A 72,089-nucleotide genomic window follows, 5' to 3' on the forward strand; every position below is an offset into this window, starting at 1 on the left:
CACATCAAAGTGAATTTGTGATGCAGAGCTCTGTGAGTGCACTGCTTAGAAAACAGGCTTTTTGTGCTATCTGTTATTTTCATTACAGACAGATCTCTGTGCAGTAATATGGCTAAGAGCCTGAAACACTACAGGTTGTAAAAAATAACACATCCATGGCTTGAATGCATCTTTTATTGGGCCACTATTTTTAACTCTGTTCTTCTGTTCCCTGTTAAGTTCCATTCTGTTAATTTAAAGCAATCACTTGCATCAATGCTTGTTGTGTTCTGATTCCACATCCATTTTATTGTGTAGAAATTAGTAAAATTCTTGCTGCAACCTTAGTAAATCACATTATTTGATTCATTTAAATGTAATACATATACATATATGCAAATACACATGGCAAAAAACACTGTAACCGTCTTGATAAAAACTTTAGGGCCATCCATGTTTTACTATTATCATCAAATTGAGAAGCCACTCCCGCATAGATCTGACTATCCTCAGCAAGCAGTGAAAGGAGATGGTTGGTGAAAGGAGAATGGATCCAAATGGAAGCAGATAAAGTGTTATAAGCAAGTTGGAACTTTGTATAGCAGGGGAGGAGAGGAAAAATAAGAGCAATGATGATAGCTACCAAAAAGGCATGAACAGGTCTATTTCATCAGGTCTGTTTGGGCGTGCCCATGTACTCCCCCAGCTGTGATCTGTTAGGGGAGCAGCAACGTACTGAATAAATTTTCCAGTTTGCAGCCAGTCACAGAGCCAGACCAGAAAGAGATCTACCAGATGTATTGATGTATTAAGATATGATGATAATGGTGATGATGATAACATCCTCATTTCAGCTGATAAATAAAGTAATTGTCATGATTGTTTGTGTTCTATTAATTCATTGAATAGCCAATTGTAAAATCCTCTGTTTGAAAAGGTCTCACCAGAGTTTTGTATCAGGGGCTGATTGTCTGCATGTGACAATAATTTAACCTATTGGACATTTGAATGCAATTGTATGGCAACAGTGCAGCTGATCAGAAACACTGAAAATCACATCACATGAAAAAAAAGGATTCATTAATCTTGAATTCTACACTTTGGCTTCCATTAGATTATTATTTTTCTGTGTATTCGTTCCATCTGGCTGACAGGAAGACATGGAATCTATGAAAGTTCTTAGTGTCTACGTCACCGTCAACATCAATACAGTCCATGAAATCAGTGTTACATTGTAACAAACTATCAAGAAAACAACCCACTTGCTGAGCTCGACTTTGAGCAATGAGATCTTTCACATTGCTGACATCCAGATTTTTTCTTACAAATCAGTTTCTCTCTAAAAGTGTTGCAAGGACTTTGACAGAATCCATGTTGTCATATGTGTGTATGTGTGCTGAAAAAAAAAACAATACATGGCTAAATAAGCAAAATAATTTGCATGGTAATGACATACAATGTTGCTGCAAAGTCTGTGTTTTTAATGACACTGACTATTTCTTGGTCAAAAGTTCTGCATTTGAAAAGGAATCAATATGTCAGGATGTTGCAACAATAAGTCCTTAAAAAGAAAATATACATAAACTTATGTATAGGTCTTAAGAAAGAAAGTTTTTTCAACAGTGATCATACGGTTTCTTTCTGTCAGTATGAGGTATATTATATTCATTCATTCATATTAGCTGATAATAAGTAATTATAACAAATATCACAAGACTGCTAACTGTAGTCTATTAAGCCTGATAACATGTGCCAGAGGGCTGACATTGAACTAAAATAACTCAGTCTTTATACAGTACAATACACAATACATGGTTGTGGTGATAACTAACTTTTCCACATTCAGAGATAATTTTACCACGTTATCATTCTACATGATATGGCTACGGTTACGTACTGGGACCAGATTGCTGTGACACCAGAGCTGCTGGCTCAGTTACAACACTGATTTCAAGAGCCTTGAATGTGCTTCTACTGACTGTCTAATCACCAGCAGACTCTCTGTTTTTCCTGTGGGAACATGTGTTTTCCAGATAACACATTAACAACTGTATTCATCTCTCATATTAAAGCACAATGTTACTGGAAACATTAATGGCCGAGTTAATACTCACTACAGCCTGACGACGGAGGACGGTGAGATCAGCAGCGAGGAATGGGTGATCAGCATTGCAGAGCCCAAAGCCCAAGTGGTGCTGAGGAGAATGAACACCAGGAAAGCGGCCGGACCAGACAGCATCACCGGCCGTCTGCTGCGTTGCTGTGCTCACCAGCGAGCAGGAGTGTTCACTTCTATCTTCAACCAGTCCCTGGCAAAGTCCATGGTACCCACGTGCTTCAAAAAAATGTCTACTGCACTGACTTTGGTGCTAATAAGGTGTTTGAGAGGCTGCTGAAGAACATCATCTCCTCCTCCATTCCAAGCACCACAGACCTGCTCCAGTTCGCCTACTGACCCAGCAGATCCACAGAGGACACCATCTTCCACATCCTGTACACCGATCTGAGCCACGTGGACAAGAAACTATGTGAGATTGCTGTTTGTAGATTACAGTTCAGCGTTCAACACAATAGTACCCAGTAGAATGTTCACAAAGCTGAGGGATCTAGGACTCAACAGCCGCCTGTGTGCATGGATGTTGGACTTCCTCACTGGCAGAACTCAGGTGTTGAGGTTTGAAACTGCTATACTCCTGCTATACTTCTGACTGTGTGGCCACTCTTGGCCCCCAGTACCATTGTGAAGTTTCCTGACACAGTGGTGTTGGGCCTCATCTCCAACAACGATGAAGTGGCCTGGACGAGGTAAAGATCCTGGCATTGTGGTGTCGGGACAGCCACGTCTGCAAGATGAAGGAGCTGGTGGTGGACTTCAGAAGGGCTAGACTCACCAGGAGATAATGTGCTTGTATTGCTCTCTTCTTCCAGCTAAAAAACTTCTTGCCAAGTGGCAAGGACCATTCGTGGTCACACGGCGGGTGGGCGACGTTGACTATGAGGTGGTACGGTCAGACAGGGGAGGAGCCACACAAATATATCACCTCAACCTCCTTAAAGCATGGAGAGGGGCTGAAACCACATCTCTGGTGAGCCTGGTAAAGGAGAGAGATGAGTTGAGGCCGAAGGTGCCAAATTCCACCATTCCCACCTCTCTCCATTGTGGTAATCCTCTCACACAGCCCCACAGAGTGGATGTTGCTGCATTGCAACAGCATTTTGCAGTTGTGTTCTCCCCCCTTCCTGGCCGTACTTCGCTCATTGAGCACCATTTTAAAAAAAACCCAGCCTGACGTGACGGTGCGTTCATGGCAGGCTACCTTAACATAAAAGACAAATAGTTCAGAGGGAATTGGCTGACATTGTGTCCATCAGCCGGAAGCTAACTGACCAGGAGTCCCGGCACAGTATGATAGAGAAGGAGTGCCTGGCCATTTGGTGGGCAGTTGACTCTCTTTGTTATTTCACCCTCTGCTGAGACCACGCCCCGCTGCAGTGGCTCCACTGCATGAAGGATGCCAATGCCTGGATGTATCTGGCTCTACAGCCCCTCAAGTTCAAGGGTTGAGGCCGATTTCCTCTCACACTCGCGGGCGGAAGAGTAGGTTCAGGCCGATGGGGCCCCGGCCATTGGGGCCCCGGCCATTGGGGCCCCGGCCGATGGGGCCCCGGGCTGAGTTGGGCGTCGGGGTCTGTGGCAGAGGTGCGGTCTCTGGCCTGCTACAGTGGAGGGGCGGTACAGTGAGCTCTCAGGGCGGCTTTGAGGTGGCAGAGGAGACAGGTGTGTGTGCTGAGACTGTTGACTCTTTCTCCTCTATATATATATAGTGATAGCGGAGACATCGGAGAGAAGACTGTGTGAGGAGTAGCGGCAGGATCCATTCCCGGAGTTCCCTATGCTGTGAAACTGCTGAACAAGCAAAAATAAATATTCCCAAGCATGTCATTCCTGTGTGTGTCGGGTCTTTTTGTCATAGTCAAGTATTTAAACTTGACGATCTGAAACATGTGAAAAATTAACCAAAAAAAGGAAGAAATCAGCAAGGAGGAAAAGAGTTTTTCACAGCACTGTAGGCCTGCTTATTTTCTTTTCAGACACTGGAATCAAAAAATAATTACTTAGCTTAAATATGCATTGCTTAAAATAACAACATTTTAAGCAATGAATGTAATAGGAGGAAATGCGAATTGCATACAGTTTTTCTCAATTTCAGAACAACATTCTTTGCTTAAAAATGTTCTTGGTTTTTCTTGGTTTTATGTTTTTAGGAAAGTGATATTTGCATGAAAGTTTTGAGTACAACAAAGTCCTGCTCATATTAAATAGGAGAGCAGGTTTCCCCTTTATAAATATTAGCCATACTTTGCAAGTTGTTACAGAACCGGACAACCTAACTGTATTGCTTTTATTCACAATCTGTTGGTCTCTCCTCCTTTGTCCACTGACCTTATCTGTGTGTCCAATAAAAAGCCTCCAAGGCACCAAATGTATTATGCCTTGCATGTATAATCACATTATATCTGAGCTAGCTTTATTCCTTGAACCCCTACATTCACTGAGGTCCAAACTAAGCAACAGTGGGAGAATAAATTGTAATGAATGCCAAAGCTGAGCACTAAGAGGTATTTTGTTCTTGAGGCTCTTAAGGAATATGGATTATGAATGAGGGCGGGATCAGACCTGCTGGGATTTCAATATGTATGAATCTTTTCATATGCACAGAGCCCAATCCTTTATCTGCCACAGCAGGTGAGGATCAGGCAGCATTTCTGACACCAGTGAAAAGCACTCATGTGGGTTAGGATTTTTAGCTGTGTGCTCTGCTGAAAAATATGTATTCCACAAACCTGTTTTTTATCCAAGAAATCATGTTTTAGTTAATAAATGATGCAGCATTTTTAAAAGAGAAAGCATAAGTTTTTTTGTACTTTCCCAAAAAAGGTCATGATTTCATCACAAACTGAAAAATACTATGGACCGTGTTCAGTAACATTAATATAAAGAAAGGCAGTTCCCAACCATCATAAACATTTAATTCTTGGTTTTTGCAGTCATATCAAACAAAATACTTTGCATACCTTAGAGTAGTACTGAAGAAGGTATAAGGAATATACAAGTATAAAGAATTACTGTAGTTGCTGTGCACCAAAGGATACACATGGGGGGGCATAATTAAACAATGAGTAGAGAAATGTTTTTACTTTGTGCAAAAAAGAAGTACATATGCAAAAATACCATTGGATGTACGAAACCTGTGCACCAGCAACTGCCATGCCCTTTTATAAGAAAGTACATTTACTTTCAATACAGGGGAGAAATTCAGGTGAGAAAATATAGATGAATCATAGATTTGTGTGTGAAACATTTATGGACATTCATGAAATGGTTATGAATGAAGTCCAATATCAACATCATTTGATATAGTCTTAAAAAGAACAAATACAATGGCTTTGCATCACAAAAAGGCCCAGAAGATGACAGGAGAAAACTAAAGTGGATAATCATAAATTCTTTCCTCCCAAAACAGCCTGCACAGTTCTTTAGCCGGATTGAACCAAAATGAGCATGCAGCAATCTACATGTTATGTTATGGCTGCTAATACCAGGTCACTAGTGTTTATTGATAATATGACTGCTGATAGCAGTAGCAGGATGAATTTTGACAGAACCAGGGCTATGCTTTATGCTCAGATTCACCCAAATGCTGCAAAACTGGCGGATGGTGCTTTAGGGTGCAAATGGACAATGACCAAAAGCATACTGCAACAGCAACCCAATACAAAGTTACAGTATTGTTTGTTCTGTGATTTCAGTTTGTTGGCAAGTGATTGCTACACAACATGGCAATATATCTGATGTGGATAGGAACCTTCAGTTGTTCAAAGCTTAGCTGCTTTAGGACCTGGACAACTTGCCATAAAATTGCCATAAAATTGATGTAAACATGAATTTGATGTAAAATGATGTAAAATGAAACCCTCATTTAAAACCTGTCTAATATTCAGATTTGTTTGATTAACTGAAACATGTGTGTGACAAATATGCAAAAAATTTAAAAAAATAATCAGGAAGGGGCAAATACTTTTTTCTCAGCACTCTGTTATAGTTGAAGAATAACATATAAAAAAATAGAATAGAAAGCCAAGCTGATTTGACAAGCTGGTATATAGTGGCGCTTTGAGCCCCAGCTTAATTAAACAAGCTTCTATACTGGCTTGCCATCCGAGTCAGCCTATCTGTCTGTCCCTTTTTCATATGTTATTTCTAAAGTCTCCTGCTCGTCTAAAATCAAGCAACGTTTGGAAAATTTGGCACATTTGGACTCTTTCTTTTCCCACAGTTGAATCTGGAAGAATTGCTTCTGCAAATCTTTGCACTTTCGCATTTTGACATCAGCATGTACTTCTTTCTTACTCTTACAGATTCAAATGTGTGTTTTTCTTTAAGCAAGTAAAACCATGGCATTGCAGTTCTATTCAAAAAGTATTCATTAATTTGTTTAGGTCTGCTTTTTACCATCATGACTATCTTTGCCTAACTTTGCCAGATAGATTTTGGTGCCTTCCCTTAATCAGCCTAAAAGCACAGTTACACATCAGGCCACAAGAACACAGTGTAGACCAACCAGAACTGTACCATATGTTTCTCACTACGTCTTGGATGTTTGTATATTAAATGCTACCTTTGCTGAGCAAGCTTGGATACTTTTTGCTGGAGTGCAGTGCATGATCCGGTAAGCATGAGCCCATCCTCTCAAAAACACGCCTTTGTCTTTGTGTCAACATCAGAGGGGGATATAGCGTTAAGAATTGAAACATAGTTAAATAGAAAACAAGGATTCCTTTTACCACTGAATATACTTTTAACTGCCCATTGCAAGACCTCTTTCAAACCTGTTTACTGTTGACAGGCTTGTTCCTTCAACAACCCCATTCCATTGAAGGAACAGGACTTGTTCCTTCAACTTGGAACAAGCCCCATTTTATAAAAGCTACCAATCTATGAAATGAAGATAAAATAATTTGTTTCATCTTTACTTCATGAAATTGTTGTTCTCCTGACTGAAGTTTGGTCCGTTTACAGCATCCTGCCATGCGATTGCATTTGTCCCTAACCATCAGGAACCCTCATGTTAACTTTTATCAAGTGTAAAAAAAGTTAGCGTTCATCCTCCAGCTTCACTGTGTTTATGTTATGCTAACATAGCTGTGTAGCTAGCGATCACATAGCACATCATTATATACCAGCTAGCCCAACTTCAGTAACTCTACAGACGTCACTGCTGTTTAGTTTTCTGTCTTCATTTATGTTGGAAGTGATAGCAGAGCTGTACGTTTGAGTTCTTCAGAAATCTCTCAGTCAGAACATGCTATATCATGTTTAGGTAACTAGCGAGCTAACTTCCTGCTAACTTCTAACTCCGATAAATTTAATAAATTCTGTTTTCATGGATGCCTGGATGTTAAACTTATTTGTTACACCTGGTAGAGCAGCAACACTGATCATTTTATTAGAGATGAAATAATACAGACAGTTTTTAACTCTCAGTGATGCTGCAGTGATTGTTTGACTTGCAGCGGAGTTTGGGCCCAGACAGAGCGAATGACATCAGACCTAAAGACCTGATACCGAATGACAGCAACATCAGGAAGCTGGAGAAGTACCAAGCGCTCAGAGAAGAGCTTGAGAAGCTACACGAGTGGCTCCAGCAGATCCCAGGAACAACATCGGAGATCTTTGTCCAGAAGAGCGCAGTCCTAGGAACAGCTGAGATACTGCACAGGACCCTCAAGCTCCCAGGCTTCTGGTAGAGGACCCAAGCTTGAAGGATAGACCACCCACAGGCGCGATAGGGGATTTATTTTTTTATTAATCCTAAACTGATGTTACTGAAAACAAGATATCTAACCAGTGAATGTAAAACAATTGAATGTCTTAGTGACAATTAAGCTGATATTTCACTCCATGCTATGTGAAATCACTCAAAAATCCACCACCTGCAGAATAATATGTAAGTGTAACCCTGACGTCAGTGTCCTCACCACGGTCTGTCTGTCCCTGACTGGCAATCAGCCATTTTGACTGGGCTTTGTCAGCTTCTCTTGACTAATTATCTCTGCTGTTCCCCTCTGCAGGCTCACCTCTGCAACTCATCTACAAAACAGCTGTTTATTTTTTTATTTATATATTGAAGTCAAAGCCTAAAAGAATATGACCCTTCTGCACCCACCCCCAGCTGCTGACTGCTTTGAGGGGTGTGTTCTACTGAGCAGGCTTGCATAGAAAAGTGGTGTTTGTCATTAGCATCTGGGTAGACTGTACCTGTGCATGTAGCCTTTAGGCAAAGCTCAGGGAAGCAAGTTTTAAATCTAATTACTCATTGTTAGTGCTTCTTCCAGTTGCTGATTGGTGATTTAAATAAAAACAAAATATGTGCTTCTATGAAAGTGTTTCCAACAAAACGGTAACCTTAACATGCACAGTCTCTTGTGCTACAAAGTACTACAAATGATGGAATGCATTACATACTAACTGAAAAAAAGATCAAAAAACAAAAATAAAAGCAAACAAAAAAAACAATATCTTAAGTTATGTGTCATAAATTTAAAGATGCTTTGACCAGCACAACAAATGAAGACTTATACACTTTTTCATTTTCTTTCCCTCCATATAAATCCTGATAAAACTGACATCCCTGTGATTAGTCACAAATACTTTACTATGGAGTTTGGTGACATTGCCAGCATCACTGATCATCAAGACAAAATTTAAAAACTTGCTATCTGTCTTTAAAAATGAAGATTAAATGATTATGACTGTGATTGTGGCAACTGGACAACAATGTAGCAATAAACAGTGGTTACTTATGTTGGCCTCAAATTCATGAGCTACAATTTCCAAGTTACTAAACAGTAGGACTGTCATCAGGTGATGTAAAAGGTCTCCAGTTAAAAAATTTGAAACCATATTTGGCCTCCACAATGAACAAATCTGGCTCCTATAGCTCTATTTAAAATGATAAATGCTTGATGCAAACAATATACAGCTGGTCATCTTCCTTGGTTTTCCCTGACCTGCGATGGTGTTACACTATATCTGTCTAGTTTCAGCCAAAAACACTGCCTGGAGCCAAAACCATTTGTCATCCCATTTATTGCTGTTTTTTTCTGTCCACTAAATCTGTGAGATATGAGCTGCTGCTTTGTCACCAACAATGTCAATAACCGATTTTGAAATTATTTTTACAGTTTTATCATCACTGCTTTCAATTACTTAAATCTGGGAACAAGAGGACACAATCACAAAGCAAAGGCAATAAATTAAAATATATAAGTTCTCTTTCAGCATTAACCTAGACGCTGTGCCTTGGGTGTTTATCCTTCTTCTCCAGCTATATGTTTAAAATTATAGCAGGATTATGTTGTGTGTGAAGAAACATGCCGTTTAGGTTGTGTAGGTTGTGTATACATGCATATCTTCAGTGTGAGTGGTTTGTGTGTGTGTGTGTGTGTGTGTGATGTGTATCTATTCTGGGCCGGGGGATCCTCTCCTGCAGGTCTAATTACTTTAATGAGGGATGTCTCCCTCTCTATCAGCCCTACCCAGGGGTACACATTAACATTCCCCCCACATAGTCATACTCACCAACACTCACAATTAACCACAAATTCATCAGCAGAGTAAATCATCTCTCTTGCGGTGAGAAACGTACTTCTATCTTAAATTCGTATTTCTGTGAGAAAGCAGCCCCCACCAGTCAGATGATTCAGTCCAGACTTCACTTGATTCCTGGGGTGCTTTAAGTCTGTCTGCCTTCACATCCAGTAGACACTTAAAGGTGAGAAGACACCAGGGTGTAACAATTTTTTTCTTTCTTTCTTAACAGATCAGACAATATGCAACAGAGTCATTATTTGGCTATGGTGTATCACTCTCATCCACTCATCCAATTTAGAAACCAAGAAAGTGGCTGACAGTTGGGTATCTAATGATGTTTCTGTTGTCATCCACAACTATTACCCGTGCCATGTGTTTTTTTCTGGGTTTTTATGTGTGTCTGTGTATTTAGCTTCAGAGAGCAGCCTAGCGTTTCCAAGAGACGGTGCAGGCACCACTAAGGGCCACAGCTTTATTCATGAGAGAGCTGTAGAAGCTGGGAGGGTTAGTTATTCAAACTGATCTGATGAGCTAAGCCCAAGGATGTGAAATAAACACGTTGAAACTTGGATATTTTCCCATTGCATATCAGAGATCAGTCCGGGTTTTGTCTGCCCTCTTCTGTTCAAAACTGGGAACTGCAACTCTGAGTGCAATTGTGAGGATTCTCAATTTAAAAAAATAATATGCAGTAACAGTAATTTCCATGCATTTCATACTCACTCACATGTGTGTTAAGCCTAACAGCTTTTCCTGTATATATGGAACACAACACATAATTAATACATTTTAATGCTCAATTACGCCTCAATTGTTCCTAAATATAAGAGCCAAAAACTTGTGTTGTTGTACAGATAGATAGAAAGATAGATTACTTATTTACTGTTTAAGAAAACTAAATGGAGAAGCAATATGAAAAACTGAGTACATTCTTACTGCTTCCAAGACTAACATCCCAAATGAAAAAGAAAAGAATCAAGGAGTTGGGCAACGGTAATGGCCCAGCTAAAGTCCAGGCCTCAACTTGTCTGCAAACCTCAAAGAACTAAAGCAACGCTGCAAAGAATGGGACAAAATCCCTCCACAGGATGCAAGAGACCACTAAAGACATAAAGAAAGTGATGACTAAATGATTACACCATAGAAGTTAGCGTTGTTGCCTCCATTGTCAGTGTCTGGAACTGTAGTGTAAGTAATGTGCAGTACATAATTTTTTTTGACTAAGGACTGATGATAAGTACAAAATTGAAAGTTGTTTGTTTGTTTTCTCCAGATCTGTGCAGCCTCTTTTAGATGTGTTCTCTCAAAGTTTAATCCGGCCGTCTTGTAGAGTGTAACCAGTGTTTGCATCTTACTGTAAACCCTCTGTATTTGTATATGAATTTCATTCAAGGCATTGAATTAATGATGGTACATCTATTTCCTTAAGAGTGTTCCTGACTTAGCTTGATGTTGTGAACTGGTATTTCTTAACCAAGAGAGGAAATTCACACTTTGATGATGTTGAAGGGTTATAGACTTCAGGCAGTTAATGACTGCAACAGATTTTCATGCAAGTATTGAAAATAATCCTTATATCTGAATGTATGTGTCGGGGGAAATTTCCCAAATAGAAGGCTGCCAAAGTAAAACAGAGACACAGTGAGACAATATAATCAATCACATGTACATGGGTGAACGTCTCGAGAGAGAGTCACACAGTACTCTTCTTTATTGCAGGTTATATAGGCATGTAGGTTACACAGCAGACGGAGGCAGTCTCCGCCTGTTCTCAGAATATAGATTGCTTAACTGACAAATGCATATCTTACTAAACATTCTGTCCGTACTATACTAAACGTCTGCTTAAGTGGCATTTTCCGTTCCTCTTTACACAGGAACTTGTCTTCACAGGCATTTGATAAGCATAGGCAAGGCTTCATGTTTATCAGAGTGAATCGTCATTCAGAGTTTACACAATCACAAGCAAAGCATATTTGAATAATAAACAAAATCTTTTCACAGTATGTTAATTTGCTCACTTTCTTTTGTAGTAGTAGTTGACTATGTATAAAGAAGGCTGTAAGAGAGACCGTTCTACAACACTACTGATTCAGAACTTGGAGACAAGAATCAAAGATTCAGGAAGTGTGAGTCACAGTTGGCTCGCTGTTGCTAAAAACAGAAAGTGAGGTATTTCTTCACATGAAAACATTATTTGCAAATTCTGATGTGGGGATAATCAAGCTAAGAAGAATACCCGAACATATTAAAACCCATGGAGAGGTTTAATTACTAGTCGCATTGTTACAGAGTCACCGATTGAGAAACGGATCAAGTTGAATATTGTTTTTCTACTATTGTTTCAACATGATTTGTTCTTTCAGTCTTTTAAAGCTATTTTCATCCAAACATTTTCTTCCATTTGTCCAATTCAGGTTTAGGGGGTGACCCATGCCTGCTGCCATAGGGTGAGGTTACACCCTGGACAAGTTGGCAGTCTGTCGTAGTGCTAACACAACTAGACAACCATTAATCCTTATATTCATACCTACTGGCTGGTTTAGAATAATCAATTAACCATACCCCACACATATCTTTGGACTGTGGAAAGAAGACGCAGTACTCAGAGAAAACCAGAGAAAAGCCTAACTCAGACACAGTGAGAACACTGAGGTCCACAAACAGAGATCCTAGGCTGGATTCAAACTCAACACCTTCTTGCTGTGCGGTGACAGTGTTAACTAGGGGTTGATTTCCCAACTCAAACGGATTTTAGTATAAATAATGTGATATCCATTCATTAAATGCTGAATTGATTTTTAAATATAAATGTATTTTGCCAGAAATGCCAGAATCTCAGGTTAAAGCTCAAAAACCTTTATGAACAACCGCCAAACAGCTAAAACAGCAAATGAGAGCAGGTGAACGGATTCCGCACAAAGATATAAACACAAAGCGCAGATCCGACAGCACATACATGGGCATGCCATCAGATGCTGAAAGTACACATCTCACAGATTCTGAAGCTTCAGGTTTCATCTCTCTCTGACCAAAATTCACTGAACCAGCAGCAAAAGAAGATCCAAACTACGCTTCACATTTGATAAACAATATCATGAATTCCCACTTAATTTGGCTGTTTTGCTTCCACAACCATAAAATCAAACTTCCTGCACAGATCTCTCTTTCAGTGTGCTTCGAGACCAGTTTACCCTCAAAAATCTCTGTTTTCTGCATTGTTTGCTTGCTTATTGTGCTTTCATGCTTTTTACTCACCAGTCTACCATTGTGTACAGTGCTGTCACATGCTTTTGTTTGTTTGTTTTATTCAAAAATGACCTCTGACAAGAAAGCCTCATTTTTGCTGTTCAATACCAAAGATATTTAAGTTTTTACAAATTACAAAACGCTCAGCTGTGTGTCTCTAATAAAACCTCTGTAACTTTGCTCTGCTTCACTTCAGCAACATCAGGTAATGTTCATATGTTTGTTCATGGTTTTCTTCAATTTTTGAACTACTGCAGAATATTTTTAAGGTTATCTGCTATAAAAAGTCAGGCCAGGAAAACCTCCTTCATGTTTTCCTGTGTTTTATCATCAGTTACTTTGACACAAAGGCATCTGCTGTGATGCTTACACCTCTGAATCGCATAAGTGTCAGCTTTCTTTTCATACATAGACATAAAAATATGGATCTGTACTGATAAATGATCAGAATTATAATATTTGAATCAGTTATAGAAATCAGCACTCCATACCACATGCCACCCAAAATATAAATGATAACAGAGCCAATAAAGGTCCTGTTTTTTAACCTAAACATGATTTTTAAACATATGCAACCTAACCTGACCTAAACTTTTCTTCACCTAAGATGCTCCTGCAGATAAATGTGTCAACCATAAACAAGTTTAATATAAGAATAGTAATATAATAATATTTTTAATGTGATACAAATGTCCAGCATAGGATGAATAAGCATAACAGATATTCCTCAAAGAAGAGCTTTTCTCATTAACTGATATGGTAAACTAATAAAATAAAGACCAGCAGGTGAACATATATTCAATTAGAAAGTAAAATCAATTTTTTCTCTTCACACAACAATTTTTCCATAAAAAAATAAATAAAAAAATAATTCCAATAACATTTTACTCTTTCACTTATACACTGACCTACTCAAAGGATTAATCAGGATTAGTCAGCTGCTCTCTGTACACCTCAGAACAGTGGAGGGTCACATGTCAAACCCCCATCAGGAATCAGAGCACAAGCTATGATCAAAACTTGGCATAAGTAGGGAGAAAAACAAAACCAAAAAAAACTTCCTTTAAACAAGAAGAAACCAAGTATGTGTGTAGAACAACTTTAGGTTACATTTTGGATTTTACATGCAATAAGAAAAAAATTAGTGAGCAATATATTCTCTTGCTAGTACCTGTCAGTACTCTTGTATCAGTGGGACATCCCGAGAGTAAAGGATTACAGCTTAGAAGTAACAAATGCATGGACTGCATCTCCAATCTTATCTGTAACACATAGTGTCTGCAATTAAGTGTGTGTACATCATACCAAGGAACTGGATAAAATTATTTCTTGGCTACTACTATTACTTGGACAGAGGAAATATCCACAGGGAAATGCTACAGAACCCAGGAGAGTGTGAGGTTTTTACACGGAGAAAACATGGTTTAATTGATCCGAATGTGCTGCCTCACTCAGAGTAAATTGTTTGTAAATGAAAGTCATTGTTATTTAAGGATATATTGCCTATTAACAAGACAAATATGACTTGTAGGGTCTGATGTTTAATGAAACTCAACAGAACTGCACTGGCATTTTAAGCACCTCAGAAGACTTGAGACTACAAGCTACATTTAGTTCTTCACACACATGCACTTAAGCACTTTATCTACCTTGCATTCACACTTATGGTAAATTTAGAACTGACAACCTAAAAGGCATGTCTCTGGGCTATGGGAGGGAGCTGAAGAAGGACCCCAAAGAAAATCTTTCCTAGATGGGTATCACATATTCACAAAAACCACTTATATAGAGTTTTACATAATTTCGCTAGAGATTATTAAAGTATTTTGATTCTGATGATTTATAAAGCACATGATGCCTTTAAGGTTGCTATGTCCCACACAGGCAGCACACCACCAGGATGCCAAAGTGCACCAGAGACTGCCTGTAGACCCCATCCCAGGCGGGGTGTGTGAAACAGGGGTGTGCCACACTGTAAAATCTAATTAGTTGTGAAAAGGTGTGAATGTACAAGATGAGTATGACTGTTGTTAAAATTGGGGCAGTGCGGAGAGCGACGCAACACAAAATGAACCGGGTGAGTTGTAGAAAAAGGCAAATGTGAAGTCATAGAAGAAAAGATCGATGGCTACATGAGAAAAACTATTGCAAAAAAAACTGTTGCAAAGCTTGAATTAGTTATGCAAAAACAGATATAAAAAGACGCGTTGATTAATTGTTTAGGGATAAGCGTGGCAAGGAACTGGTTGGGAAAAATAATAAAGACAAGAAGAAAACTAAGGAATAAACAAGACACACGCACACACAGCGTTGGGATCCCAGTCAACAGCTGTCCACCCTCTCTTCTGGCTCCTTCCGGCAGGCATGTTTTTGACTCATTAGTCTGACTCCCTTCTGATTCCAGGCAAACACAAAAGAGGACAGAAGAGTAAATCATGACTGTGTGTGCAGTGACTCAGCAGGGATAATTAACATTGAACAAAAAAATATTAATAATTATTTGACAGCAATACAGCCTCACTGCATTGTTCTCCAGTTTTTTCTTTACATAAATAAAGATATTTCCACCATAAACTGATGCAGAAAAGGTATAAAATGTTGATATTTATAATCTCCTACAACATCTCTACAGCCAGGGCGACTCAGGAGGTCATCTACTAATCAGAAGAGGTTGGTGGGGTTTTTTTGTTTTGTTTTCTTGTTTATTTCTGTAATATATTTTAAGATGCATATTTCTTGCTGTAAGTGGTAGTCTTTATTTCTTTGCAGAATACACAGCATTTTACCCTGTGGTGTCACGCTGCCTAGCCATATAGGCTTATGTCACATTAATGAAATCTGCATCACAATCCTGAATGTAATATTTGTAGCATCTTGATATGTGGATTATTTGGATCATGCACTTATTAAAGTGATAATAGCCTCCAAAAAATTAATTAACAAGCAAACAATAGGAGCAAAAGGCACAGCAGAATACCAGATCTAATCCAGCTTTTGTCAAAGAGAGTTGAGATAGAGAGCTTGCAAAGAAAGCCCACCTGGCTAAATGAATAGGCAATGTTGTCAGGGTTTAGAGGAGTCAGTCGGCTGTGAGGCTGCCATATAATACAGCAGCTGTCAGCGCTGACAAGTCTCAGAAACACACACCTCTAATCTCAACACCCCACCCCACCCCTCCCCCCGATTTCTTCTCCCCCTCAACCATAAAAAATGACACACTCCACAAATATTAAACATCTTCCAAGGCCTATTCCAACATCTTCTTTTCTTTAACACAGTCCCCCTCCTGCTCCATCCTTCCTGCTCCCTCTCCCCCTCCACATCTCTCTCTCTCCCATCTTGTCTTGTCCTTGTCTCCTCAGAAGCCCTGGCAGCCGGATCATCTCCGTCTCTTAGTGTCAATTAAAAGTGAAATATCTGCATTTGTCAACATATCATTTGTGGTGAGCCCGTGATGCACTGCTGATTTGTCGGCCGATTCCTGACACTGGGGAGGGAATACTGAGGCGGCAGTCTCCCTCATTAGACCTGGAGCTGGCACCATGATGGCTGACACTGCCGGGAGGCTTCGCTCCCCACCGACATGATACTAACCCAAGAACAGGCCTCGTCTGTCAGTCTTGTCACTTGCCAGCCAGCCATCCAGTCAGGGAGAGCGAGGGGCAGATGGGTAGAGGAGGAGGTGAGCGAGGGTGGGAAGAAGCACCATGCACACTTCTGTGAGGGCCAGGCAGAGAGAGAGCCTATAATGAAGTTTATTTGTTTAGCACAATGTCAATAAATGTCATATTGTTTGAAAGATGTGTTCACGAAGGTTGACAATTGTAAACAGTTCTAATAACCTCGTAACATCCACCAGGTCATCAGTGACCTGTTTAGGGTTAGGGCTGGGTTTTCTTTTAGCTACGCACTAAGATTAAGGTAAGGTATGATATATGCATTTTATAACTGAAAGTTTGTTTGTTTTTTATCAGAATTAAGTTGAACGCATGAAACCTATTTATAGATGCACACAGTATACAATAATCAGTTGATTTTTGAGCGTGTAAACAGGATATGCTAAAAGGGAATCCAGATTATTATTTCCTCTTAAATGTTCTTTTTAAATACCATCTGTGCATCAATCAGTTACTCTGGTTAAACAAAGTCATTTAATCTTTGTCCAGAAGGAGGTGTTGGATTGATTGTCACACATCCAACAACATATCTATAAACTCAGACCTGCTCGAGAGCAGGTTTTTAACCTGATGAACCATTAAGCAAATGATTCATCAGGTTAAAACTTTAATCCACATACAAAGAACCGGCCCTGGAAGTCTAAAGCTCCACAACAAATGTTCTTGCATTTCAAATTTAAAATGAATGTTTTCCTCCTGGATTAAAGAATCTCATCAGTAAATTTTAGGATCACATTTTTGGCTTAGCAACATGCTGCAGCTCACAATCTTTATAGAACCTGATCCTGCTCATTAACAACATTTAATGCAATAACCTCAAGACGTTAACCTCCCTCCATCTTCCTAGATCCAAACTACCATCTGTTTGATGGAAACAGGCCCAACACACCTGGTTCTGACTCTGTATCCTACTGGACCAAAGAAAATTCTGGTGCCAAACATCAGCGGACACTCCCCAGGTCCTGTGTTCATACCTGTGATGGACAGAGCTGTTTTCAGTAAAACTCGGTGGACCTGCACAATTATATGCAGCTGGTTTTAATCAGTCCTCCTTCTGATGTTTGTGGACTGCATGAACTGTTGTGTGGGTCATCCACTGAAAGGTCACAAAGAACACTAAAGGAAAAAAAAACACACAATAAAAATAAAACTGAATCAGTTGGGTGGCAATGAGCTACTTAAGCAGGGTCTAAGCAAGTCATTAGACCAAATATATTATAACTATACTTTTTCTACTGTCAGGAAATACTATGACAGGACTGGACCAAACCCCCGGACCTCAAACAACAACAACAAAAAAATAAAAATTGATGTTTTTTATTCTTATTTCTTATTTCATCAAGAAGCACAGCCAGAAATATCTCAGACAGCAAATGTGCATGTGACACTGGGTTAAGAAAACACATCCTGGTTAGTCAGTTAGTACATTTAAATAGAAAAGAGAAGCTTGGAAGCAGGTTAGCAGAACAATTGGGAATTGGGCAAAAAGAATAAAAGAGCAGTCAGGAGGTAAGACGATACACATGTGTGAGGCAAACTGACAAGGAACAAAGGCAAGACAGCAGGTGAAAATATACAGTAGCTAATTGGAGAATAGAACGGGTGAGGTTTGTCTGTGCATATATGAATCAGGTAATTGGGAACAAGTTAGAGGACATCTGCTGGGTGGGGCAAGTGTGACAAGCTGCAGAGCATGATAAAAACAATATCAAGAGAAACTGCTAAAGTAACAAAAAATATTTTATGACTTTTGACCACCTTTCTCTAGTGTTCTGACAGTTTGCTTGTTTTTTAAATATTATTTTTGTCCTAATTTCATATATCTGCCTCTGATATTTGCACCAACTCAACATAATGGATCCATATCTAATTAGTTTGTAGTGCTTAATTTGTTTTTTATAAAGTCTTCATGTTGTAGTGACAGAAAATTTGCTACATCAACTTTCTAATGGCATATATTTAAGTGAAAGAATAGCTTTGCAAGCTGCCTGTTGAAGTGACTGAGGCATACGTGATATCTTAGTTTTTACTTCGGAATGTCACAGCCAAGCTAGACTTTAATTCTAGAATTCCTGGCTCCTCTGCCCCCACACTGTAGGATCAGGGAGGAGGAGGATGCTTGCCCTGCTTAACTTGCCATCATTATGAGGAAAAGTACTGACCAAGCTAGCAGCTACCCTGAATAGGAGTCACTCAGAGACACAAAGGAATGCACTATTATAACTTCAAAGAGTAGGGGGGAGAGGAATGGGGGAGGAAAATGTGAGAAGGCTGAGCAGTGCAAAGTGGGAAAAGAAGATGTTTTTTAAAAAGGAGTAGGGCTGTGCACGTGGTTCAGTCGTCATATTTGATATATATTTTTAAATATAACATATTTAATAGTAATGTATTTTTACAATTATATAATTCATTTCAATTCAATTTTATTTAAAAAGCACCAAATTGCAACAACAGCCGCCTGAAGGCGCTTTATACTGTAAGGTAGACCCTACAATAATAGTTCCAGAAAACAATCATATGACCCCCAATGAGCAAGCACTTGGACAACAGTGGGAACAAAAAACTCTCTTTTAACAGGAAGAAACCTCCAGCAGAACCAGGGCCAGGGAGGGGGGGCGATGGTTCCATATTCCTTCCCTTTACGAATGCTGAAGACCACTGTGTTACTGGGACATTCAGTGTTGCAGAATTCTTTTATGTACCCTTCCCTGGATCTGTGCCTCGATACAAACCTGTCTCCAAGATCTACACGCAGTTCCTTGGGTTTCATGGCTTGGTTTGTGCTCTGACATGAACTGTCAACTATGGGACTTTATAATAAGTGTGTTCCTTTCCATATCAAGTCCAATCAACTGAATTTACCATGGGTGGAGTCCAATCAATTTGTAGAAACATCTGACAGATCATCTGAGCTCAATTCTGAGTGTCATGGCTAAAGCTGTGAATAAATATGTACATGTTCTGTTTTTGTTTTTTATCTTCAAAATGTATTCACTTGGTCATTATGTACAGTATTCTATACATGTAGAATTTCGAGGTGAGAAATTTATGTAATTGAATATCGAATAAGGCTGTAACATGACAAAATATTGACCCAGTGAAGTGCTGTAAATACTCTTAGAAGGTGTTTAGCATGGTGACATGGTGGATCTTCAAATGTAAAATATACACACCACTGGCTTCACACAAGAAAAAAACATCATCCATGTTATACATTTTGCTGTTTTATTTTTACTTTAACACTGATTAAGACACATTTCAAAATAAACCTGATCCCATATCCAGCCTCATTTCTCTTATATACATAAACAAACACTGTAACCATAAACATTGATGGGAAATATACATTCGCTTCACACACACGAGTCTTGTAAGACCGTTACAGTCTCAGTGCCGACAACTACAAGTGTGCTGACCCATTAATTTCACTCATAAACCAAATAATATTTCTAAACAACAAAACCAAACTGTCAGTTCTTTCTGAACAGACTGTAATGTTTTGGAGTCGGGTGCCTCGTGCACAGATCTAAAGAACACCGTACATGGCACAGTTTCAGTAAAAACACCACCAGTGTAAAAATCATTATCATTTTGTACATAGTTGAGATATTTATCTACCCTGTGCATATTCTGTTAAATGACATTGTGTAATACTGTATGTATACTTTAATACTTTTTTACTTTTTAAAACATCTAAACAGCTATAAATAACACAGGATCCTATGAAGGCACATACCTGTACATTCACTTTAAAGGGGCCATTTAGGGATTTCAGACTGTTATTAAACACTATGGGTGCTCTGCAGAAATATAAACAAGCCTGTTTGTCATGAATAACCACATTTATTTCACCAGCATAGTCCAGTCAACACTTACATATTAAAGGGCGTCCAGTTTGCAAGACTTGCAAATAAAACCTTTGAATTTACAGTTAATAGTGCAGGAACATTTTTATTCTGTTAAATTTATATATGTCATGCCTTGACGATTTGGGATGTTTGCTTGGGGTGTCTATTTCTGCATTTATAACTAAACTCTGTGCATACAGAGTATACAGTTAATGACCAGAATTATGTGGACATTACACTGCTTAAGATAATAAACAAAACTCTGAGCATTAATGTGTAGGCATAAAAGCTTCCCTCCCCATAGTTCTCATTACCCAGCTGATGTTTTTAACAGTCTGACTGAAGACATTTACTTGTTCAGCAATATCAATAGCATTTGATATTTAGGTATAAGTTTTGGCATTCCACTTCCTTCCAAATGTGCTGGATGGGCGTGAGTTCTTCCACAAAACAATTAAGAACATTTATGTTTGGAATTAACATACAATGACATGTTGAAACAGAAATTTGTAAGCACATAACTGAACTGAAATGTTCCTTTAGCAAAAGAAAAGACCAAACCATGAACAATTTCCCAGAACCTTCCTTAAGTGTAAGAGTTGTCGGAGCACCAAAACATCTGAACTATAACACAGTCTGTCAACACGTCTTTCTATACATCTTCTGCAAAATAAAACTAAGCTATGATATATTACAATCACTTGGGTTGGTTCATCATGTTTATTGTAACCTACAATCAGTAATGTTTTTCGCTTCATGCCAAAAAATCTGAACAACCTTCATTAAGAACTGTCTCGAGTAGAACAACAACTATGTGTGAATAAAAGTCCTGTTCCACAGTGGAAATCCGGCACCTCACTAACCCAATAAAACAGAAACAGATATGTATATACTTTTGGCCACCGATCTGTATTAGGGCAAATGTAATTGGCTGGAGGAAACAAAATCGATCAATGTAAACTTCAAACATGAAACATTCACAATATTCAGCTGTGACTTGTATGTCACTTGTTTGTGTTTTTCCATGATTTTTAATGTTTAACATGAGTGTATGACCTCTGCACCATCCATTAACTGTAAAGAGTAAAAGGCAAGTGAGCAGGTGAACAGGACTACAAATGCACAGACAGTGCTTTCAAACTTTAAAATATTCCTGTAATTGTTAACTTGAATGAGAAATTCTTTACATTACTCTCGAGGTCAAATTCAGTCTAATCAGTATTTATGAAACTATATAAAACAACGAGCTTAAATTAAGCGAAATGTTTGGTCGCTGGCCACAGTGTATAAACATTGGAATGTATAAACCTATAACATGTAATAATGGTATGTGTGTTTCCTTTGTGTATTCACGTCCACAAATACAGATGTGACCTCCTCAGACTACAGCAGTAACATTTCTACAACAAAACACTCTGACATGTAAAATATATCAAAATAAACAAACATAAAAACAAATTCAGTGGTTTCAACTTTTGCAGCAAAGTAAACACAGCATAGAGACACACAAACAACAATGACATTATAACTACTCAATAATAAAGAGTGGATAGTGTGGTTGATTGTGTTGAGTCATACAGTGCACATTGACAATATAATACAGCAGTCAGTTTTTTTTACTTCTACTTAGGCCACAGTGATGTCTAGCCACACGCTCCATTTGGAGTTCTGATCTAATTTTTCATCACACAAACTTTCCAGAGAATTCTCATTCCCAACGCGCAACATCCCGACGATCTGTCACAGACCGAGGTGTCTCATAGTAACGCGAAATGAGATGGATTTTCAATTGAATCCAACAGAATGCCGCTGCTCCAGCCATGCCCTAACAGCTGGACCCTATCAGATAGTGTTTTCTAAAGTGATTCATGGTCAGAACGTAAAACACAATGACATGTACAGATTCATTCCAAATGGCTCTCATGCCTCTGAACATATCGAGGATTTGTCACATAGTGTCGGTATGTTACGTGTTGGGATGAGAACGTGTTGGAACTTTCTGTACTGTTTTATTCACACAAACCCGAGCCAGATGTGCTCCTTGAATAATACTGCATTTTACTTTGACCTCTTAACATCCACCAGGTCACCAGCAACACAACAAAGGCGAGGGTTAGAGTTAGGTTTGGGTTTTGGCTTCTAAAAAACTACGACTAAGTCTCATCCACTCCTTTGGCATTGCAGTTTTTTGTTTGTCTGTTTGTTAATAGCTTTTCCACTATTTTCAAATTGGAAAAATTCTATAAAAATTCTGTAAAAAGGTGTGATATATATCAACTTACCCAAAACCCAATGCCTAGCTGTAGTTGAGTCGCTCGTAACCTGATTGATTTTAAAAAGTTAACAATGCTCTTTTCCAGTGGGACATCATTTATATTAGGCGAGTGTAATCCCTGGCAGCATTTTTGAATTAGAAATTCAACATCAAGGTAATTTAATTCAAAATGCATTCTTTCAGACAAAAAAGCTTCACTGTGGATGGAAAGAAAGAGGAAAATCAGATGGCAAAACCCAATATGGCAAAAGAGATGACAGATATAAAAATGACGTCTGACTCCAGAAAAATCTAAAAAAAAAACATAAGCACGCAAACTTCAGTGTGTAACTAAAACTACCACAAATAGTGGGGAACAAAGTAATCTGCAACATGCATGGATCAGCCACAACATTAAAACCTAATGTTGGCTTTTTCAGTTAAAACCTTGGGTCTGTCATTGGGACTAGCAGCAGACATTTTGGTCCGTTTAGCTTCCAGTGACGGTTCTGATCACGTCCCATAAAAGCTCAGATTCAACTGGGACCTGAGCACTTTGGAGTTCAGCTCTATGTGTTGGGCTCTGTGGTGCTCTCGGTCTACTCCTGAGCCCTTGTTGTGATACAGTTTTTTTCTTCCTTTGTTTTTTCTTTCCTTTTTATTTATGCAAAACAGATTTAGTGTTGGGACCTGAAAAGCAATGCCCAACTTTTCAGAGAGCTAAACATCGAATGACAAAAAGTCTTTCTACCAGCACAGTCTGAGTTTGCCTCTGTCAGCATCCACGTTGAAGTCTTCACCTATAAGTTGTGAATGTCACAAGTTTGTGATACTGATTATTTCTTTACCTCTTTCCTTGTGCAAAGGATAACACTGAGGACTATTTGATCTCTCGCCCTTAATATGCATCCTTTGGATGTAAGTCTGTGAGGAAAGGCTTCACACCTTAGATAAGCCTCTCTTCTGGGGGCACTTTGAGGACGCTGCCCATTTCCAGTCTGGCCCCAGCTACCTCCTGTGAGCTGGGGCTGTATGTGCCCTCTGACTGACGCTTCTTTCGTGCTGTCATGATGAGAAAAAACACCACCAGGATGGCCAGTAAGACACATAGAGTGGTCAAAGGAATGGTCACTGCCAACCATGGAACTCGCTCCATTTGTTCCTCTTTCTGCAAGAGAACAGCACAGACCAGTTTTAAATGTGGATAAAGATTCAGACTGACAGAACCTGAAGCACAATTTCAAGCACTGCTCTGGAAGTTTAATCATATTTTCTCTTGTAGCTAAAGGAAACCTGACTCAAATAAAGGCATTTCAAACTGCAAACCCATTGAGCAGAACTAAGCACATTAACTTACAGCTAGTTTTGGTGAATGGAGCTGCGTGTCACTTACATTGCTATCGCAAAGTGTGCCAGTGTATCCTGACACACACACACATTGGAAGTGGTTCAGTCTGTCCAGACAGGTGGCACCATTGAGACAAGGGCTGGACTCACACTCATCTATTTCTGTCTCACACCTGAAACACATCAGCAAGGTTTTAGCACAATACTGACTGACAGAGCAGCAGCTCACATGTGCCCTTCTGACCTTTCTACTTAGATGTGGTTCAGATGCACTTTTAAAAGTACAGGGTGTGGAAGAGGAATGTGTGCAGTGTCGTACTCTTACCTGGCTCCAGCATATCCTGGCTTGCAGGTACAGTTGCCCCCAGAGTCACCTCCAATACAAACTCCTCCGTTAAGACACTCAGTGTTCGCATTGCATGCCACAGGAGGAAAACGCCATCTATTAGACACACAAACACATTTTCTCAAAGAGGCTTTCGACAGCAGAGCTTCAGCTAATGATTATTTTTAGTAGCTGAAGCTCATTAGCTCCTCCGGTTATTGGTTATTCTGTTCCGTAAAATACTTGACTGGAAAAACAGACAAGTCTTTCAGAAGCTGAAACCATCAAATGTTTGGCATTTCTGTTTGTTTCAGATGACACTGATCACCTAGTTTACTAATTTATCAATTTTTTATAGAGTGTTTAAGTACTATTCTATTAAAAAATAATAGTTTTCAGACCACAGGTATACTGAAAAAGGGGTAAAACACAAACTTAAATGGTAAGTGTTACCTGAAGCTAAGCTTCAGTTATAGTTCTATAGCATGAGGTCAACTTTATGCAGCAAAGAGAAAAAAAAATCACACAGCTGTAAGGGTGAAAACGAAGAATAGCTGTAAAGAGAAGCAACCTTATTACAGCTGACAGCTGACGGAGAAAGTCCAGGCGCAAAAAGGAATGTGTCAAATGGGATGTAAACTAGGATCGGCAGGGCAGAGCACTTGAACTAATGGTAGCTAATTCTAGCTTGTGTGCTAATGCAAATTAGTAGATAACAGATGTAGCAATGTACTGAATGACTAATAAAAGCTGATTCATCAAAACATCTTGGGTTTATCTTGCTTGCCTTTACCTGATAGGTGCTTTAAACAGTAAGGTTCTAAAAAAACAATGCCTGTTTTGTGGTATTTAAAGTACAGTGAGCTAGCTGCTTTACTATCTTAATATTTCATGAAACAGTGGTTCACACATTAGACCAGCGGTTCCCAAAGTGGAGGGCGCAGAGCCATTGCAGGGGGGGCGCAGTATGACTAAAAAAAAAAAAAAGAAGGCTTGGACTTGGACTAGCATAATGGACACATTTTTTGATGGGGATCCCACACAAACGCAAAGCAGAGGTTTAAGCATCGCCAAATATGCTTCCAAACCAACATCCTTCCAAGCCGAAGGCTTAGAACAGGACCTGTCGTGCCAAGGTAGGTATCCCTGTCAGAATTAGTTTCCCCTGCGTCGGGAGCTGGGCTGTCCAAATCACGGACAAACAGTATCGCACATTCTTGATTTCTAGTTCACAAACACTTCTAATAACGACTAACTACTCCTGAAACTTTGGAGGTTTTAGCTTTTTATACAGTAACGTTACAGGAGGATAAAAATAATTATCAGGCAAAATGTCCTTTGTTTGTTAAAATAATACCGTCTGATACCCCGTGAGAACATTAAATATATAATTTTCTGTTGTAACCCTCTAACTGAATGGTAATGTAACAACACTCGTTTTTCACTTTTGCACAAAACTAGAACATCACTACTTCCACGTCTAATTGTCTGTAATGGAGGCAGAGTAAACTGGATCTGCACTCCGTGCCCAGCGAATGCTTGCAATGCAGGAGTAACACATTCTGTCGGTGATACCTACCTTGGCCCAACACTGATTCTTCCACAATTTGTTCCCCCGGTTCAAATCACGGACAAACAGTATCCCACAGTTGTTTTTAAACCCATTTTGCACAGAGAGACATTTTTTGAAAAATGTATTGATAGCAATGTTGAATAATTTTACACAGTGAAAAAACAAAAACTATACGTAAAATAGAAGATTTTCTTGTAAAACAAAGGGGGACCTAGCAAGAAAAGTTTGGGAACCACTGCATTACACAATAAATGCTATAACAAACTGCTATAAATAAGTAGCCAACTGACAAATCGATCTGAAATAAATCTCTGCATAATGTTCAGGCAACCTGTAATCATCTTTTGAAAGAATAATTTTAAATTCTTTAAGAATGTTAATAAAAAAGTAACAACTGCAGGAGAAATTTCAATAGAGAGGACTATTGCCTGAGTCAGCGCAGTCAAAGTTTTGTCTGGTGCAGTTTTGCACATTTTAAAAAAATGCGCTGTAAAGAAGCTGAAGGCTATACTCACTGGCAACGCTTTCCAATGTAGCCAGGAGGACACGAACAGGTGTGAGTTCCCTCTGTTTCAACACAGTCTCCTCCATTCTCACACTTGAACTCCAGACAGTTATCCACCTCTTCCCCACAGTCTTTCCCTTTGTATCCAGGCTCACATTCACACTGGAAGTCTGCCAGGAGGTCTTTACATGTACCATAGACACAAGGAGTTGAAGAACACTCATTTATCTCTGTTTCACACAGCTCCCCCTCCCATCCAGGTGTGCAGCTGCAGTTAAACTCATTAAACTGGTCCTGACACACACCCTGGTTGAGACAGGGCTGTGAATCACAAATAGGTGCACCATGGCACCCTATGCTTGGCTCATGACCACCCACTCTGGTGAATCGGCTCATCTGAGGTGGATCTGCTACCTTTATGAGTGGTAGGTAGACCCCACCTAGCCTCACCTCTCCTAAACATCCTGTGTATTTTTCTGCCAGCCAGATTTTGGTGTCATTGAGAAAGTTGAGGTTGCCACTTATTCCAAAGCTGACACCAGCTCTCTGTCCATCTACGGTGAGGCACCAGCGCGATTCTGACTGTGTTGGGTCAACCATAGTAAGCTGAATGTGATGCCATGCCCCATCAGCGATTGTCCTGTCGCCCATGAAGGCCTGCAACTCTGCACCATCCCCACTGTCCAGTTTGACCAGCAGGCTAGAGTTGAGCAGGCCCAAGCAGAAGACCTCGGTTGTGTTGACAGAACGCAGCAAGATCCCATTCTCATCCCGTGTTCGTATGTCCATGGTGATGTTGGTCACGGAGCTCAGCAGGGAGCTTTGGGCAATGTACTGGAGAGAATTGTCTTGAAAAATGGCTTCAGTTAAACCTGTGAGGGGACAACGTCATGAGAGTTACTGGCACTGACAAACAGGTATATTAGGTAATAAAAAAAAAAAAATGCTGATGGTTCAGAGACATCACGTTAATTTTCACCTCCACCAAGGAGGTCATTGTTTGATTTGTCTGTTGGTCTGTCAAAAAGTTTCCTGAGGGATGTGGATAAAAATTTGATCAGAGTTGAGACTTCGCCCACCTTAGAAATCTTTTAGAGTAGAATTTTGACTCAGGAAGTATTGAATAACACTGTAAGACTGAAATTAGAAAACTTGGAAGACAGTGACATCATGTTAAGAAAATAACTAATCCAGGGCCAGATATCCTTCTGGACCTGCTTTATGCAGCAAGTCTTCTGTGGCAAACACTTCGTAAAAATGGGAGGAAAAATTACTTTTAGAATTAGATGAACACTAAAAGTGATTTCTGCTAAGTGATTAAGTCTCATTCAATCAGTCACACACACACACACTCTTAGAGTGCTGTTATCTAACTTTCACAGACTCGGGGTTCAAGTATTTTGTCCAAGAAGACTTTGACACATGGACTGGAGGATCCAAGGATCAATCCACTGACCTTCTGACTGATATACAATCTGCTCTACCAATCCATAGTCTATCATATTTGATACATCAGATTTTTAGTATTTAAGTCTTCTACATCAGTAGTGTGATTTCTTACTCTCCCCCCAAAAAATAATAAATAAATTGCAAAATTCATTTTTAAGCACAAAATTGCAAAAAGAACCCACCAGAAATATCAAAGATTATTTAAATTCATATTCAGATTATTTTGATTATTTGAAGAGCTAAATGATTAGCTGTAGCACTAACAAAGTAAAGAGTAACACTTGAAAATCACTTGGATGACTAAACAATATACAGGGTGGGCCATTTATATGGATACACCGTAATAACATGGGAATGGTTGGTGATATTAACCCTCTGGGGTCCAGGGTATAATTGGCTGTTTTTGACTACTTTTGATGTTACTTCTATATTTCACCTTTAAAATATGTTTTTCTTGCCTTGTTTGGTATCATTATTTTCAGCACAACCTCAAATATCTGAAATTTGAGTTATTTTTCATTTTGGCATACTATATTAGCACAGTTGATCTAAATTCAGACAAAAAATTCAAAATCCAAGTAGAAAAAAGTTATATTTTCTAAAAATTATGCACAAGTTTTGCAAACAACAAAGTTATATGGTACTATTTACCTAAAAATGCAGCCAAGGCCTCAGGCGTTTTTTATATAACCATTTAAATCTATTTACAGAACAATCAGGTGTGCCGGATCAAATAAGAAGGCACACAAATTATTTGTGCCAGTCCAAAAAATGTAGTTTGTGTTCAGTATAAGACAGAGGAGAACACCACAGGCCTAAACCCTGCAGGTCTGACAGCAGGAGGTGCATGAGTGCAGTTTTCCATGTGGGAACATGTGTTTACACTGGAATCTGCCTTTGACGGCTTTTTTAGAGCAAATATGAAATTTAGCAGTCTAACTGACACACAATACAAGACAATAACTACACAACAAACTAACTACAGCCTCCAAACACGCTAAACGTCACTAATGTCTCACATATGAAAACTCTCTCTCTCTCTTTCTTTCGCTCGCCCGCTTTCCATCGTGGGTGTCACTCCTAAAAACTTCCCCTTCTCCCTAAACAACCAAATGTCACATGTTGCCTTATCATTTTTTTGATTGGTTATTAGTTATTTACAAGTTTCTCTTTGTTCACAGCCATTGACATGTCAAAGAGGTTAACACGTGAGGAGCGGATCGAAATTGTGTTGATATCTGGTGAACGCAGTAACCGGGTCATTGCAGCAGATTCCAATGCAAGACACCCTACGAGACCACCCATCTCCCATGCTACAGTTAGCTAACTGCTTGCTAAGTTCCGTGAAACTGGTTCAGTGTTGGATTTGCCAAAATGTGGACACAAGAAAACTGTCACTAATGAAGAAACATCAGCGGCTGTCCTAGCTTCATTCACCAAGAGCCCACAGCCTAGCATAGGGCTGGGCGATATATTGAGTTTTTTAAAAATATCGATATATTTTTATACGAGATATAAGATGTGACAATATCGATATAGTCTATGTTACGTTATAATCAGTGTTGGGACTAACGCGTTATTAAGTAACGCGTTACAGTAACTACGTTATTATTGTGGTAACGAGCACGGTAACTAGTTATTATGCCAAAATCAGGAACGCGTTACTCGTTACTGGGATTTAGATAGGCTCGTTATTCGTTACTTCGTGTGGTGGCTATCGCGGAGCTTCCACAGTAACATTAGCAAGTGGTGGAGGCCAGCAGGTGGATGAGAGAAAGTGGAGGCAAGAGGAGAGACCCGAAGGGGCCGCCGCAAGAGTGTCAGGTGAACTGAACTTCTGGGTCAGATATAAACCAAGTTAAGGTGGAGTTTATTTTCATTATGCTGACTTTTTCGTACTGCGTGCTAGCTAGCATGACGGAGTTTCTATACAGCTGGGTGGGTGCTATGTTACTGATGTTGAACTTTATTTTGTTCATACGGTTAATTATTAGAGTTGCCAACCGTCCCGTAAAAAACGGAATTGTCTCGTATTCAGCTGATCGGCTTTTCTCTCTTGTTTATTTATCGCCCACTTTGCGCCAGAAAGAGGAAACCAGTGGATGTCGCGTTAAACAACAGCAGCACGTTTAAGCTTGATCAGCTGTTGTTAGAATTTATTTAATATTAATTTCTAGTATCAGCTGATGTTTGCTGGAGCCACAGCTGTGAAAGCTGCTGGTATGATGTCGGTTTGGTTATCTGGTGAGAGGGAAACATGCAGATGAAACCAGGAGATGTCCTTACTGAATCATCAGAGCTGAACAGGTGATGGAGAAACAGGTTTACCTTTTAGGTGACATGAATGAGTTGAAGTTATGAACTGTTTCTGAGAGACAAATAACACCAGGATCCTTTTCTAAGTAGCTGACAGCTGGTAACTGTGCAGGGGCGGATCTAGCAAAGTGATGCCAGGGGGCCAAGTAGGGCATTAACAGGGAAAGGGGGGCACAAAGAAATACTTTTCATTCTTATTCTCATTTAAAATGTCTAGCTTTAATAAATAATTATCTGAGTCTTACAACAAACGACTGATAGATTGATACATATATACCATCAAGACAGTGTACATCACTGTCACAACGGTGTTTGTTTTCATTCAAAGGCTTTATGATTTTTCCTATAATGGTGGGCCGGTCTCTAGTCAAAATGCCCGGGTCGATTTTTTTGTCCCAGTCCAGCCCTGGATACAGCTCATCTGCAGTCTGGTGTTACCTACATCTTCCTATTCAGAAGGCAGAATTTCTGAGTTCTGAGTACAATCAAAAGCACCACGATTGCAGTTTTTGTGTTGGATGTAAAAAGCGCACATGACGCTGTGACGTAGGCTAGAATCATGGCGGCAGTCGACGATGGTCCAGGCGTGGGATTTCTCTCGTGGAAATGTGCACATTATTTTTTCCTTTCTGTTGGTAGGTGGCACAGTGCACTTGTGGCAAGTAAGCAAGCTAGAAGACTGGCAATCTTGCTGGGTATCCAGTTACGGAAGCAACACATTAACAAGAGAAGTCTGAGTAAAACCAAAGTTACTTTCCCTAGTAACTAGTTACTTTTAAAGTAACGAGTAACTTGAAGTAACTGAGTTACTTTTGATGGAAGTAACTAGTAATGTAACTAAGTTACTAATTTAAAGTAACTTACCCAACACTGGTTATAATTATACTAATTAGACTTGTGGAGCCACAAGTTTGCCTCTCTTTCGTCCACTTTTGTCTCTATGCAACGTTACTCGGCCTCGCCTCTCTCCTTCACTGAACACAACTCCCCCTCCTCCCCCACCTGCAGGCAGCGACAAGATGGGCATGGCAAATCTCCGTTAACATGTTACTGCGCATCGCCCCCTGCGTGGGGCTGGGCGCCGTCAACGTGTTAACGAGCTAATGAGCTAACCACACTAATGCTATGCAGCCCACAGGGGCTGCACGGCCTGAAATCCTTTCATTTTCTCAAAAGTTGACAGCGCCCCTTATGTATGAATTCTGGTTGCGCTTGATGACCGCGAACCGATTTTAATTGATACACAGCGCTCAGCAATACGTCAAAAAATGTTTTAGTACGACTTTGGTAAGCTACGAAGCTGCACCGCTTGATGGATTGTCGGAGCATTATGGCTACAGAGGAGCCTCGTGGAGTAATACGTACTGTGCGTCAACGTAATATTACCGTACTGTGTGTGTATAAGGACCATAAATGGCACCTGTTAAGAGACATGGTTACGAAGCGGATTTCAAACTCAATGCTGTCAGTCATGCAGTAGAAGTTGGGAACAGAGCAGCTGTGAAATCTGTCTTTGTTATTATGCTCAGCGTCTGTTAGTTTACATTTTGACTGTACAATTGTGAGCTTTTTGTTATGCATGCAAACAACATTGTTTTCTTTTATTTATGGAGCATTATTATTTAATAAATGCTCATAAGGGCGATCGTGGCTCAAGAGTTGGGAGTTCGCCTTGTAATCGGAAGGTTGCTGGTTCGAGCCCCGGCTCGGACAGTCTCGGTCGTTGTGTCCTTGGGCACGACACTTCACCTACTGGTGTTGGCCAGAAGGTCCAATGGCGCGATATGGCAGCCTCGCTTCTGTCAGCCTGCCCCAGGGCAGCTGTGGCTACAACTGTAGCTTTCCTCCACCAGTGTGTGAATGGGTGGATGACTGGATGTGTAAAGCGCTTTGGGGTCCCTAGGCGGGACTAGTAAAAGCGCTATACAAATACGGGCCATTTACCATAATTTATTTTTGAGTAATTTTTTCATGTACATCTACGCTGTATGTTAATAAAAGTGCCTGTGTGACATCTGGGACACAGCTTTGACTAAGAACTCTCTTTTTGTTCTTACTTTATGGCTTTAAAAAAAATATCGAGATATATATCTTATATCGCCATCCAGCTAAAAAAATATCGAGATATGAATTTTGGGTCATATCGCCCAGCCCACAGCGTACCACTCGCCGCATGTCACTGGAGAGTGGCATTAGTTGAACATCCCTTCGGCAGATATTAGCTACTCACAAATGGCACCCTTACAAACTCCAGCTACTGCAGCATCTCAACGAGGATGACCCAGATCGGCGTACAGAATTTGCAGAATGGGCAAAACAAAAATTGGAACAGGACCCTCAGTTCACGCACAAGATAACAGTGATGAGGCAAACTTTTATGTGAATGGTGAAGTTAACAAACAAAACCACCGCTATTGGTCTGACACTAACCCACATTGGATGGATCCCTCCAAGAATGTTGGAACAACAAAAGTGATGGTTTGGTGTGGTATATGGGGTACAATGATAGTGGGTCCATTCTTCATCAATGGAAACCTCAAGGCCACTGGATATTTGAAATTGTTACATGATGATGTGTTTCCCTCTTTATGCACTGAAGCTGGCACGTTCCCTGAGTTTTTCCAGCAAGATGGTGGACCACCACTTTATGGGTGCCAGTTCCAAGCATTCCTAGATGAACAGTTTCCTGGAAAGTGGATTGGTCGTCGTGGGCCAGTTGAATGGCCCCCAAGGTCTCCCGATCCGACCCCCTTAGACTTTTATCTTTGGGGTCATCTGAAGGCAATTGTCTATGGTGTGAAGATACGAGATGTGCAGCACCTGAAACTACGGATACTGGATGCCTGTGCTGGCATTTCTCCTGCGGTGTTGCTATCAGTGTGTGAAGAGTGGGAGAAGAGGGTTGCATTGACAATCCAACACAACGGGCAGCACATTGAACAAATTTTATAAGTGGTCAGAAACTTGTAAATAACTCATGAAAGAATAAAGTTACGTTGAAACCAAGCACACCATTGTTTTTCTTGTGACATTACCAATAAGTTTGATGTGTCACATGGCCCTCTTCCTATTGAAAAAAAAAAAAAGTTGTATCCAAGATGGCCGACTTCTAAATGGCCACCATGGTCACCACCCATCTTGAGGAGTTTGCCCCCTCACATATACTAATGTGCCACAAACAGGACTTTAATATCACCAACCATTCCCATGTTATTACGGTGTATCCATATAAATGGCCCACCCTGTAGATTCTGTAGAACCATTTTATGTCTCGTGTTGCTCTCTGTGCCACTTCAATGCTGCTACAGAGTAAAAGCCATATAAACTACTTCAATATGATGCAACATAATCTTTCTGCACCTGCTACAGAACTGTTAAGGTCATCGAGTCTCTTCGTCGATAAGGAGGATCCCATGAGATGTGTTCCTAAAAATCTAATGTTAAAAACTTTAATAAAAGATTCCTGATTTGAAAGAAAAAGAGCAAAAACAAATAAACCTGACCTGAATCTCTCTGGTTTGAAAAATCACTGCTAAGGGATTACTCACACTCATAACCATCCTGTAGCTCCAAGCAGCGCACTCCCTCAGGGCAGGGCTTTTCGACGCACCACAAGCGAATCTCACATAGTTGACCCCGGTAGTTAGTGGAGCAGTTGCATCTGAAGTCATTCCAGGTTACCTGACACTGTCCACCATTGAAACACGGTTCATCCTGTGTACAGACAAACACAGATGGATGGATTAGAACATTGCTTGTAAAATCTCCCACCTGATGCGACCGCATAGGTTAAGGCTACAAAGAGGATTGAGCGCTAACTTAAAGATCAACGGGATTCTCAACCAGATCAATGATAATAGGGTTATCACAACCAAGCTATTAGACAGTCCTGCAATTGCCATGAGATAAAAGAGCCATATATTTTCTCATAAATCAACTTTGCAGCATGTGTCTGTAAAAAATAAAAAATAAAAAATATATATATATACATATATATTAGGGGTGCAACAATACTCGTATCGATATTGAACCGTTCGATACAGTGCTTTCGGTTCAGTACGCATATGTATCGAACAATACAAAATTTTTTATTTATTTTATCAACTTTTCTTCTGACGATGCTGTCTGTGTTGAGCGCTCAGTGGATCTGCGTTCGACTACTCCGCCTAGGCTGCACCGTCGAGTGCAGATCCACTGAGCGCAGCACAAGCTAGCAAGACAGAAGTTAAGCTCGTTGCAACATGGCAATTGAACCTCCCCCACCCTCATTCAGATCTGGCGTTTGGAACTATCTTGGTTTTCATGTGAAGCATGACCCTGATGGTAAGCGCGTCTTGGACAAAAGTAAAACAGTATGTCGGATGTGCCACGCAATGCTCAATTGGTGGGAACTAGTGTGTTAGCGCAGTTAGCATGTTAACGTGTTGACACCGTCCAGCCCCACGCACGGGGCGATCCGCGGTAACTCGTTAACGGAGATTTGCCGCGTTATGGCGTTAACGTCATTTTAACGAGATTAACGCTGACAGCATTAGTGGGAACACAATGAATATGACTGCACATTTACGCTGACATCATCCTAGTGCAAAGACAAGTGGAAGCAGACAAAAACAACAAGCACGCATGCTACAAACTTTACCCGCGTCATTTAGACAGCCGTCAGCACATGATTCTCCTTATGGGGACCTGATATGTTTAATATGCTGCTGAGAATATACCCCAGAAGAAGGGTATAATATAGCTTTTATTTTGGAAAGAGCCATTTCTCTGTAATAAACTCTCTTTTCCAAAGATGAGTGATTTCTCGATCAGATAGATTTATTTTTTAAATTATTTTGTTGTTTCAGCAACATTAAATTTAAAAACTGTACTTTTGAGTTAAAATATATATTTATAATTTTAATAAATGACAAATTAAAAAGGCATGAACATTTTTTTGTATCAAAAAAATATTGAACCGTGACACCAAAGTATCGAACCGAACCGAACCGTGAATTTTGTGTATCGTTGCACCCCTAATATATATAGATAGATAGATAGATAGATAGATAGATAGATAGATAGATAGATAGATAGATAGATAGATATATCATCATAAAGGTTTTCCTAAACAAGAAACCTCACTGTGAGGCGACTGTGCTTACCAATCCATCACCATAATAAATAATTATAAATAAAACTATAAATCATGAGAAATTAAACAGGGATGCACCACATTCTTTACCTTGCATGTATCATCACTTTGGCATCCTGGCAGCAGGTTATCCTCGGTGCTTGCCTGGTAAACCTCCGTCTCCTCTGGATAACCTTCAGCAACCAGATGCTTGTGATCCAGTCGAATGTCCTGCAGACAGCCCTTGAAGTTTCCACCCCAGGCATTCGTGCTCTTGCCTGCAGGGAGCCCTCCAACATATGCCACATCCCCGGCTTCTACACTCACATTTCCTAAGGCACGATTATTGCCCGCTTTGGGAAAAACCACATGGCCACAATGTACCTTTACAATCACCAAATTATTTTTCCCATCAGTAACTGATCTCGCTTCTGAGAGAAGCGTGGTGTGAGGACTGTAAATAGCAACAGTGCCTTCTTTCAGGTAGATGGTCAGGTACGCATCTCCTTCTCGATGAAACTGCAGGAGCATGCCATTGTGTTTGAGGGAGCGCATAAAAAACGAAATGGTAAAGTTGTCACCGTGAGTTTCTGATATGTTGAACATAGAATAGCTGGTGCTGTTTTCATGTCCAAAGGTCCAGGAAGGGTACTCTGAAGTAGGGGGAAGAAGGACAGAGTTTTAGTATTTTATCTCATGCACTATTAGATTTTATTATATTTATTATTTAAATGTATTAGTTTTTTTTTTCATATTAAGATTTTAAGTACTAAACAAATGACAAGCACTGTTACATGTATGAATCAGGCTAATTGCTTAGGCTGATTGCAGAGGGTGGTTAGTTAGCTTTTCAGTAGCATCAGTAGCATTTACTATTACATTCTTTCTTTATGATATTCTAATTTCATTATGATTATTTGTGTGATATATCATATAAGATGCTAAACAAACAGTACTTTCTTTAATTCAAAAACTAAAAATAATTGGCTAAACTACTTTAAATTAATGCCAAGTTATGCAGTAACCACAACTGCAATAAAAAGGTGTTACTCAGTTTTTAACTAATGCATTTTGGGTCATTTTCTGCTTTGTGAATACATAATATTTTATTACTTTATATTCTGTACTCGGTATTTTTGAAACAATTTCATACAATTCCATTTTATTTTATTTCTATAGTATAAACAACAACAACAATCACCTCAAACAGAACCTAATTTGAACAATACCCAGCTTTACTATTCCACCACTGCAATGAGAAACCATTTTGAAGACTCATTAATTGTGTCGTGGCCTGGACTTTAACATTTTTAACAGAGATTTTAACAGATGTTATCATTTAAAAGGAATCCATTGTGTAATAAAACATTTTGCTGAGTTTTACTGAAAGGTGCAAAAGAAAACTCAACAAAAAAACTTGCTTTGCCGTTATCAATCATTAGTTTGTATTTTGCCTCTTGCAATTCTAGTTTTGGTGGCTATTACTCCTAGCTGGCAAGAGGGGATTTTGCTTAATATAACCCTGGAGTCACTTTTCAGTGCTTTTGGTTTGACTGGAATATTTGCTTCTTTTAACTTATGGCTGTTGACTAAGATGCAGTTAGCATTAAAGCTGTTACTTGTAACTTCTTAACATCCACTAGATCAAACCATGTTTACAGATGGTGTTGTGTTAAGATTGAGTTTTAGTCGCAGCCAAAAAAAAGCAGAAGAAGATGTAACATTTGAATCAAGTCTGTTTTTGTGACCTCGCAGTTCACAGTAAGATTTCCATTTAGTTATACTCAATAGGTAAAATTTCCAAATAAAGGGAGAGATGTGAATCTAACCGTAACCCTAAGACACCTTAGATTGTGTGTGTTGAGTTACTAAACCTAAGAAGTTCTTCCCTGTTCTGTTCATTTATCCAGAGAACCGATTGTTTTGTGTCAAAGGAGAGGTGAGATGTTTACTCATACCTTTTTCACAGTTTTCTCCATAGTACGGTCGATGGCACTGACAGCTAGCACCGACCCACATATCCACACACTGTCCACGCTGCATGCATGGGTCATCACCACACCAGTCTTGTTTGGTACATCCCAGTTCCAAGCCCATATTCTCCTCCCTGATGAGATCTTGAGGCAGCAGCAGCTTATAGTCAACTTGAAAGTCTTCCATACAGCCAATGAATGCCTTTCCATTGGACAAGTTGCCCACATATTTCTGTGGTGCCCCTCCTATATGCAGCTGCTGGAAGGAGCTGGATTGGAGGAAGATCAGATGGTTTCGACCCTCATTCTTTACCTGGCATCCTTCCTCACAGCTGGGTCCTTTTACAGCCAGAACCAATCTCTCGTCCATGGTCATGGTTACTGTGTGCCATTCTCCATCATTGACTGGGCCTGGGAAATTGGCCCACAGTACCTTCCCTGATTTTACCTTTGCTAGGAGGGAGCCTTTGACAAGCTCGAGAGAGACAAAGTTCTCCACGGTGCCCCGGTAGTAGAGCACCATGTCAGGAAGAGTACTCCTGAATCGAAGCTGCATGTGTAGAACATTTGGCTTTGTCTTGTTCTTGAAAACAGGCAACTGCATATGGACGTAGCCCTCTGAGTTGAAGGAGAAGGTGGTGGAGGTATTGCAGTGATCTCCTGTCCAGCCAGCAGGACACACACAGGTGTAGCTGTGTTCACTATTCTTGATCAAAACAGGGACGCAGCCTGCTTCGTGCTGGCACTGGTGCTGCCGGCAGCCAACGAGCCTGACGTCGCAGTCTCGCCCCCCCCAGGGCTCATGGCCAGGCTCCAGCACAGGGCAGTGACACCTGTAGGAATTGGCAGCGTCTTCGCAGGTGGCGCCGTTCTTGCAGGGATTACTGTCACACTCGTTGATGTCTACTTCACAGTGTACACCTGCATGAGGAAACACTGACATTTAGTGTCAACTACTGCAGCTTACTCCAGCAACACTTGTCCAACTTTCCCATGCTAAAAATGCATTCACATGGATCAGATTTTTACTACAACATGACTTAAATCTCTTAGATATCAAGTCAGTGAAGCACACATGTAGATGAAGACAAGGGATGAGCTTTCTAGTGCGATTTACAGATGAGGAAATGACCTGAGGAAATAGCTGTTAATTTAACAATTAGACAACAATAGGATCTTCAATCTCCCTAACACAGTTAACTTAGTGACTGTCTTGTTGACTGCATCAACTGAACCATTAAATATTGCATTTGTTAGCCGTGTACGACACACACCCTCTGTATTGGAAATAAAGTCTATCTGTGTGATCGGTGGTCAGCGCCTTCTCAAACTCTGTTCAACATTAACTCTCAACAGCAGCAGTCAACTTGCATTAACCTAGTCCTCTAAAATACTCTAAACCTGAGGTGTCCTAAAGCTGTTCCTTCAGTCTGCCAATGTGCCGCTCTCATAAAAACCTTGCAACTCTATGCAAATCTCTTCTATGTAATGAAAGAGTGCTGCATCATACCTGTTACCCACCACGGCCCACAGCAGCACAGCAGCAACAGCATCAACCTCCTTTCTTCCATGACCCACTGAGGCAATGGACAACACACTGCTCACACTGGATGAGTGAAGTGACATAACCAAGTCCCTCTCTCTCTCTAACAAACACACACACACACATAAACCAGAGGTGCCTCCTCTTCTCTACTCTGTACCAGGCAGACAGGCAGAAGTGATTACACCAGCCCTGCCCACCTTTTCTTCTGCCTTTTTTCTCCCTCCTCCATCAGTCTGTGAATTCCTCCTTCCCTCCCTTCTTCCTCCTCCTCCTTCCTCACTCACACCCTATACTCCTACTCCTATCTGCAGCTCAGCACTATCAAAGCGATTAGCTCCCAGCCTCCAGCTGGCTCCTGTCAGTGTATGACAACAGGAATGCTGTGCTGCAGTCCCCTCCTTGCTCCATGAGCTGGTTTGTAGTTACTCACTAGTGGCAAGTACTTCCTGGAAAGAGCCAGCAGGAGGTGCTGCATGTTCAGTGTTTAAGGTGTGTGGGCCAGGTTTGAAAAGCACTGGACTATATAATAACATATACAATATATATCTATATTTCATTTTGTTTAGCAAGAACCCAAAGACCCTCTCCACAGCAAAATCATTAGTAGCAGTGAACTGGGCATGCTTCTTACTGAAACCTGGATTGATGACACTCGCAGCATAATGTAGAGCTGATCGAAAAACCACCCACTGCAGTAACTATAGTTTTGAACACTGCACCAGTAAAAACAGGAGCGGTGGTCAGATTAATGTGATATGTAACAATTATTTTATTCCTAAATCTTTGTCATTTAACAGTTATTTGATTTTTAAATTTCTAAGCTTTTTAAATCTATAAAAATTTCTCTATATCAACATTTTCTCCTATAATTTCTAAAGATTTGAAAAGAATGATTCATCAGTTAAAGTCTTGAATCTCTTAACTTGCAAAAAAGAACGGTATTTATATAGCACTTTTCTACCTAAGCACTCAAAGAGCTTTATACATGTCTCATTCATCTATGTAAGTGCTTTCTAGCCAACATTCACACTCCAATGAACACATCAGGAGCAATTTGGAGTTCAGTATCTTGCCCAAGGAGATCCAATTAGTAGACGCCCTGCTCTACCTTCTGAGCCACAGCCACCCAGGATACCGTCTGAGATACCAGGGGCTTTGACAAAATAGCAGTACTTGACATGCTGGGAACAAGTATAGGATGGACCATTATTTCAGCCACAGTCATGAAGAGCTATTTTCAACCACAATAAAAATAAGAAGTCCTTCAACAGATGATCTAGCATCCCAGTTCAAAAGAAGGAAGAGTCTAAATTCACAGAAGAACCAAAAGAACATCAATTAAGTGTTGCAAGAACCATGGAAAACCCACACACCAAGTACCAAAAAAGAATGGGTGCAAGGAAAATGACATGACATATGTATCATTTGGATAAGGTCCTTGTTTATTGTCCTTTATTCATTGGACTTTAATTAGGCTACTAAGCAGCTTTGCTGTAATCCCCCCTCCCTCCTGACAAATTTCTTAAGAGACCCACATTTAATGCCTAAGATGAACGCCTGGCATATGGCACCTTCTATTGGCTTTGTTGTTTTCTGCTATGCTTCTCTATATCATGTTCCCTCTCATCCACTCCTTTCCTCTACTGTCTTTTGTTAGGAAATAGGCTCCAATTTTCTTGATGAGAGCCTTTGGCTGGACTCATCACTTCCAGGCCAGATTTCTGGGCCTCAATATTAGCGTTTGATGTGGGTTTTATGTGGGTCCGCTTGTTTTCAGTAGTTTGAAAGCACTTTTGTTTGGCATTGAAGATTCTTAGGTAATCCATCTACACTGACTCCTAATGAAAATGTTCAGTTTGAACTGTTTAGTTCAAATTTCTGTTGTCACACAAACAAGGACCATGAGGTTAAAAAAAACGCAGAAATATTTAAAAGAAAATAGTTTTTTAAAGAGATACTGTTGTTTCTGGTCCAGCCAACAGTGATATTTTAGTGCAGGCAGGGCTCAAGCACACACTTCACCACTGTGACACCAGGAGAGGCTAACTAACAGATTACACAAAGCTAACATTTGTTTTTCCTGAGCACAGAATCATTTGGACTGATTCTATATCATCTGTCCTGACAGACTATATAACAGCCTCTACTTTGTGACACTGAAGGAAGAGAACAGAAAACACAACTTGTTAGGGGGTAAAATTAAATAGCTGATAAGAGGTTTCTCCTACCTGTAAAGCCATCTCGACAGACACACTGATAAGAGTTGACGAGATCTTGGCAGCTTCCTCTGTGCTGACATGGAGCAGACTCACACTCATCCACATTAACAGAGCAGTCGTCTCCTGCAAGAAGATTATATCAGTGATATTTATATCCATGTCACCTTCACATCAATGAGGCAACATACAGAGAAACTCAAGTGGTTTTTGCCGTAAGTCTGGTTTACCAATGAATCCTGGCAGACAATGACAGATGAAGCCAGCGGCCACATCATAGCTGAAGTCAGCAGTGCTGAGTTCAGGAAGCTTTCTGTAGTTCACGACATCTGAGCGTTGAAAACACTTGCCACCATTGTGACAGGGGTGCTGCTCACACTCATCTATATCCACCTGGCAGTTGTCTCCCTCGTAACCTGGTCGCACAGACATTAGGACATAAACACAAATACATTATATACTTATTCTTATAATAATATTCAGTGTCTGTCAACATACTTACATGGTCGTGAGAACATTATGCTATATTGCCTTAGTCCTACAATAACTGCAAAATATTAAATATTCAAATATTAAATATATTAAAAAATACTTTCTGAGGAGGACCAAATGTAACCAAAATAAATATTTCAGTAAAATATTCAAGTCCCTCGGCTTTTGACTTTTCTAAAGGTAGTTCTTTAGTTACTACACAGAGTTAATGTTTCCTTTTTCAGTAGGATATTGCTTCTATTTTAACCTTCTTCCATTAGATATGGGATTGATTGTTTCCTAAGCAATCAAAGCAGAAAACTGTGCAAGCATGTCAGTGTTTTAAGTGTGCTGAGCAATGCAAAGTTAGAAATAATCTCTGAATTTGTTGTTCAGAAGCTGATACGATACATCCAACACAACAGCATTAAAAAGCATGTTTACAGCCTGGTAGAAAAAACAGTTCATTGGATAGCTTGACCTTCAAATGATGCGGGCACAGCTTTTTTTTATAATTCACGTGATTTTTAAAAGGCTTTAAATTAGTGTAAATTAATCAGAATCAGAGACACCTGCTAAACAAGTACAGGATGAGCTTAGCTTTTCTCATCTTCAACATACGCGTCTGCATCTTTGTTTGTGAAAACGTCCTCCTGCTTTAAAGAATTTCCCTGCTTTTGAATGGTAGCTCTGCTCTTTAGGCCCCTTCACTTCCTCAGACTCAAGAGTCCTCAACTCCTTTGTTCAGTTTGATTTATGCATGGGAAACCCCGCAGCTTACATGGCTCTATTTTTTTTTCCAATTTTTAGCATTTTTGGTGAGTAGTTATAAAACACAGGCCCTAAACCACGGTGAGAGTTGGTTTATACTAGCCTTAAAGTTGAACCACAACGAACCTGGCCAACAGAGGCACTTGTACTGATTGGTCCCCTCCAAACACGTGGCTCCATTCTGGCAGGGGTCAGAAGCACATTCAGGAATATCCTCTTCACAGTAGTCGCCTACAAAGCCTGTCCCCTCACAGTCACAGACATAGCTAAATGAGACAAGATAGGCAGTCTTAGACTGATTGAGCATGTCTATCATAGTATATATTAGATCACTGTTGCATTGTTGTAGCTGGTTGAGATAGAGTGCATTTTAAGATGAAAACATCCCACTGGGCTCCAAGTGTCTTGTTATCTCCACTTGATCTCAACATTGTACACAAAACACAAATGTCAGTGAAATTTTGAAAAAGAATTAATAAAGTGCTAACATGTGACAAGCTGAAACAATGAATCAATGTTTTGATTTTTTTATTTATTTATTTTTTTTACAAAAAACTATCCAAAAGGTAACAATGTTTTGTTTTGTAATTTATAATAATTATATTTGATTAATATTACAAATGCAGACAGATCAAAGAGTAGTAGTATCAAAACCACTGACTTGATTTCTTATAAATCCACTTTTTTCAGCTGTAAAAAGAATGTAAAACTCCTTCTTTTATTACACTGACAAAATCATTTCGCTGCTGTAAGCCCCCTTAAAATAATACATGAGTTTCTGAAATGTTAAAAGCAACTTGAGTGCAGGCCAGTAAAGCAGAAACTCATCAGAAAATCAATTAACTTATATAACACATTTTCTATTTTTTTTTCTAATTGATGTTTACTCATTTGATTCTGACTCAGTGTCAGATTTACAAACTGATGCTTATAATGTGAAACTACTAGATCCTTTGTCTTCTTCACTCCATGCTGTTAAAAGACGTTTTACTGTCCCATGTATTCACAGCACCTACAGCTGTCTGATGACTATGACCATGACAGACAGTAAGAGGATTAATTCCTGTCCTTGATCAACTTTAATGTCTGCCGTACAGTCCTGGGCAGACACAACACAGACTGACTCAGTGGCCTTCCCAGGCCAAAGACCTTTATGTTAACATATATTAGTCTCTTCCTAACACCAATTATCTTCTGTTTTTCAGTCCACCTGACTATTAAATATTCTGGTTATTACCTTTATCCTGCTAAATTATAAGGTTTGATTACCGTGATTATGAGCATTATGAGTTGTGTTGTTGCACTGATGAATGTCCACACTGTGCAGAAATGGTTCATTTTATTTGATGTACTACCACTTTTATGAACTACATGTTTGTACTACATATGTTTTTATCTTCAGACACAGGTGATGGAATCAAATAATCAAATCACTGGCAGCTGTGCCATTTACCTTCACAGTATTGAATATCAATCTCAAATTTCAACAGTAGAAAATGTTGTCAGTTTACAAAAAAAATGAATAATTATTTCGCTACAGAACATATCACTACATATCAAAATAGCAAAACAATTTGCTTTGTTTTTATTTTTGTCATTTGCACAGTAAACTATTTTGTAGAGGGTTAAATTGTAGAAAAATTAGGCATGTCAGGGACACCCCCCACCCCCAACTCTAATCATTCTAGTATGGAGATATGACTCAAGTTTAAGTTTAGGGAAACAGCAGCACATTAGTGACATCCAGAGTATATTCAGTATATTGAAAGAAATACTACCTGTTCACACCATCTATGCATTTTCCTTTATTTAGACAGGGCCAGCTGGCACATTCATCAATGTCGACTTCGCAGTCTTGCCCCTGGAACCCAGCCACGCACTCACACGAGTACATGGCAACATGATCTCGGCAGGTGGCGCCATTTTGACAGGGACGAACCTCACACTCATCGATCTCCACCTCACAGTTAATCCCTGCAGAGGACACAGCCGGGATGGCAGAGGGCCAGGGCATGAGATTTGGCAATGCATTGTCATAGATGTCCACAATGATCACATTTTACCAATTGGAAACGACTAACCAGATGTAGGACCAGCAGTTTGAGGATGGCTGTACAGCTCTGGGTTACTCACCGGAATTAATTTGTAGAGTTTCGAGATCTCGAAACTACATTAAACTAAACAATGCCTGCTAACTGATTCAGTCAAACACACTGTGTTACACTGTGATATACACAATGAGATGTCTTGTTCTCTTTACATCATATTCCAAAATATACCCTCCCAATTAAGCTCTTTTTAGCTCTGCAGTCTCAATACTGCAGCTACCCTGTACCACTGCTTGGTATTTCTACCAGCCCATCTACCCCAGCATCCTTTTGTAGGTTATTGAGGAATGTTTACGGATGACTTACCAATTTAAATATAGCTTATTTTTGTTGAGCGATAAGCTTGGAGCAAATCCTGCTGGAATAAATAAATAATCTGAAATCTGATCATTTCCTGCTGTCTACAGCAACTTGTTCTCATTCCCAACCTTTCATGTTTGGTTATATTTCAACATATCAGGTATTCATTTAGTGTAATTTTCTGATATACAGGGTAGTGCTCCATAGTGCTATTTTGCCAGTGGTAGGAGGTATAACTGCATGACTTTCAAAAAGAAGACCAGAATTTGAGTCCCATCTGACACAATTATTAAACAGTTCCTGGTCTATGTTACACCTACATGTTTGTTGGGAGTGACAAAAGTTATTTAAATGGGTATGATTACAATAAGACAAGAATTACAGCTGGCACAGAAATATATATAAATTTACAGACTACTTAATTTCCTACACTGCTACTGTTAAATGACCCAAAATAAATGTAATTAAATTTTATTGGACTTTTATTTGGGAAAGTAATATAATCCTAGGACAGCCAGTTAAAGCTGTAAATTTAAAATATGTTCACATGAAGCTCCTGGACTATGCTTCTCCTTTCAAAAGCTCTGCCTGTTGCAAACCTGACGTTCTTCAAATATCTGCTCACCTTTATAGCCTGGAGCACAGTCACACCTGTAGTGATCTACCTCATCCCAACACGTGCCATTGTTTTGACAGGGTCGGGAGGCACACTCGTTGATGTCCAAATCACAGCGGGAGCCTTGAAATCCTGGCACACAGAAACACTGGTATGCATTCACTCCATCTTTACAGATGGCTCCATTCTGGCAGGGCTCCGACTGGCACTCGTCTATGTTCTCCTCACAGTTTGTCCCCTGGTATCCTGCAGCACACTGGCACAGGTGCCCAGTGTCAGGGATGTCTATACAGGTGCCACCATTCTGGCATGTTTCCTCTGAACATTTGGTCACATTATCCTGGCAGTCCTCACCACCAAAACCAATTGGACAGTGGCAAGAATAGCCATTGACTCCATCGACACAGTGGGACTTATTACCCTGGCAGGGGTTACTCTGACATTCATCAACACCCTGGGTGCAATTGAGTCCTGCGAAACCATCCGGGCAGAGGCAGGTGTACTTGCCAGTTCCACGTTTGCTTGTACAATTGCTGCAAGTTGCATCGATGCAGGCATCATACAGGTCCTCACAGTTTTTACCTGTATACCACACTGGTTCTTTGGAGCAAAGGCACACGTAGTCGCCAAAGTGGTCGAGACAAGTGCTGCCGTTGTTGCAAGGAGATGATAAGCATGCATCTTCTGCTGCTGTACACAGCAGGCCTGGAAATGAAAGACAAACTTCCTGTTAAGAACACATAAAATCATATTTCTTTACTGTCACTTTGTGATAGAGGTTTCTTCACTAACTCAGCTCTTAGAAGGGCTGTTTAGTCAAATTTGCTTACAACTCAAACATATAAAGGTCTTTGTTAGTGTTGTACGTCATGGCATTAGTGAGACCAGTGTTTGTCCCAGTTCATCACTTTAAACCAAACTGCAACATTTACCATCAGTAGCTAAAGCAAAGTGAGAAGAACTAACTAACTAAGAACTGTCTCCAGTTTCACAGTGCTGTGATTTATCGAGGCCCCTGTTATATTAACACGTATTATAAACACTAGTCAATATAATGGATGTCCACAGGACACAGTATTTAGTAACCATTTTGAAACTTTACAAAAACTATGAAAGATGTTGTTCACATATTCCTCTAAAATCAGTGAAAATTAGTAGCAGTTTATTTATGTATATTTTGTGTGTAATTTTGTCTATAATTTATTTGAATTTATCTGATAAAACTATAGATAATTGTGATAAATACCACACAGATCATTTACTGGAGCATGGAAATGTTTGTCAGGTTAACTGATCATTCTACATTTGCTGTACGTGTAGCTGAAAGGGAGGATTTACCTTTGAGGTGTAAATGAGACTAGGAGAGGTTTGATGTCACCCCATCTCCAAATGTATGAAGCATCCTGCAGAGATGTTTATTTAACCTCAGCCTGTATAGCAATGATAAGAACAAATGTGGGAACTGCAACAAAATACCCCGACTGCACTGAACAAGAAGTCATTTTATAGATTATATATTGAACCTTGCATTATAATAGGCTCTTCCAAAGTTTCGGTCTAGCTGTAAAATTACTCTTTATCGCCCCTAAGGCAGAAGAAACACCTGTATGTCAAGAAAGCCTATTGTGACGCCTTGCTCTCCTAACAATTGTTGGATTTTCACTACAGACATCTACACTCACAAATTTATGGAATTACTGTAAGGTGTTTTGAATAAAATCACCCCAATAAAATGGCAGGCACTGTGTACCACTGCTAACAACCTCCCAGTAACAATCTGTTTATATCTTCCCTGCAACACCTACAGTCCTCATTTCCCACTGTATCCACTTTAACACCCCCAGTTCCTTTCACATGCATTTGCTATCACCTTCTTTATCTGCTCTTACTTCCTCCTCACATGAGTGTCTCACGTCTCCATCCACCACCTTTCTGCTTTCCATATCTGAGAAGTGCTGCATTGTTTGTTTCCTCTGTTTTAATTTCGTAGTTGATAGTAAGCCCCAGCATGCTCATTTATGACCAAAATATGAATAATCACATTTATAATGACTGGAAACAGGAGGAAAAGAGAATGAGACTGAAGATTGATGGCTGTAGTGAAGGAGTAGACAGACTACAATGCTAGTGTTAAAGGGAGGCCGATAATCCAACATGGAGACTCTTAAAAAACAAAGAATCATAGTCTTCATATTTGAGTGTCTAAAGTGAGCCTTTTGAGTTTGAATTTTTTTTAAAAAATTCAATCTAAGAAAATAATAAAACTTAACTTGAATATCTGAAAGTTACAAAATATTTATATATTTCTTATACTGTTTACAGGCAGCAAGGTGGTTAGCACTACAGTCCCTCACAGCAAGAAGGTCCTGGGTTCAAATCTACCATCTGGCTGAAGCCTGTCTGTGTGGAGTTTGTTATTCCCGTGTCTGCATGAGTCCTCTCTGGGTACTCTGGCTTCACCCCACAGTCCAAAGACATATTAGTCAGGAAAACACTTGAGTTGACCTTTTGCTGTTCAGTGTTCATTATAAGCAGCAATGTGCACTACTAGCCAACTAGATCAGTTAAATGTTTGTGCACTCTTTAGCAACACAAATGGTTAAAGGACATTATTCAGAGTTCATAGACAAAGCTAGTTAATTGTCCTGATGACAGTATGTAAAAATGTAGGTAGGCTGTATGAATAATACAAAGCGCAACACATTTCAGCAGCATCTAAAACATGATTGATTTATTTACAAATGCAATTAAGGAAATCAGATAAAGGAAATCCACCACATCCAATAAGTGTCTATAATATATTATATTTGTCTAGCAGAGAATCATCTACTATAGATGATGATGATGAAGATTATTATCATTATTATTATTATTATTGTTGTTGTTGTTGTTCAATCAATCAGTCAATCAAATTTTATTTATATAGCACATTTTAAAGACCGAAGTACACCAAAGTGCTTTCCAGTAAAATCATGATACAGATAAAAATCACAATATAAAATATAAATTACAGATATAAATAAAATAAATAAAATATAAAATAATTACCCAGCCAGATGTAAATTACCCTAATTAGCCTTGAATGCCAGGTTAAACAAATACGTTTTTAGACGTGATTTAAAAGACTGAATGGAATCTGATGCGCGAATATGAAGATGAAGAGTATTCCATAACCTGGGTGCGGCAATGGCAAAGGGACGGTCTCCTCTGGTCTTCAGCCGAGACCTAGGTTGCACTAAGAGCAGCTGGCCCGATGATCTTAGTGCTCTCTTAGGGCTATACAGACAGAGGAGATCAGCTAGGTAGTCAGGTGCCATATTGTTTAGGATTTTATAGGTAAACAATAAAATTTTAAAATCAATTCGATATTTAATAGGAAGCCAATGTAAGCTGGCCAGAACAGGGGTGATAGAATCATACTTTCTAGTGCCGGTCAAGAGACGTGCTGCGGCATTTTGGACCAGCTGCAAAGCTGTTGTTGTTATTATTAACTTAATATTATTATTAGTAGTAGTAGTATTGTCATTCTTACTATTACAGGTGTAGAAGCCACCACAGCAGCTATTAAACTATAGATGCTGTAATATTTTATCTCTAATTCTGATTAGTTAGACAGCCTCCTGTTTAATGGGGACAGGAGGGTGTTTATGAGGTATATCTAATCAAGTGATTACAACTGATAATGGCCTGCGACTGTGACACAAGTTATGTTGTTGCAAGAAAAACAAGCTAAAAGTAAAATACATGAAAACTAAACAACACTAAAGAAAAGGTGAGCTGGAACTACAACCATACATTGGTATACATGACCAGAGCAGAACCCACAGCTAATTCGGAGCTCGTGACAACAAATAGAGGGAGACTGAGGACTTAAATACACAGGTAGGATAACGAGAGGATGGGGATGGGGAACACCGAATCTTGAGAGACTAACCACAGGAGGAGAGTTGTGATTATTAAGAGCAAGAAACTAAACGATGTAACAAGAACACCAAACGTACAATAAAAACATAAACCACTCAGAGAATCTAATCTAACTTGGAAAATCCTTTTAAACCCAATTAACACAGTCCAAAACCTGAAGATTAAACACTAACATCAGCACAAAAAACTAACCTATACAAAACCAAGAAATATTAACAAAAACTCAAAAACACATGAACACTGGGTCACCAGATCCAGAACAATGACAGAAATGCAGCAAGCCAGATATTACTTTGTGTAGTCTCTCTTGCATCATCATTTTTCTAGCTTTCTTTTTTTAACCTCCATCCGGCTCACTCCCTCCAACCCCCACCCCAGACTAGTATAGAAAGCTGAACTCCATCAGAACTGTGGGCTTTAACCTGCACTGGCTATAATTCTCATCAGCACTGTAGAAGTGGGCAAACAGGGACAACTGCTGTCCTCACTCCATCCAAACTCCGTCAACCCCTCACACATTCCAGGGAGATGATAACAGCTCCTCCTACACACACAGCCCATCAACCCCCTTGCCATCACAGAACACATCATAGATCACGGCTGCACAGGGTCGATCCCTGACACTGACTGGTACCAGGCTCTCGATCCAACAATAACACTAAGCAGAGACGTGGACTGTTAGCAGGTAGAGTGATGTCAAACTGCCGACGCTCTCCAGAGACCTCAGCATGTCTCTTTAGGGAGTCTTCACTTTAACATAGACCATGACCATTCCCTTTAATGAGAAGAAGGATATTGACTCAGTGTAATGCTCTTGTTTTTTATCCCTCTTTCAGATAATAGTCAGATTTTCATTTGATTTGTATTCACAGATTTCCTAACACTGAACCTAAACCATACTTTAACTCTGAGCTCTAAAACATTGAGCAATGAGCTCACAAAATACTTTTTTTGTAGTAAAATACAAATAATTTTAGTGTGTCTCTTGAGGAATTCCACATGTTGGCTTTTCTCAAATTCATAGTTATAAAGTGACATGAAGTAGTGCCTCTCATGTAAACATGACCTGAACCAGTCGAAGAAACTCCTACCCTCTTTTCCGCTCTATCCAGCAGTATCATATTATCACCTGTGATCAGGTAATACCAAAACAGAAGATTTTGTCTCATCACTATTTGGATGAATAATGCTGTGGTATGGACAAAATCCACACTGAAGGACATGAAAAAGAATGTTTTGCATTATAAAGCATTTAGTTGTTGCCTGAAGTAGAGAGTTATTAATTATCTGAAGCAAATCTGGGGTTTTTCTAAATGTGCATAATTCAAGATATTATAAAGAAAACAAACACATTCCTGATGTCTTAAATGCTAATTAGAATAGGATTTTTCAAACTTTGTCCCACATAACAAAAAGTTGTCAAAAGAAGTTGAAAATGTGCAGAAAAAGAAATCCTTTAACCGCTAAATTTGGTCGAAAAGTAAAAGAATATCTTTTTTTCTGCAACAGTCCTGGAAAGAGGATCTGATATAAGACACTTCTTTCTATGAGGCACTAGTGCCATCCAGTGCACCAGCATGCCCACTATCATACTGGGGAAAAAATTTAACTGTCAAGACGTTCGACCACAACCGATTCGCAGCCAAAAAGATACCAATACATTTTGTTTAAAACAAAAACAATGGGTAGGTGTTACCTACATATTTACTCGTTTTTATTTTATCATTTTATCTACTTTTTAGATGTATTTTAGACAAATGCTCAATGTGTCAAAGGGAACTGGTGAATTGTATCAATTAGCTTGAACCATCTGCAAAGGAATGGTTTATTTGAAGTAAACTGCCAGAGATTTCCATTGTTACCAAGTGCTTCCTCCGAGGGGTTTATGTGATTGTTGGGGATTTCTCTGTATTATTGCATTATTGGTCTTTCCCTTACAAAAAGTGCATTGATGTGACTGTTGTAATTTGGTAATTTGATATAAATAAAATTCAGTTTTATTACATTGAATCGAATAGAAATCCAGCTTCAAAAATCAACTTAATTTTTCACCCTAAGTTGAATGAATATAACTAATAATGATATTATTACTAATAATAATGATATAATCCCACCGCTATTAATGATGATAAGAAGAAAAAGAAGAAGAGGGGGAGAAGAAAAAGGAAAATAAGTAATAATATCAAGAATAGTACTAGTAAACAAATAGGGGAAACAAATATATAAAAAAGGGAACAGGTAAAAAAATGTATGCATTATTATAAAATAGCGAGAATAATGAGGGGGAAATTGGGAAATCCTGGAGCTAAGAAACTATATCCGTAACAACCTTGGACACAAGGGTTGGTTCAGGATGATCCTCATTAAGGGTAGCCATGGTGATTTTGAGTGGGTCAATATCACCCAAACAAATGTTATTTTTGTTTTGTGTTCATTAGAACAATTTTTAGTGTTACTGAATATGATTCACATACATATCTTCCCACTTAACAAGACCAACCGGCTAACACAGTTGATACTTGCCCAGGTGGAAACAACCCCCAGACCCTAATGAGGAAGCCCCTTTATTGGAGGAGTGGAGATAATGATCAGCTTTCCTCCCCACAACACCTGCTCCTGAAGAGTGATGATGGTCAACCAGTAATCAAGGAGAGAGTTGTCTGTGAAGGTTCTCAGTCATCCAGGTCATCGTAGTCTAAGGAGCTTGGAAAGAAAAGCGTCTGGACTTCTTTGAGTTGCTTGAAGACGTTTCACCTCTCATCCGAGAAGCTGCTTCAGTTCAGTTATAACATTACCAAGGAGAGAGTTGGTAATGTTATAAATTTGCCAGTTCTAACCGAATGAAATGTTGGCATTAAAAAACAGATTTCTAAAGTTATTTCACTAACTTACTAAAAACAGCAAAACTAGAGTTAAGTGACTCAAATAGTTCTCACAAATAGGTGACTACACATTTGTGCACAGATGGGTGCATTACAAAGGAAGTAGACAGAGGTGTGTTGCTAGAAAATCAAATTTGGTTTCACTCTTCCCAGATGTAAAAGGCAGTCGAAATGTGTTTAGCCTGATTCACGGCAACAGCACCACAAAGTCAACAGAGAGTACTGCTGCAGGGCTGAGGAAACAGCAGCACTGTGAATCACAGATAAAGGGAAGCCCCTGGCTAACGCACGAGTTGAGCTCAGAGGAATTTTATTGAATCACCAGAAGAGACTGGGCTCCTAATGCCCCACAGCAGGTGGCTGCTTTACTTTATACAAAAAAAGCACAAATCTTCTCTGACTCAGCTAGTCACAGACATACATTCTTTTGTCTCCTCCATGAGTTACTTTAGAGGCCATGTCACTTTAAACTCACTATTTGTGTCTGGTCTGGAGGGAAATTTGTTTCTTCGTATAAGCTACACCAACTCCAATTTTTTTCTGGGGAGTCAATTTGTCAGCTAGCTCTTCACAGACCTTTAAAAAGTACATCCTTAACCCCCATGTTTTTCATATTTTTAGTCACCAGTTTTCTATCCACATTTCACAAATTCTTTTGGAATTAGACACAGCTCTTGTCCTATAGCCGGGAATAGCTCTGACAAATGCACTTGTCTCCATTGTGTTCATCATCTGGAGAAGACAGCACTTAAGAGACCAATGGATGAGTTTTAGGACATGTTGGTTTTGTATTTTTCCCCATTTCCTAAAAATACCAAATTTGTTTTAAAGGTAACAGTAATATATTTGTGAACAAACTCTATGTTGTTCAGCTTTTTGAGATGTTTTCAAATGTGCTCATTTTTTAAAACTTTTTCTAAATACTTTTACTTTCATGTGAACTCTTACAGTTTTACAGTCTCTGTCATCCTCATGTTCATCTCTCCACCATCTCCCTGTCTCCTCTGTCTGTTCTCGCCTGCCTTCTTCTTTAAAACTTGTTGCGTGCCAGATCTCTTGCCATGCTCCTTAATACCCATCACCCCCTCCATTCAAAGCCGAGACAAAAAAGCTGTGCAGCAGTGCAGCCGGACGCTCAGCTCGTTACCATGGTGATGTTTAACAATGCCACCCACAGCCAATCCATGCCGCCGTTCTACCACAGTTTAAATGAGCTTCAGACATTTCACACAAATGAAGGTTGCGGGAAAAATAGGTCAACAGGGTTTCATAAGGTTTTGACCCCCCCCAACAATACACACCCAGACACACCCTGCACACATTTAGGAGCCATAAGTACACCTACTTAAATCCTGTTATATCAGTTAGTTCTCTGATAGAGTATGGATTCAGGAGGTTGAAGCATATGCTCATTCGAGTTAATCTTGTTAACTCATGAGCACAGTATAATGTAAGTAAAGAAATGACTGTGCTTAACCTCCTGTTAAAAGATATTTTTTCTGCTTGTAGTTTTTAGCACACAAAAAAACACAAAAGAAAAAACTAAAAAAACTTTGTAACTTGGTGCCATTTCCATGTTCATTAAGTACATTTGATCTTTTTCATAGTAACACTTGCCTCTAATGAAAAAGTGGATTCAAATCATATCCCAAATCCCTCACTGCAGGTGTCCTTTAATTTGGCACCAATATGTATACATTTGTTATACAATATGTAGTAGCCTATATCTGTATCTGTAATATCCTTTACCTTTAAACAACAAACTTACTTTCACAGTGTGTCCTGTTAGTTTCAGTTTTTATACATAAGCACAACAACATAAGTCTAGTGTTAGTGTTCTGTTTTGTCCACATATTAAATACGAGTTTTTTGTAAAATACGAGATATTACCTTTCACATTAAGTCTCATACACTAATTTTTGCACAGCAATGTTTGCCGTTTGACTTTCCATTTAAATGTTGTAAATGTTCAAACGTTTTATAATAAAATGGCCCCAACCCTAATCTCAGACGGGTTGAGGTAGAGTTTGGGTGATGTATGTGAGCACATAAACAAACACTTTAGACACACACGCAAAAAACTTCACCCGTGGATGAACTTAAATATGTCTAAAGGTTCTTACTCGAATAACATGTGAATGATACACTTGTTAAAGTTCCGGGCCCAGTGTTAAGTGCAAAGTTATTTTAATAACAGGAAACAATATGTAGAGCTCCACAATTATAGATCACAACGTTTGGATAGAACAGGATTCAATACTAACCAATAAATGTAAATCATATTTGTAATTCATTAGACAACTTTAAATATATACTTTTTGTTGATGATACCAGTATTTTCCGGTCTGGTGATAAATTAAATACATTGTTATGTCCTGTTAAGTCAGCAGTGCTCTGCATGTTTATTTATTTATGCACTGACGAGAATAGGTACATGTATGTGTCTGCATAGAGTCATCCTGCTGTTGTAAAATAACTTATGATAAACTATTTTCTTATGATAAAAGGGCAGCTTTATAAGATTTTCTTCTTCGTGCTACATTTTGGTTCGCTTTGATGTAACTGTGGAAGTTATTGTGATTTTATACATTCAAGACGAAAAAAAATCAAAAACTCAAAGTTGGGAGCTCACCCAGTTTGAACATCATCATGGTGACCAGCAGCGTCCTCTGATATCTGGACCAAACTTTTCCAAACTCCATGGTAGAGCAGGCTGCTAATGTAAGTCTAATGCGATGCTGTCAGTCCACAGGTACTCCATTCAGCAAGACATGGCGCTCCAGCTGCTCAAAGTTAGCTGCTCGGAGCAGGCACCTCCATGCTGGACCGCTAAGTGTGTATGTGCGTGTGTGTGTCTGAGAGTTTGTGTGTGAGTGTCGCAGGGTCGAAGTTGGAGTAAGCAGAGCGTAATCACCCCAGCAGAGAGTGAAGAGTGGAAAATATGGACTGGAGTCATGGATCAGACTGAACGGTTCACTTAACTCCCTGCTCGCTGTCTGCACAGGGAAACTATCAATGCTAAAACGTGCACGTTAATCAAGAAACCCTAATCACAGCGGTGCTGGATTCAATGGCTTGTTTTATGCTGCAAATAATCATTATTATGCTTTTTAAAAAAGCATAAAATAAAATAGCATAAAAATTATTTTTCCATCAGTTGATTGGTTGATATATCATTTCTGTCCCATTAAAGTTTCAACTTGAAGAATGTTGTGAGAATAATTTGGGGTTTGAACAGGATCCCATTGTAGACAAACCAAAAATGAACATAGACTTTTTTGAGGTAAATACAAAGTCTAAAAGCATAGTTTGGAGCACAACAGAAATCCAGAAATTAATATAGTTCAGAAAAGTAGAAGAATTAAAAAGAATATTCAATTCAATTCAGTTTTATTTATACAGCGCCAAATCACAACAACGGTTGCCTCAAGGCGCTTTATATTGTAAGGTAGACCACCGACCCCCTATGAGCAAGCACTTTGGCGACAGTGGGAAGGAAAAACTCCCTTTTAACAGGAAGAAACCTCCGGCAGAACCAGGCTCAGGGAGGGGCGGGGCCATCTGCTGCGACCGGTTGGGGTGAGAAAAGGAAGACAGGATAAAGACATGCTGTGGAAGAGAGACAGAGGTTAATAACAGATATGATTCAATATAGAGAGGTCTATTAACACATAGTGAGTGAAGAAGAAATACTCAATGCATTATGGGAATCCCGCAGCAGCCTACACCTACTGCAGCATAACTAAGGGAGGATTCAGGGTCACCTGATGCAGCCCTATGCTTTAGCAAAAAGGAAAGTTTGAAGCCTAATCTTAAAAGTAGAGATAATGTCGTCATAATATCAAAAGATGTCTGGAGAAAAGACAAAAGAAAAACTGGATTATGAGGACAATGTGGACTGACCAACAGGTGAAAATAATTAGCAGGGTTATCACATTAATAAACTAACATTAATTTTGGCCTCATTAAGTCTGAGGATTCAAAATGCAGATTCCAAAACCAGCAAATCATGTCTCACTGGCTTTGTAACTTTTCTATAGTCAGAGGTTTGTGTAAACAATGAAAATTACAACTGTAGCAATATTTTAATCAAATTATTGATGCACCACATCTTGCCATAGACTGACATGAGCACTGACATAGGCACTGTGGATGGATGTATACCAGCTTTCTATTCTTCTTCTATTGGCTGCTCACTTTTCTGCTTATAGCACCATCACAACAACAGTCATCTCAATTATCTGTCACAGATCATCTGCCTCAGTCTCACCCCATCCCTCACACCAACCCTCTTCATATCCTCCTTCATGAACTTCCTTCATGATCTCTGTCTTTTCCTCATTCCTGGCAGTCCCATTTTTTTTTGGTTTTTTTGTTTTGTTTTTTTGCCTGTCCCGTTTGGCTCTTTTGCCATCAGAATTATTGTCTAAAGGTGAAGAAAGATGCCCAACGGATTTACTTTACCAAATGGACCATCCCAGCCTTGCTGTATTGGTCTATTTGATTCACCTTTTATTGTTTATTTTATTTTAATTTTCCCTTGCTAACAGACTTGACTGGGCAAAAGAAAGGGGAGAAAGAAAGAGGGAAAGAAAAACAGCGGGGAAGAGGAACTGTGATAAAGGGCAAAAAACAAAAACCAACAAAACAAACAGACAAAAAATCCATGTATCAATCACCTGGATCAGCTGTTGAGAAAGAAAAAAGAGAAAACAAGCAAAAAATAAAAACAGCAATATAATAAACAGCATCATCACAATGATCTATGTGAATATAACAGTAAATACTAAATATTAAACATTATTGTGCAGCACATAAGATCGACAGCGCACAGTGTGCTTTGAGGTAGGAGCCAAAAAGGGTGTAGTTTGTGTGTGTGAGCACCCGTGTGTACACCTGTGAGCATGAGCGCGCTTGTATTTAACAGGTTCCTTCATGTAATGATCTGCTAGAGGGTGTGGGGGGGCCACTGCCCCGTCCTCCAGGGCATGAAGCAGGTATGGAGGAGATCAAAACTCCAGACATCCAGAGGCCCTCAGAGCACAAGAGACCAAGGAAGACCAACAGAGGGGCAGCCGCGCCACTATCCCAGAAAGAGCTGAGGAGAGTCCCAGATGAGAGGTCACTCAGCAGCCGCGGAGCAGAAGCCAGGGGGGGTTGCAGTGACGTGCCCGTGAGCTCCGCCAGCAGCCAGCTGTGCCAGAGTGACCGAGCCCCAGGCCGAGAAGCCGAGGGCACCCCACCCCCGAAGGGGCCCAAGCGAGCCCCAGGCTCCAGTCCCCGACAAGCAGCCACCAGGAGTGAGCCGGTGTGTACCTAGACGCCCATCCCCGGACACAAAGAACCACCAACGCACCGATGTCTGAGGGCGTCTGCCACTGGCAGGGGGAGTGGTGGGGGGGAGATAGGCCTCCATACCATGGAGGGCCTGAGATGTCCCCAGAGAGGTGGCGTCTGATACCCAACCTGACATATAGACACAAACAAACAGGCACACACAGATGCAAACATCCATTCCCACCCTCATGCTCTCATATGCAATATTCAATATGGCAGTCCCATATTGAATATCCTTTGTCCAATATTTCCACTATTCCTCCCCCTGAAACATCTCAGCCTTACCGGTCTAATTCTGCTCAACCTGACCCTGCCCCTCTGTTGTATCTGATTATAATTAAGAATAAATGAAGAATACCTAGGATGGACTAGAATGATTCTCTTTGAGCAGATTGTCACAGGGCAACTGTGATCAGTGAAAATATAGCAAGCAGAAATGAGCTGAATCCACCCATCAGGCGTGAGTCAGACTCTTGACTCAGTGTTATAAGTTCTTTCTTATTTCTCAGGTGTCAAACAGTACAGTCTTTTATTAGGCTGCTAGTATTTCATCATTTGTAAGGCGTACTTTTCTGTAAAACTAAGACTGATCTCAGACATTTTAATGTTCTTGGTACATTTGAGCTTAAATTTTCATTGAGCACATGGTTGTTAACCATAAACTACAAATAAAATATGGATCAAGCCACCCACTGGATATCACCCACTATTAGTTACAGCCCAGTGTGGTGCCTCGAGCTGAGCATTTTTACTGTTATCATATTTATATTTTAAACCAAGGAAAAGGGAATTCCTCTCTCTGAGAGACTTAGTAATAGTGCAAGCTCACTGGCTGCAATTTATCGTCCACAAGACAAAGCCTCCCCTGTTTTGTCATCATTTATGATCCAATGACGTTGTGACTAATGATACAATAACTTATAAAACAAAATAAAACAATGTTATTTTGTATTCAGTGTGACTTTAAGTTAGTAATTGAAACCTAAATCTCATCAGGAATTGCTGAATGAGGTCATAAACAGTAGGACCAGTGTGCAATTCTGTACAAACAGCTAGCAAAAGTAAAAGCAGCGTAACAAAGTAGCAAAGAACAACAGGTTGATTACAGACACAGACCTTGAAAACTCAGTATTCTGTTACTTGTTGCTCAGTCCAAAATATTTGTATTTTGTAATTTTTCTCACTTTCTTCTCGGATGAACACGGTGCCAACATGTATAACTTGTCTGGCACATCAACAAATAGGGAATAGGGTGAGAATTATCACTTTATGTATAATTGTCTGTACGGAATATCCTGAACACTATTTGTCACATTTGTTCTTTTGCATTATTTGATTATTTTTTTATTGTTTATTATTTTATACAAGAAATGACAAATTCCATCTGAATGAAGTTTGTGGCACGTTGAACACACCAGTGGAAATTCTGTTAATGGATAAAGTCAAACTCAGATTATCAGTTGTGGACATTCACGTCTTGTGATTTATGTGTTCTGGTAACTGTTAGCAATCACAACGTCCAACTAACTGCTGGAAGAACAAAGAACTACAGTGTGTTATTATTATTAACATGTAAAGAGAAGATGCACAGTGCTGTGAAAAACAAAATTGCCCCTTTCTGACTTGTTTTTTTGTCTGTACTTTTCATTAACATGTCAGTAATATTTAGTATCTCTAAAATAACCTGAGTAAATGCAAAATTCAGTTTTTTAAATGATTGCATTTATTAAGGAAAAAAGCTATCCAAACTTAACTGGTCCTATATAAAAAAGTAAATGCCATAGTAACTGGTTGTGCCAGGTTGCCTGGTGGAACGACTGGTGGATTTTTAATCATAAAAGGTCTGTTTAGGAGGATGCCAAAGGATCCCAACGAGATCTGTTGGCCACCCCAAAGCCTTTGGGGTTTTTTTTTTTAGTCATTCGGAGGTGGGCTGATTTGTTTTTAATTACTGCATGGTTGCATAACTGAAGTGTGCTTAAACATCTGGGCAAGAAGTTCAGACATTCACCTTCAGAATTTTCTGTTAGAGAGCAGGATTCGTAGTTTCAGCAAATACTGCAAGTTGTTCAAGTCCTGAAGGGGCAAAGCAGACCATCTTACTACCACCATGATGTTTGACTGTTGGCATGTTTTTATGGAATTGTGTGTTAGTTTTACTATAACAGGATGCAAATCTTCCAGAAGGGTCAACTTTGGTTTCATATCTTTGTGTTCTTTTTGGTCAGCAGTGTTGTTTTCCTTTGAACTCTCCCCTAGATGCCATTTTTGCTTATCTCTTTCTTAGTATCGAATCATGAACATTAAACTTCAGTGAGGCAGGTGTGGCCTTCGGTTCTGTAGAAGTCATTCTAGGTTCTTTTTTTGACCTTCTGGGTGGGTCAATGCTCTATTACAGTACTTTTGGTATGCTGCTGGGAAGATTTCCCACTGTTACAAGTTTTCTTCATTTGTGGATAATGGCTATCACTGTGGTTCACCACAGTCCCATTGTCTTTGTAACTCTTTCCAGGCTGATAGACGTCAGTGACTTTGTTTCTCATCTGTTCCTTTAGGGATTGAATCTGATTGAGATGCTTTGGCATGACCTTAAACAGACCATTCATGCTTGAAAACCCTCCACAATGAAAAAAATTCCACAAAGAACAGTGGTCCAGAATTCCTCCACAGTGATATGAAAGACTTGATAGATTGCCAGCTATCACAAATGCTTGACTGCACTTCCTGCTGTTAAGCGTGGCACAACTAATTATTAGGCTCTGTTTTTCACATAGAGTCAGGTAGTTTTTCCCCTAATAAATCAAATAGCCTTAAAATAGATTTGTTGCAGTTCCATCAGTGTAAAACAGACTGGGGCACAGACTAGCGTCAATAATGGAATAATTGATAAACAACTGAATTCTTTTCAGTGTTTGGCTTAACATGTACACAATATATTCCTGGTGTGTATAGCACTGCAAAAACAGGAAAGGTTGCTTTGATGACCTGCCAGTGTTGAAAGAGAGCTGCATTCATGACACTGAGAACTTTGCCTTTTTTTCAACATGCCCAGAAACCCATTAATTTTGCTCTGTAGGAGACTTCATATTAGAATTTGATGATTTAGTCTTTCATGTTGACCAAAAATATCAAAAATGGACAAGCATACAATATAGAGTTTGTAACTCCTGCGTTTGATGCATATAGTCTACTTTGTAATATGAAAGTGTACTTTAAATGTGTCTTTCCTGCACAGATTAATATGTTTCTTGCATATTTGCATACAAAAATACGTGTGAATGACCATTTTATAGACTGCCACTTGTGGAGAAAAGAGATGTTATTTTTCCTGCCATTTTTTATCAGTTCATTTTACTATTTTCAGTTTTATTATTTGGATATTGTTATCGCATCATAATCATATAACAAGCATTTGCATTGATGCATTTATTGATATTACCTTAAAGTTTGCATTCATTTTAAGTTCACTTTTATTTACTTTATTTACTTTATGTACAGGTGCCAGTATAATCATATGATAATTTGTCATTGCAGGAGCACCTATGATTATTTTACACATTGCATTTGTGCCTTAAAGGAGTTGTGACTCAAGAAGTCGTCTCTTGAGGGTTATAAACTTTTGGTTAACGTTAGGATTAGCCAATCTACTGTGAGGATGACCTGAGTTATTGAAGGATTGCACATGCTTACAATACATTTGTATTCTGTTCTTTTATTATTTTTATTCATGTATACCTTTTTATTAAGTTTTAAGTAGTGGTATCAGATTGAGACATTTGTTTAATACCTTTTTTATACATTTTACATATAAGCCAAGATCATCACACATAGGATGGCCTCAGCCTGGTTGCATAAGCAGAGAGGTCACATAAGGTGCAAGGCGAGGGTAACATATGCACAGACATACACACACACCCACACGCACACAGACATACAAGTGAGTTTATTTAGGTGAAAGGTAAGCATGCTTGCTAAGGTTGCAGTTTTTTGTGGGTGTAGGTGATGGTTTGATAAGAGTACAGGATGTCTAACTGTCTTGTGGGGACTGTGGGTGCGGGGACTGCACCGAGAGAAGGATGGAAGCCGATGTTCTTTTAAAAAGGGGTCAAAAGTTAACTGGGGTTTTGTGGGTTTGATTTGACGTATGCAAATATTGTATCTGTTTAAGACATGAAGGGGCGTTGTATTAACCTGCCCATATAAAACCTTTATGTTGTTTATTGTTTGAGAGATCCACCTTTGATGTTCTGCAGGGTGTGTCTCCCACACGTGTGATTTTCATTAAAGTCATCGCTTGAATTCATCTTTTGGACCATTGTGGTTACTTGCATTCCTCCTGTGTTTTCTTCCCAATATTTTGAACCCAACACACTTTACTAGGAGCCAAGCCCAAGTCCAGTCCAAATTATTATTAGGGTATTTCTGGGATCAAGAGGATTGTTGCTCCCATTCCTCTCAACATCCACCCCCACCATGACACTGGAGGTGGAGGGAGCTTATCCACCACCTATCTGGTTGGTGGAGGGCTATGTGACAGCTAGACGAATGCCTTACCCCTTCCAAATCCACCACCCCCGCACACATGACCCACTCCCACGTAAACTACCAACCCCCAACTGGAACCCCATGCGGCCCCTGAGCCTAATGTCAAGCTTAACTCCAGCCTTTTCAACAACAAGTAAAAATTTTAATTAAACACTTGGCAAAGGAGGGAGGGTTGGCGTGTGGAGGAGAGAGGAAGGAGGAGTTAAGAAGACAGGCTCACTCTAGCATCTCCAACAAGCAACATGTGTAAAGTAATGAGTCAAGGCAGCTCCACAGTTTCACATTCCTCAGTGACTGGATGCTGCTTTCTTTTATGGTGCCACACAATAGAGACACAGACAGCACACTCACATAGAGCCTCAGTTAGGTTGGCCACACAGAGAGCAAGCACAGAAGGCTGACAGCATAAAGTATAGTTTTCTTTGAGAATTAGAATCAGAATGCTTTATAGGAAATTATGTGGGTTACAGTTGCTCCAAGACAGAAACAGTAACACACTAAACTTTTTAAACTAATTTTTAAACAGTTTAACTTTTAATTAGTTTTAAAAAAACAAATAATAAAAGATGTAAAGTTTTTTGGACAAGTTTTGTTCGTGGACATTGAACTGTTACTTTTTTCATGTCAGTGAATAGAAATTTTTAATAGGATCTATACTTAGTGTACTTAGTTACTTAGTGTCAGTATCAGGTATTTTTTCTAGAGAAAGCAGGGCAATGTCACTGTGGCAAATAGTAAAACATTTTAAAATACATGGAAACTGTTCCAAAATAGGTGAAAATTCTGTAAATAGAGCTAGGATTTTGGTGGCCCTAAATGAGATTTTATATGTAGCTCAAAAACAGGTTCACTAATGTGTTCAGGGTTGTTTTCATGGCTTTGAAGCAAGGTCCCAATGTTTATCCATTCTGACTTTCTGTCTTTAATCAACTTTTATGTCTTGTGGTTTATTGCTTCAGTTTGCAATAGAAAGCCATCATAATGGGTTGTGTGGACCCATAATTCCAAGCCCAGCCCTGGGTTGATGGCTTCTTGTACTGGGATTTCTTCCTCGACACTTCCATGTGTCTTCCTTGTCTTGGGGTTGACTCTTCAGACCTACATTATCGTAGAGTTTATGAAAGGGAAAACTGGCCAGTCTGTATGAGAAAAGGTGATTTTTTGAGGAAAACTAACAGCACAAGAGATACTACATGGCTACAGTCTTGACAGTAGAGCTGGAGATCGCTATCAGATAGCATATCAGCAGTCCATTAACTACTTAAAAGTCATGAGCTCAAAATATTGGTAGGCTTGGATAACTTTTTTCCCTTAATAAATGATATCACTTACAAAGCATGTTATATATAATATATAAAAACAAAGAAGAAATCAGGAAAGGAAAAATACTTTTTTGCAGCATTATATTTCTGCTCTGTAAGTGATATTGCATTACAATAATATTTTTAAATGTTTGAGATTCTGTTTATAAGAAAGCCATGTTTCCTCACATACAAGGTCTTAAATAATCAGGCCCCATCTTATCTTAATGACCTTGTGGTACCATATCACCCTATTAGAGCACTTCGCTCTCACACTGCAGGCCTACTTGTTGTCCCTAGAGTATTTAAAAGTAGAATGGGAGGCAGAGCCTTCAGTTTTCAGGCTCCTCTTCTGTGGAACCAGCTTCCAGTTTGGATTCGGGAGACAGACACTATCTCTACTTTCAAGATTAGGCTTCAAACTTTCCTTTTTGCTAAAGCATATAGTTAGGGCTGGACCAGGTGACCCTGAATCCTCCCTTAGTTATGCTGCAATAGACGTAGGCTGCCGGGGATTCCCATGATGCATTGAGTTTTTCCTTTCCAGTCACCTTTCTCACTCACTATGTGTTAATAGACCTCTCTGCATCGAATCATATCTGTTATTAATCTCTGTCTCTCTTCCACAGCATGTCTTTATCCTGTTTTCCTTCTTTCCTTTCCTTCTTTCGCAGCAGATGGCCCCGCCCCTCCCTGAGCCTGGTTCTGCCGGAGGTTTCTTCCTGTTAAAAGGGAGTTTTTCCTTCCCACTGTCACCAAAGTGCTTGCTCATAGGGGGTCATATGATTGTTAGGTTTTTCTCTGTATTTATTATTGTACAATACTGTACAATATAAAGCGCCTTGAGGTGACTTTTGTTGTGATTTGGCGCTATATAAATAAAATTGAATTGAATTGAATTGAATTGAAGTTTATTGGACAGATAAATCAGGTTTCATCCAGGGCAGACACAAACCATGACAGGGGGGCTGTCATGTCTACAAGCAAATACTTTACAGATTACAACAAGACAATGTGTCCACACAGCTTACCTCCAGCACCATATGGAGTAATGATCTGCTGGAAGCTGCAGTAAATGCTCTGTGGGTAAACAACCATGCTTGCAACCACAACACAATCAAAGACAATAATACATTTGGGAAATTACAGCTACAGCCCTCACACCTCCTTTACACCTGCACTGTATGGTAATGCAGAGGAACTCTCAGTGAATGCAACAGGTAGACTGCGTTCACAGACCCACAAACATCTAAGGCTGTCAGGATAAACTGAATGTCATCTAACAAAGGAGTTTGTTAGTCTGTAAACCCTGCACAGGAATGAACTGCCAAATTAAAAAGAATTTGAAATGTACATTGTGCCAGTGGGTTTAGACAGGACTCTCTTCTAGACACTCTAAACCCACCGCCACAATGTACATTTCAAATTCTTTTTAATTTTAAATATGTTCAGATTGTCTATTCTTATTTAATTCACTTAATGTACAGAATTCATCTGCTTGCTACATACAATGCTACTACTGCACATTCACTTAATGTATATAATATATAATGTTCTTCTTCTCTCCCCTTTTGCACAGTCGAGGAGCGTGTCAGGTTACATTTCACTGTGTGTTGTACTTGTATAACTATGCATGTGACGAATAAAGAATCTTGAATCTTGAATCTTGAAGTTCTAGACCAGGAAAAACTCCACACCTGAAAGCCAAACTGAAGTATGCTGAGGACAGTCTGGAGAAAGATTATGCACACTAGAAGTATGTCCTTTGGTCAGATGAGATGACTGAGTTTAACATCTCTGTACATTCTGTGACAGTGCTGCACATTGCTGATCATATTAAGAAAAACCAGGGTTGGCAATGGGATACTTTGGAGGCCGGCTGTAGGCTGCTGACTCAGCCATTATTTATTTATTTATTCTTTGCTACTTCATTTGACTGGATGAACCTGTCTTTGGACTATGAGAGGAAGCCCTCAGAGAGAAGCCACTTAGGACCCTAGCGGGTCACTTTGGATCCTCGTACTGTGAGGTGCTAACTTCTGAACCACCATGTTGCACATAATCATGTTGGTGCAATGGTACATTATTTCTGTAATTTATAAAATGTGATACTTGAAAGTACTTCAATGAAAAAAAAATCTGGGGCAATTCCCCAATCCTAAAAACAACCAATTAATGAAGATCTGGCTTTTTTGCATGAACATAATTCACTAAAAAGAAAACACACACACACATACACATACACACACTCACACAAGCACACACGCACAACTGTCCTTTAAATGCATTCCATTCATCGCTCCATTTTTTTAATTAAAAAATATATAAATATTTATGAAGTGATATCGAACACACAATGAGATGACTCTTAAGGAAATGTTACCAATAAAAAGGGCAACTCTGATGAGTTTGATCAATTGATCAAGCTAAGGTATAAGGTATAAGGTTAACAGCTCAGCAGCACTGTTATAAGATATAGCTATGCTGAAAACAGAGTTCTCATTCACCAGTGATGAGTCCACTGCTAAGAGTAGTGGTATAATGAGTGCCGATAGTGACTGAACAATCAGTTCATCAGTAAATGATCTTTTACATTATAATGTACTGAGCCAAACAAAGGCCAGTCCGTGAAAATTTTGTCGGACATAAACCGGTCCGTGGCGCTTATGACCCCTCCTTATTGAAATACATACAATAAGGGGTATGATCCAGTAGTTTTTATATTGATATTTAAGGGAAACATTAAGTGGGAATCAGTGAAATCCCTCTCTCTAAGGAACTGTTGATCCATTCGTTTCTTGCATTCTGTTTAATTTGCTTGTAAATACTGTATATGAATATATGAATAATTTTGTAATTTTGAATCAAAGAAAACTAATGAAATATCAGAACAAAATCCTTTGAAAATATGCAATCAACTGTTTAGCTTTGACATTTTTTTTTTGTTTTTCATTCATTAAGTTCACTACAGATGTTTGAATGAGTAATTGGTGGACTGGATTTATTTTGGCACTTTCAAATCACGCAGTGAGCAAAGGCTCCCTGTGCAAATACACCTGTTAAATTTCCTGACAGTGCACAGAGAGATTGTGATAACTACAACACTTCAGCCTGCCTTCTACTACTCCTACTTCTACGACTACTACTAGTCGGAGGAATTAGTGGGACTCTCAGTAAGAAGATTCTGGTCTGTTCAAGCATCTTAAACAGCAGCCACACTAGATACATGACCAAATCTCCAAGGTTTCTCATTCAGGGAGAGAATGTTGTTCCCTCGCTTGCCAAAATAAATCTCTGTTGTGATTTCACTAATTGCTTTGACCACTAATACCTGATTAGCAGAATAAAGTGATTTGAACACCAACTGGAGCTTTTCTCTACCTGTCTTTGCAAGATCTTTGTTCTCTTGTGGCTCTGATTAACATGTCATTAGGTTGAAATCCTCAACATTCTGTGCAATGTAATATGTTTACAGTAAGGTATGCAGGTGCGTGTAGCTGTCCTAGGTTCACTGACTGTCTATGCTAAACAAAAACAGCTATCCTCTCCTGTAATTATATTTTTCCTGTATGGCCGACGGCGCATGTTAGGCCTCAGTCTGTTGCCCTGTTCTCTGGCCTCCTGTCTTTTAGAATCTTGATGAGTAGCTAATAAGACCCCAGCAACCCTGTGGGACCCCCAGTCTATGAAACCTTTCAGCACCATGGCCTGAGGTATGCCCAGTCAAATGCTCAAGTAATGAAAGGGATCTGAAAAAAGCTGGGAGAGATCAAAGCAAACTTCCTCCTGTAATATTTGGAAGGTAAATAGAATAGTAAAGCATTACATTCCTTTTAGCTTTTAAGATTGTGTCTGTCTCTCAGCTTAACTCTGACATTACTACCAGGAATTCAGGGGAGGGGAGTAACCCAACGTTACTGTTTGTACCAGCTGTATAACATAACAGGAAACTTTGTGTTTAACATTACAAAAGCATTACAATATACCATGAATGCCATTACGTAAGGAGGCTTTGTTACTACTGTACAGAATTTATTTTGGAGAATTATCCATCTGACTCTAGTGTCCAATGCTGAAGTTCTTCTCATGGCCACATGGGCTTGGCACCAAATGCAAATCAGTGCCATTAGATCCCCATGCCCAAGGAAAAGTAACTGGAAAGAATGTTGACCAGCTGGTGCCTACAGTGGCTACATCTTTTATATAATATGACCACTTAGTGAGCAAATCATATAGAAAGTTGAAATCTACCTACCAAGGATTCCTTGCTATTATAATCTAAACAAGTGATAAGTGATGACATTAAATTATCTTCCAACAATATGTGTTTTGCAGTTAAATTTAATTTATATAGTGCAACTTCAAAACAGTCCTCATGACAGCCTTTTTTAAGACCCTACAATTTTAGATAGAGCACCCCAATGTTCAGACAGTCGAGGATAATGGAGATGAAAACATCCAGCAGATTCAGGCAAAGGGAGGGCAGCCGTATACTGCAACTGGTTGGAGGTAGAGAGGAAAAGGAACAAAATAGGAGAGATCAAACTTGCAATGCTGCAATGGGAAATGCTGCACTAATCCTGCACTCATGCTGTGGGGGCATATGTTACAGTTCTAGTCTTTTTCTGTCTGTTGTGTTTGTAAGAGAATAGTAGAACTGTCACAATGCATGTCTCATACTGATCCTGACTCCAGACAGCTCTGATATCTGTATTACAGATTTAACCAGCAGAATGGGAATTCATTATATTCTGGCTTACTGGCTTACATTATTCCCACTATAGGGTCCTGTGTGATGACTCGCCCAGGCTTTTCCTTTTTTGTTGTTGTTGTTTTTTGTTTTTTGCCTGTCCCGTTTGGCTCTTTTGCCATCAGAATTATTGTCTAAAGGCGAAGAAAGATGCCCAACGGATTTACTTTACCAAATGGACCATCCCAGCCTTGCTGTAATGGTCTATTTGATTCACCTTTTATTGTTTATTTTATTTTATTTTCACTTGCTAAATACGGGACAGACTTGACTGGGGAAAAGAAAGGGGAGAAAGAAAGAGGGAAAGAAAAACAGCGGGGAAGAGGAGCGGGGATAAAGGGCAAAAAACAAAAACCAACAAAATAAGCAGACTAAAAATACATATATCAATCACCTGGATCACCTGTTGAGAAAGAAAAAAGAGAAAACAAGCAGAAGAAAAAAAAGAGCAACATAATAAACAACATCACGATGATCTATGGGAATATAACAATATAACAGAACTCCCAACTCTTGAGCGATCGTGGCTCAAGAGTTGTAATCGGAAGGTTGCCGGTTCGAGCCCCGGCTTGGACAGTCTCGGTCGTTGTGTCCTTGGGCAAGACACGTCACCCGTTGCCTACTGGTGGTGGTCAGAGGGCCCGGTGGCTCCAGTGTCCGGCAGCCTCGCCTCTGTCAGTGCGCCCCAGGGTGGCTGTGGCTACAATGTAGCTTGCCATCACCAGTGTGTGAATGTGAGTGTGAATGTTTGAATGACTGGATATGTAAAGGGGTCCTTAGGGACTAGTAAAGTGCTATATAAATACTAAATATTAAACATTATTGTGCAGCACGTAAGATCGCCCAGGCTTTTCCAACTCTTGGCAGGCAGCAGGCTCATTTTGTTTTCCCCTTATTCCCAGAGGCTAGTCATTTTCTTACATAGACTCCCAGGTTTGATTTTATGAAATGTAAACAATCTGCAAGTACAACATTTACAAAGAAAAAGTATATATACCGCCACATCTGCAGGTATAATTAAACAAAGAGCCTAACAGACCAGCAGGAGATTCCACCTCTAAATTGGAAACTGTGACCATCAAAAGGGTGGCATGGTAGTGGGTTTCCAAAATCCTCAGTCTACTACAACAAACCTGTGCTAAAGATGTTGATGAGAAGTCTAGAGGATATCCCTCAACCAAAGAACCCCAGCTCGTTCCTGTCAGTGATGCATCTCCTGCTGACACTTCAGACTGGCATCAAAATTAAGGGTTCTTCCACCCCATGTTCTACCTCTCCAACATATTTCAAAAATTCACCCTGGTAGGCTTTGTGAAATCCTTCTAATAACTGTGGAGAAGAAAGGATGAAGTATTATTTTTGTATTATTGATGTATTGATGTATTATTACATCAATACATTATGTATACAGTATTGATGTAATAATTGATGTATTATTACATCAATACTGATTTCACAATACAAAAACAACAATAGTAAGTAATAACCAGAGTTAAGTTTACCATAAATGTAGCGTGAACGAGGCAGAAAAACATAAAATTAATTAATCATTTAAGATCTACTTAAACAACACTGTTACAGATGTTTCATTACCCCTCTCACCAAATGCAGACATTAAACAGCACAAAGACATCACCCTGTCCTGTGGTGGACTCGGGGGAAAAATCTTACATGAACTCCCAGATACAGCAGAGGCTGACATAAGGGCTTTTCTATAAGTGATCCACTAGAGGGCGCTCTCAATGCAGGGAAACATCTGGATGTGATCGCTAAAGCTAACCACTGGGTGTTGCTGATGCACTGCTTCTACTTCGGTTTCATTTCATTTCTGTCATGTGTTTTGGTTTTCTCTACAGCAAACGAACATCTGCTACACACACACACACACACACACACACAAACTGATGTTTTGCTGAACTGCACGACACAGAGAACCCAGGCCCATGTGAAGAATTTCTTCTGAAGCTGCACACATTTTACAGTAAAGAATTTTTAAAGAAATTACTGACTTTTGAAAAATACATGGTGCTCCAGGTCGTTAGTAAGAGCCTTAGAGTCATCCAGTCTCACATCTACTTGATTGAATAACATGATTCAGTAAAAATGGGGCAGCAAAGCTGCATTTCACTCAGTCTAATTTGATGGCGAAAACATAAGCAACAGCAGTGAGTGTTTAATCTAGTCACTACCAATAGTGTGAGTAAAGAAGGTGAATTCCTCTGTTCTGTTAAAAGATAAGATTTGTAATCCAGGGTCTCGGTGAGCAATGTATAAGATTTTAATGGTCAGTTGCCAGTTGTGTTTCGTTGTTCAGCCAGGCGGCCGAACTGAAGCTATGGAAAAGAGCTGTTGAAGTTATGTGAAGATGAGTACTACAGATGTGATGTTTTCTTTGAGAGTGTTAAGGGGGAAGTACAGAAAAGGTCAGAAAGAATTGTTTGTCATTGTGGATCTAGAGATGAGATGATAGTGCTTACAAAAAAAAAAACAGAAGGCTGAGCTGAAGGTGTTAAGAATTTTATTGGGAGTGACCAAAATAGATTGAGTACATCAGAGGGAGAGCTGAAGTTGTGCCATTTGGAGATAAAGTTGGAGAGGCAAGGCTAAGGCATACTGGAGAGGAGGAATAGTAGATATACTGGACAAGGAATAATGAATATAGAGCTTCCAGAAAGAGCCTCGATGAGGTTCATGGATGTAGTGAAGGACAACCTACAGAGGGTTTTGTGACAGAAGACGATTGGATGATTGGATGAGATGGAGACAGATGATCTGCTGTGCTGTCAAAGACGAAGAAGAAGGCCTTCATTGTATGTTTGATCAGGTGACCCCAAATCCCCCCTTAGTTACGGTGCTGGAGGACTCCGATGATGCAGTATTTCTTCTTCAGTCGCCTTTTCCACTCACTGTGTTCATCAGAATTGGATCACTGTATTAATCCCTAAGGAAATTGTGTTTATACACCTCTCTGCACTTAAGCATTAGTTATTATTAATCTTTGGCTCTCTTCCACAGCATGTCTTTCCTGCCCTAGTGGCAGATGGCCCCGCCCCTCCCCAAGCCTAGTTCTGCTGGAGGTTGGTGCTGTTAAAAGGGAGTTTTTCCTTCCCACTGTCGCCAAAGTGCTTGTTCATAGGAAAGCATATGACTGTTGGGGATTTCTCTGTTGTATTATTATAGGGTCTACCTTATAATGTAAAGCACCTTGTGGTGACTGTTGTTGTGATTATTTGTGATCTGTATAAATAAAATTGAATTGAATTGAACTGAGTTAGCCAAGAGTTTCTCTGTGTCTCAAGTGTCTCTGGTGATTTTGAAGGAAACTTTAACCTCCTAGGACCTGGCGTCCACATATATGGACATCACAATTTGGCTTGTCTAGGCCAAAATACTAAATTTTGCTCTACAAGGGCCTGATATCCACTTACAAGGACGTTATACTGCCACTGTTCTATCGAAATTTAAAGCCAGTGTCCTCATATCTCATTTTTCCCAGAAACAAAAATCAGGTAAAAAACAACAACAACAAAAAAAACTACGTAATTCTTTGTTTTTACATTCATCAGGTCCCATAAGTCCAAATAGCAAAGAGAAACTAAAAATCCATCCCATGAAGGAGTTCAGGTCCTGGGAGGTTAAGGAGGAAAAAATATTAAAATGTTTCCTTTTAAGTTGTTTTTCAAGATAAAACTCCAAAAATGTAATTTAATTTTTTAAACTGCCAACAGGGGCTTGCAGCCCTGAATGATGCCTACCTCTCAACAATGTCTTTCAAAAATGTTACTGTTGCTTTTTGTTATTCCAAAAGCAACCCTAATACACACACACACACGCACACGCACACACACACACACACACACACACACACACACACACACACTTTGGCAGTTTTGCAGGCTACAATGCATCTAAGGAAAGATGTGTTAAAAATTCCATCTATCAAAAGTCATCCAAATTAAAGAGATACTATAAGACAGTCACAGTAATATCCCATGTTTAATAAATACTCACTTGGGAAGTTCTGGCCCTTTTATTGACAGTAATTTAAGCCAGTACCAT

At 39.5% G+C, this 72,089-nt stretch overlaps 1 protein-coding gene across 1 annotated transcript; it reads right to left on the reverse strand.

Annotated features, from left to right (window-relative positions):
* Positions 1–19,766: 19,766 nt before the first annotated feature.
* On the reverse strand, positions 19,767–54,970 carry LOC116325055 (protein crumbs homolog 1-like). Its single transcript, XM_039620887.1, has 13 exons — positions 54,730–54,970; positions 45,301–45,996; positions 44,046–44,241; positions 42,394–42,533; positions 41,256–41,441; positions 41,038–41,151; positions 37,249–38,184; positions 35,402–35,943; positions 33,726–33,891; positions 26,423–27,284; positions 24,335–24,451; positions 24,056–24,182; positions 19,767–23,830 (listed from the first exon to the last, which is right to left on the reverse strand). The coding sequence occupies exons 1-13, from the start codon at positions 54,797–54,799 to the stop codon at positions 23,609–23,611; spliced, it is 4,374 nt and encodes a 1,457-aa protein (XP_039476821.1). The 5' UTR covers positions 54,800–54,970; the 3' UTR covers positions 19,767–23,608.
* Between the last annotated feature and the right edge of the window lie 17,119 nt (positions 54,971–72,089).

This window comes from Oreochromis aureus, linkage group 12, assembly GCF_013358895.1.
Source record: "Oreochromis aureus strain Israel breed Guangdong linkage group 12, ZZ_aureus, whole genome shotgun sequence".
Classification (NCBI taxonomy): Eukaryota; Metazoa; Chordata; class Actinopteri; order Cichliformes; family Cichlidae; genus Oreochromis; species Oreochromis aureus.

Excerpts from the sequence above, each read along its gene's own strand:
- LOC116325055 (XM_039620887.1), bottom strand. The coding sequence starts at position 54,799 with ATGGAGTTTGGAAAAGTTTGGTCCAGATATCAGAGGACGCTGCTGGTC. Across the intron at positions 41,152-41,255 it reads TTGTCTGCCAGGATTCATTG|GAGACGACTGCTCTGTTAAT; the intron begins GTAAACCAGACT and ends ATCTTCTTGCAG. Across the intron at positions 38,185-41,037 it reads CTGTCGAGATGGCTTTACAG|GTGTACACTGTGAAGTAGAC; the intron begins GTAGGAGAAACC and ends TTCCTCATGCAG.